At 40.6% G+C, this 59,308-nt stretch overlaps 2 protein-coding genes across 7 annotated transcripts; one reads left to right on the forward strand and one right to left on the reverse strand.

The window, feature by feature from the left end:
• Positions 1–1,024: 1,024 nt before the first annotated feature.
• Positions 1,025–8,038, reverse strand: LOC113028615 (serine protease inhibitor Kazal-type 1-like). Its single transcript, XM_026179058.1, has 4 exons — positions 7,895–8,038; positions 7,136–7,236; positions 1,322–1,431; positions 1,025–1,162 (listed from the first exon to the last, which is right to left on the reverse strand). The coding sequence occupies exons 1-4, from the start codon at positions 7,941–7,943 to the stop codon at positions 1,111–1,113; spliced, it is 312 nt and encodes a 103-aa protein (XP_026034843.1). The 5' UTR covers positions 7,944–8,038; the 3' UTR covers positions 1,025–1,110.
• A 17,127-nt stretch (positions 8,039–25,165) lies between these two features.
• On the forward strand, positions 25,166–53,754 carry csnk1a1 (casein kinase 1, alpha 1). 6 transcript variants are annotated; one of them, XM_026181536.1, is made up of 11 exons: positions 25,166–25,913; positions 26,170–26,276; positions 35,277–35,403; positions 35,557–35,655; positions 42,991–43,074; positions 47,753–47,892; positions 48,134–48,212; positions 48,457–48,531; positions 48,809–48,915; positions 49,191–49,303; positions 53,411–53,754. In XM_026181536.1, the coding sequence occupies exons 1-11, from the start codon at positions 25,791–25,793 to the stop codon at positions 53,719–53,721; spliced, it is 1,365 nt and encodes a 454-aa protein (XP_026037321.1). In that variant the 5' UTR covers positions 25,166–25,790; the 3' UTR covers positions 53,722–53,754. The 6 variants fall into 6 exon arrangements, with proteins under 6 accessions (XP_026037321.1, XP_026037330.1, XP_026037340.1 ...); XM_026181555.1 differs by lacking the exon at positions 53,411–53,754 and adding an exon at positions 52,424–53,160 and having other exon boundaries at positions 25,169–25,913; positions 49,191–49,339; XM_026181574.1 differs by lacking the exon at positions 53,411–53,754 and adding an exon at positions 52,424–53,160 and having other exon boundaries at positions 25,169–25,913.
• The last annotated feature ends 5,554 nt before the right edge of the window (positions 53,755–59,308 follow it).

Raw genomic sequence — 59,308 nt, forward strand, 5'->3', positions numbered from 1 at the left:
CACCACTGGGTCAAGAGGGCGTCCCACAACAGGCCTTCAGCTTGTTCCCAGTATGCTGCTGCCCCAGCAGACCACACCATGAAACACGAGTTATGATGCACTTCTTTCTGTGTGCTGTGGTGAGTGGACATCCAAGCCTTCTTGATTCCATAATCTAACACGGCAAAAATGATCAGAATAAAAGGCAGAACATACAAAACCAATCTGCAGGTTTGCAGTCCGGGCAGCGGTCCCCTGGTGTCTCTGCTGGGAATTTCCACTGTGGACATCTCATCTCACAGAAGGAAAAGGGAAGAACCCTATATAGAAAATAGTACATTTAGTGAGTTTTTAAAACTTTTTTTCTTTAAATTAAAACCTCTTGAGACCCAAAGCTGCCAGTAGCGGGGGCAGAGGGGGTGAACTGTAGCTGAACACTATTGGCATGTGTGGTGTCCACAACAACCTCAGGATCGCCACTAAATGCTCATAGAAACCATTTCATCCAAACTCAGCAAAAACAAGTGAGCTAAACTTACAGCCCAGATTCTATTCAGCTGCAAGACTTCAGACTGCAGTTCAGTTTTTTTACACGGCGCCAAATCACAACAGCAGTCGCCTCAGGGTGCTTTATATTGTAAGGTAGACCTGCAATAATACATGCATTATCTTCTGGCATGCTATAGGAGTGTTTGATATTTGGTATGTCAGAAACACTCGTGTAAAATATTGCTTAGCTGTGACTAAAGAAGAGACCTTGCTCATTTGGCAGGACATACACTTTTCCACCGTTTGTTGTATTGTCTACACATAAGTTGTGATTATATCACAGAAATGTGTGATGATGAAATTACTGTTTCTCATGAACAAATCATTGACTACACCACATTTTGCGTACCTATAATAAATAGTATTATGAGAAAAGTCCAAGTACAGCTTTGTGGGACAGGTTTGAGCCACTTACTGTTATTACTGTTTAAATTAAACCTGTTTGTGATCAGTGCTGTTGTCAGGGTGTTTTTGTGTTAAAGGATTAGACCAGAGACATGCTGCAGAAGGTAACTTTATTGAGAACACAAACACAGGAAATCAATAGGCCCTATCTAACACCCATGAGTGCAACATAGCCATCTAGGAAGCGCATGGCCCCTTTTTCGCCACCTTCACAGTATTCTTCTCTTCTCTGTAGGAGAGAAAAACAAACATAGATTCAGTGTGCGTGTGTGTGTGTGTGTGTGTGTGTGTGTGTGTGTGTGTGTGTGTGTGTGTGTGTGTGTGTGTGTGTGTGTGTGTGTGTGTGCGTGCGTGTGCGCGTGCGCGTGCGTGTGTGTGTGTTACATGCCTGTTCTTCTTGCAGAGAAGACACTCGGTGTCATAGGTTTTTCCATCGCTCCCACATACTGGAGCATACTCCTTGGTGCAGATTCCTCCTTCGTACTTCCCACAGTTGGGCTGGATACAAAAGCAGGCAGTGACAGGATTACTGATTCTTAATTTAATCCCTTCAGCAAGTCTTGGGTTTAACCTCCAGTGCCTGGTAGACCTCTGAACAGACCCACACGGGGGTCACCATTAACAGGTGCTCATTTCTTAACTTCTTAACTGAATCAGGAAAATCTGAATCATCTTTATTTGTTTGTGTACACAAACAAGGAATTGCTCTCTGCATGCAAAGAACAAATGTTTTCAAGTAGCAGTATCTATAGTACACACACACAAACACAGGTGTGTGTGTGTATATATATATTTCAATGCGTTAGTATGGTCAGCTCGTTAACGCGTTAGTTAGCGCAGTGCAGCCCCACGCACGGGGCTCGCTAACGAAGAATTGCCGTGTTAATTCAGTTATGGCGTTGATGTTATTTTAACGCTGACAGCACTAATATATATATATATATATATGTATATATATATATATATATATATATATACATATATATATATGTATATATTCACACACACATATATTGGCAAGAATACCAGAGGCACAAAACACCAGCTACTGGCAGAGCGAGCAGTCAGCTGAGACTGCAACACTAGGCTGACCAACCTGTGCAAGAAGGCCTATGACTCAGTGCCCCACAGCTGGATCCTGGAACGCCGAGAACTGTACAAGATCAACAGGACCCTGAGAGCCTTCATCAGGTGCTCAATGGGGATGTGGCGTACAACACTCGCCCATAGCACAAGTCACCATCAAGTACCTCCTGCACAATCCAGTTTCTCTGTCCTGTCTTTGTTTATCGTACAGTTAGTATTGTATAGTATTGTATAGTTAGTAAATAGTACCTTTTAATCCCTTAATTTTACCGAATTTACCAATTTAGCATGTTATTTATTTGTAATTCCTAGTTTTATATCTCTTGGAGATCATTAACAAGACTGGCTACGCAGTTGTCAGCAGCCACCTCCTGTTCATGGATGACATCAAGCTGTATGCTAAGAGTGAGAGGGAAGGTAGTCAGAACTGAGGGGATCGAACTACCAGAAGGCAACATTGCAGACATAGAGGACAGCTACAGGTACCTGGGGATAGGGATGGGTATCGAAACACGGTTCTTGTTGAGAACCTGTTCCCACTGTTTCCATTCCTTGGAATTGTTTGCCATTTTTGCAAACGATTCCCTTATCGATTCCAGTCGCCCCGAATGACGTCACCATGTTGCGGAGCGTCATTTACCTGACAGGAAACACGGCGCCTAAGCTCAACGCTCAAAAGTTTGGTTAGACTTTACGAGAACAGATGACATCAGGGCAACTTGCAATACTTGCAAAGTAGATGTTTCATTTAAGGGAGGAAACACTACGAATATGCAAAAGCATTTGCTCACAAAACACGCGATGACCTTAAAGGAATGTCGTGTTTTTAATTCACTCCGGACTCGTGAATCTCAACCCAGCAGCAGCGGTAACGTTTGCACGTCCTCTCCCGTTAATGCAGCAGGTAAATAATCAACTAACAGTGCATATTATGTTAGCGCGATCTGCCTTATTACAAACCTGCCATGACTGTGCATTTAGTGACCATGATGAGAGACAGAGTCTGGCTCAGATGCTGGCAGCTCTCGCTGCAGTCTACCGGTAGCGTCTCCTTTCAGGCCAGGACAGACGAATGTCACCAGCCTAGAGGGAAGCGAGCCGGCATCAGGAACAGGCTGAGAGCTCGTGCACACCGCACACCTCTGCCTAGCATCCTGCTCGCCAACGTCCAGTCACTGGAGAACAAGCTTGACGACCTCAGGGCCAGGATAAAGTTCCAGAGAGACATTCGGGACTGCAATCTCCTCTGCTTCACCGAGACATGGCTGAACCCAGCGGTGCCGGACCACGCCATCCAGCCGGCCGAGTTCTTCTCGGTTCACCGCATGGACAGGACACGGGACTCGGGGAAGTCAAGGGGAGGCGGCGTGTGTTTAATGGTGAACAACAACTGGTGCAACAGTGCGAACGTTGTTCCTCTCACACGCTCCTGCACACCAAATCTGGAACTACTGTCCATCATGTGTCGTCCTTTTTATCTACCTCGGGAATTTACATCGGTCATTGTAAGTGCCGTTTATATTCCACCACAAGCGGACACGGTCACCGCCTTATGCGAGCTGCATGAGGCACTCACACAGCACCAGACACAACACCGGGACGCTGCGCTTATTGTGACGGGGGACTTTAATAGCGCCAACCTCAAACGCGCAGCGCCGAACTTTTATCAACACATCACCTGCCCCACCAGGGGTGAAAGGACACTGGACCACTGCTACACTACGGTCAAGGATGGCTACAAGGCACAATCCCGCCCCCCGTTTGGCAAATCTGATCACGCCGCCATCTTCCTCATGCCAAAATACAAACAAAGGCTAAAACAGGAGGTTCCGGTTCAGAGGAAGGTCGCGCGCTGGACGGATCAATCGGTGGCCGCGTTACAGGACGCACTCGATGACGCAGACTGGGGCGTGTTCAGAAACAGCTCCGACGATGACGTCAACGTGTTTACGGAAGCGGTTGTGGGATTCATCGGGAAACTAGCGGATGATACCGTGGAGACAAAGGCTATCACAACGTTTCCCAACCAGAAGCCGTGGGTGGATAAAACCATCCGCAACGCTCTGAGATCCCGCACCGCTGCCTACAACACGGGACTCATGACGGGGGACATGGACCCGTACAAAGCCGCGTCATATAACGTGCGGAGGGCGGTGAAAGAGGCGAAGCAGCGCTACGGGAGGAAACTAGAGTCACAACTCCAACAGAGTGACTCTAGGAGCCTGTGGCGGGGACTAAGGACAATAACGGACTATAAAGCACCAACAACCGGTATGACGAACGCGGCCGTGACTCTGGCAGACGAGCTGAACACTTTCTATGCTCGCTTCGAGGCTGCAGCTAAGGTCTCCAACAATGCTAGTGTTAGCGGTGCTAACGGCTGCAGACAGGAAGATACTGCCAGCACCGTCATCTCCGAGCATGAAGTAAGGAGAGCCTTCAAGAGAGTGAACACCAGGAAAGCAGCAGGACCAGACGGCATCCCAGGTCGTATCCTCAGAGACTGCGCATACCAGCTAGCTCCTGTGTTCACTGAGATATTCAACATCTCTTTATCTCAGTCGGTGATCCCCACATGCTTCAAAGAGTCCATCATTGTTCCTGTCCCGAAGAAACCCCACCCTGCTTCTCTCAATGACTATCGCCCTGTAGCCCTCACCTCAGTAGTGATGAAGTGCTTTGAACGCCTGGTCAGAGACTTCATCATTTCTTCACTACCAGACACACTGGACCCACTACAGTTCGCTTACCGTCCAAATCGTTCCACAGACGATGCCATCTCTCATCTCCTCCACACATCACTCACTCACTTGGACACTAGAAGGGGGAATTATGTTAAAATGCTCTTCATAGACTACAGCTCTGCATTTAACACCATAATTCCCTCCACACTCACCACCAAGCTGGAGCATCTGGGACTCAGCTCATCTATGTGTCAGTGGATCTCCAACTTCCTAACTGGCAGACCACAGGCAGTAAGGATGGGCGGACATGTCTCAGCCTCCACCACTCTCAGCACTGGAGCCCCCCAGGGGTGTGTTCTGAGCCCCCTGCTGTACTCTTTGTACACATATGACTGTGTGGCCACTACCAGCTCCACCACCATCATCAAGTTTGCTGACGACACCGTCGTGGTGGGCCTGATCTCTGATAACAACGAGACGGCCTACCTGAAGGAGATTAGGAATCTGGAGAACTGGTGCCAGAGGAACAACCTCCTTCTAAACGTCAGTAAGACAAAGGAGCTGATAGTGGACTTCAGCACTAAGCAGGAGAGGAACTACCAGACCCCCGTCATCAACGAGTGCCCAGTGGAGAGAGTGGACAGCTTCAAATACCTCGGAGTTCACATCACGCAGGACCTGTCATGGTCCTGTCACATCAACACCGTGGTGAAAAAGGCCCGACAGCGTCTCTACCACCTCAGACGCTTGAGAGACTTCCAACTGCCCTCCAAGGTGCTCAGGAACTTTTACTCCTGCACCATAGAGAGCATCCTGACGGGAAACATCTTAACCTGGTTCGGGAACAGCACCATGCAGGACAGACGAGCTCTACAGAGGGTTGTGCGGTCAGCTGAGCGCACCATCCGCTCCGAGCTCCCTGACCTGCACTCAATCTACAGCAGGCGGTGCTGGACCAAGGCCAGGAAGATGGTGAAGGACCTCAGCCATCCCAACAACAGACTGTTCTCTCTGTTGAGGTCAGGAAAGCGATTCCGCTCCCTGAAGACCAACACAGAGAGACTGAGGAGGAGCTTCTTCCCGCAGGCGATACGGTCTCTCAATCACACCACCACACAGTACTGACCCACACATATGGTTCTTACACACACACTGGACTTTCTGGACATTGTTTCACTTCATCACTTAAATCACTTTAAGCATATTTGCACTGCACAAGACATAATGTGGATCGCACAACACTGGTCACTATATTCTTCATTTCCGGTTAATACTTGTACAGCTGCTGTTATTGTGTATATATATATTTATATTTATATTTCTTCATACATTCTTATATAGTTCTATATTGTGTATTTTGTTGTACAGTTATTTTATTTTCAACTTTAATTTATATATTTTATCTTATTCTTTCCCAGTTAAATTTACCCTTCATTCTAATTTGTGTTGTACAGTTATTTCATTTTTAACCTTAATTTATATTTTATTCCTTCCTAGTTAAATTTACCCTTTTTAATTTTTCATATTTATTTCCTATCTTATTCATAGCCTTTTCCTTTTTTTTCTTTAGGTCACGAGCAGTTGTCCAAGCATTTCACTGCATATCGTACTGTGTATGACTGTGTACGTGACAAATAAAATTTGAATTTGAATTTGGATTTGAAGGACATGTCCTGGTCAAAAATGACTCCAAGGTTCCTCACAGTGTTACTGGAGGCCAAGGTAATGCCATCCAGAGGAAGAATCTGGTTAGATACCATATTTCTAAGCTTTTCAGGGCCGAGTACAATAACCTCAGTACAGTTTGTGCTGACCTTTTTGGGTGGTAATATCAGCATGAAGTTCAAAACACAGTTTATGACCAAAAAGAACACCTAAATACTTGCAAATCTCCACAATAACCTCATTCTTTCCTAAATTTCAAAACAGAAAATTAGAGGTCACCTAGAAAGTACAGATATTTGTGTAAAAATAAGAAAAATAAATATTGCCTGTGTCCAGCTCCCAGCAGCGACACTGACCACAGCCAAATGCAACACGCTGAAGAAAAAGTGTTTCTTACAAAACAAAACTAATAAAGGGGTGAATAAAAACCTTGAACTTTGACAAGGATGATCTCAACACTTTTAATAATAATACTGAACCATAACTTTCCCCAATACTGTTTTTCCTTTAAGCTGTTAAAGGTTTCTCAAGAAGAACAGTTCCATGAGGCTCTGAGAAACCAAATACATGTTTAAACTTGATGGTTTGATCTCTGTTAACGGGAAGATCTTGAAAGGGGCGACTCCCGTAAGTAGAAAGGCATCGTAAATAAAGGTAATTAGTTAAAAGAACGTCGTATTCATTTGAAGTGACCATGCCCACTAAGAAGATCCTGGAAAACATTTAAGACGGGAGAAATAAAAATACTGAATAAGACCAACTCGTACCTCTGTGAGATCAACAAGAGCTTCTGATCTTGGTCCTCCAGATGTCCTCAACTTGTGGTTGTTTGGAAACACAGATGCTGTCTCATCCTGGTGGGAAAGGACTGCACAAACATACACACATGTATTATTTGTGTATTTGTATATGCTTGTGATCGACCCTGTTTTAACCATCACAATTTCATATCCAGTAAGTATGAGGGTAACCAGCAGTTTGTCCATCAGATTATAATCCCGGTAAGCATAATAAGAGGATGTCATCTGAACGTCCTGTTACGTTGCTCCACTCCAGGTCTTTGATGTGTGAATATGAAAAACATGTTTTGGTCTCTGACAACATCAAAGAAACTCTTCCAGTTTAAATATATTCCTGATCATAAAGGACATCAGGTCTTATCTTGTAAACTAAGGTTTGATAATAATCTGCAGTTCACTTGTTAATGTCGTTTCAAGAGAGAAAACTGGAACTAAAAAAATAATCTGTTTATTTCTTCTGACTATCCTTGAATCCTAAAAGCACACAGTGAATGATAATTTAGGCATTTTTGTATTGTTTAATTAATTAATGTACTGAAATGGACTGAATGTCTTTGTTATAATTATTTGTTTTTACAAATTGTAAACATTCTTTTAAATTAGTCTTGCTAACATATTTTACATGCACCTAAAACCTCAGTTAAAAGGAGGAAAAAGTTATTTAAAGAAGAGCCTGAGACAGAAAATGTTCTGAAGATCATCAGTTTGTGCTGTGAATGAACTCACCACAGACAGAAAACAGCAGAACAGCCCAGAACAGCACGGTCAGCTTCATAGCTTCCAGTTTGTAGACGTGTTTCTCTGGCAGCAGGTGTGTGTTTCACATGTTATCCTTATACACACACACTGTGGTCCTGACTGAAGCCGTCCTTTGATTGGCTTCGTTGTAAAGGAAAGGAGACACTCCCACAAGAATACGTCACTGGATAGAAAGAAAACAGCATCCAAAAACTAATATCCAGTTGAAAATGAAGAAGTACAGGGATGTCCACGCCAACAGTTACCCTGTGTTTGGCTTCCTGGAAGGAGGTATTCTTCCAGGTTGGGAAACTTTCAGATTTTGTGGTTTTGCATTTGTGCAAAATAACCCCAACATTTCAGAAAAACAGAATAAAGCTGCTAAAATGGCCCAAACACCTGAACACACACACACACACAGACACACACACACACACACACAGGGACATGAATAACGTTACGTCGAAACCAAGCACACCATTATTTTTCTTGTGGCGTTACCAATAAGTGTGATGTGTCACATGGCCCTCTTCCTATTGAAGAAACAAAAGTTGTATCCAAGATGGCCGACTTCTAAATGGCCACCATGGTCACCGCCCATCTTGAGGAGTTTGCCCCTCACATATACTAATGTGCCACAAACAGGACTTTAATATCACCAACCATTCCCATGTTGTTACGCTGTATCCATGGCCCACCCTGTTGTACTACTTTTTACTTGCTCCCTACATGTTTACAGTTTGAGCCTAAACAGCAGCACATGGCCTGCAGTCCTTTTCTTTTATTAATCACCAGAGGATGTTGCATAAAAGAGGCGACCTGTGCCAAAGTCAGGGGTTAAAGGGGACGGTGGTAAATGGACTGATTCTTAAACAGCACTTTTCTACTCTTCCAGAATACTCGCTGTATACAACATGCCTCATTCACACAAGTGCAAACTAATCTACATTCACACACTGATAAACACATCGGAGGGCAACTTGGGGTTGGTATCGTGCCCAAGGATAGGGCTTTGGAGTTGACGTCACGCCGCAATGCATTATGGGAGCGCAGCGCCATTTTCGGGGTCTACGAATCAAACCAAACACACTGTGTTGGAACGACGACTACAAGAAAGATGCTTAAAAGCAGCTCAAAAGAGAATGAACTGTATAGAGACCGATTTCATTCAGAGGTGAAGCAGCGGTACTTGCAGAAAATAGCGTGCATTGGAAATGTGGACCTGTATGAAATACGGCCGTGGAGTAGAAACCCTGAAGACCAACCGCTACTGACGTAGCCTGACATATTTCATACCTTATCTGTGGAATCAGCGCGTACAAGTCGTCATTCAAACAAAGGTAAGTCAGCTCGAGTACTGTGAGTGAAATGTGTTTGATTTCCCTGCAAACATTCAGATTAGTGCAGCATAAATTCATTCATGAGGGGAAATTACAGTGAGAACATGTGGAGGCTGTTAGAGGGATAACAGTGAGTTCAGTGCATTGATGAGACACTGTCCTGAAGGATTTAGTTATTCTTTATGGTTAAAGAAATTGCACTAATTTATTCATATTTATTATAAATAATCCTAATTAAACATCTTGCTTCCATGTTTGTATCTTGTGTCACTAAAAATACAATTTATTTTAATTTTATATATTGATTAATGACCTGCAGAATCTCCTTATCATATTAAGGGATTCATAATTGTCACTTTATGCTTTCTCCATCTCTAAAGTGATGGCATCCTTGCATTACATACTTTAGGTTCATTTTCTGCAGGCAGATTTACACTATAACATGCAGCGTTCTATAGATGGACACATAAAGAAATGAAAAATGACATGTATGTGCTAACTTTCTAAACACTTTGTTATATTTATGATAAAGTAGATTAAACACATTTACGTCGGCCTTGGCTCATAGTTCTTGTCTTTAAATGAACTTTGTCTGTGTGTGTTACTGCACTCTCAAAGACTGAATGAACCAGCATTGCAGCCATGGGTCACTGTGAGCATCACAGGGAAGGTTGAAGCCGCCCACTGCACCTGTAAGGCCGGAGTCGCAGAGACCTGCAGCCATGTCCCTGCTCTTCTGTTTAATGTAGAAGCAACAGTGTTGATCTGTGGCACAAGGACTGTTACAGATGAACCTGCATACTGGGTTTTGCTGGGTAATGTGACCAAGATACAGCCAGAGGTTGGCCATAAGATAGACGACTTCTCTTCAGCTGCCCAAAAAAAGGCTCTTGATCAAAACATAAACAGACCATCTGTAGTGACGGGGAAAAGGAGCCGTCCTCAAAACAGAAAAATCCCACCTGCTACTGTGGAGGAGTTGTCACTGCTATTGGATACTTTGCTGGAACACAGTGAAGCTGTGGGTTGTGGGAATGACCCATAATGTTTTATCTAGGGGTCTAGATTTATGCCTGTAGTGCACTGCCGTGTAAATAATTTGCATTTACTGAATATATACTGACTGAGTCCCACTGTTCAAAAGTTGAATAAAGAAACAAACTAATTTTTGCTCTTTTTTTTTTTTATTGAAACCACTTCATAGAACATCACATCAGTTACAATGATGATGTCATTTACAGTTTACAAATGACAAAATGTTTACACAAAATCATGAGTGTTTACATGATGTTAAGGTTCAAAATATTGGGGATGGAGACAAGAGAAAAACCACAATAACAACACTGGTCCGGTCGGGTTGAGTCAAACGATGATTTTAATGAACACACGCGTGGGAGATGGACACTGATGCAGACAGCCTCAAAATCTCAAAATGGTGGAGCATTGCTCAAACTTTTATAGCCTCTGGTGCCCCCACCTTATCATACAAAGCCTAAACATTCACATGCTTTCTCTCACACAGCGCCTGAGCTACGACCTTGGCTCCCTGTTTATCTGCTCCTGCTGAAATGGGGCAGAAAACTCCAGCACACTCTGTTCTCTTCTACTCAGACAAATTAGATTTCTTATAACTCAGCAGTATAATGCATCATAAAACAATATCATTCATTCACAACAAGTCAGCAGTTTAATGTAATGCAAATCAGTTTAACTAATGCAATAGTTATCAGCTTCTTCTAATTCAGGAGAATAATGCAAACTAAAACTACATAATAATTCACAATCTTTAATTAGGGGTATAACATGGCATAAAATAATATTATAATCTAACAATGACATCACCCACTACTAACATTATTTACTGTATCTTTTGAAAAAAATACAGCAATTTTAACAGCACAAGACTTAAGAACATTTAACAGGAGCAGGTTTCATTTTCCCTGGTTTTATTATCACACTGTTCACCAAACGCAGCAAACCTTCACCATCTTATCCAGGAGGGTCACCTCTTCACCCTCACATGGAAGAAGTAATCTGATTGGCATGGTGGTTTGTTTGCAGCAGGTCCCTTGTGTAGCGCTGGAAACCAGTCACGATGTTTCATCCATTTCATGGGCTGGTTTGCTGCAATAATGCCAAATAATTAGCAACTCTATAAATAGAAGGTAGTTCTGCAAAATCACTCAGTAGGATGTTTGTTCTAATTTGCTATGAGCTCAGAGCGCATCGAAAATAAAACTAATAGGCTATAAAGATATGAACATATTTAGAACTTACCGGAATGAAAATGTCTGGAGCACCAACAGATATTTGGAGATGGAAGAGAACTGGAGCTCGCCTCACAGCTGCTCTCCAGGCTGGACGCCTTCCTTTGGTAACATCGATACACGAGCTGCCTCATGTCGCTTCCAGGTTGGGAAAGAATGAAAAGATAAACCATTTTCAAGCTTATTCTCTTGCCGGTCGTGTGATCGAACATTGCAGCCGACCACACAGCAAATACGAACCGTGGCTGTTGTGTGTGACTTCGCTCCCTTTTCACTTGCGCTAGACCCCCAAAATGGCGGATCGGGCCAAAATCCTTTCCACGCCCACCCCCCGTGACATCACGCTCCAAAGCCCTATATCCGGTTGTTCAGTCTGACGTCACTAGCCGTGTCTGGGCCTAAACTCTGCTGCAGGTCCATATATCAAACATCACTGTGGCATTACTGAGAGTTGAAAAACTGTCTAAAGTCTTTCATCTTTAATAAAATGATCAGCGTTCTGCTCTACCAGGTGTAACAACTGAGTTTAACATCCAGGCATCCATGAAAACGGAATTTATGACATTTAACGGAGTTAGAAGTTAGCAGGAAGTTAGCTCGCTAGCTTCTATCTAAATACAATATAGCATGTCCTGACTGCGGGGTTTTGGAAACAAATTCAAACGTACAGCTCTGCTATCACTTCCAACATAAATGAAGACAGAAAACTAAACAGCAGTGACGTTTGTAGGGTTACTGAAGTTGGGCTACCAGCTGGCGGGAGCCTGGGATTGTTTAGCTAAACGGCCCTGAACTGTTTCCCATTCATTCTCTATGGTAGCGCTAAAGCACTACGGGTGTGATGATTTCTGTTTGAGTGGAGGCACCAAGATGGCGGCTTGAACAGTCGTGTTTTTTCAGGAGCTCCGAAAGACCGCAAAATTTACTAAGTAACTTTATTCTCTTTCCACTCGAACTATAACTATGGATTCCCAAAAGGTTGTTAAGAATGCAAAGCTGCAATTTGTGCCGTCAAACCCCATTGTTAAGACGTCGTCGCATGCTAAAGTCAGTGACCATGGCTATGCTAGCACTGAAGCTGCCAACGTGGGCTTAAACAAGCGAGAACGGGGAACAGACTCGGCGCCGCCAACTCCTTCAAAACAACCGCCAGAGGAGAAAAGAACAAAATCTTCAGAGAAGGAAGATGATATCTCCAATAAAACTATTTTTGAAGCCATTATGGGACTTGACAAAAAATTTGAAGCACAACTGGAGGATATCAAGGAACAAAACAAACAAAGTGCAGCTATGGTTGCCAGCTTGGCTAAGGCTGTAGAGTTTAATGCTGCAGAGATAGTTGATTGCAAACTGAAAGTTGTTAAACTGGCAAATGCGAATGAACAGCTGCTTAAAGAAAATGAAGACTTGAAAAGAAGAGTGAGAGAACAAGAGCGCTACCGAATGAGGTGGTGCCTAAAACTGAAAGGGGTGAAGGAAGACAAAGATGAAAACATTAGAGTGAAGGTTTTGCAAACGCTTCAGAAGATTGCCCCTGACTTGAACTTAGAAGAGGCCGTTGATATTGTCCACCGCTTAGGGAAACGAGTTGATGGCAGAAACAGAAACATCATTATTCTATTTACACAGAGGCGAATTAAAGAAGAATTGTGGAGGCGCACCAAAGACTCTTCAACCTGCAAGCAAGAAGGCATCAGCTTCGCGGAGATGTTGCCGCAGGAGGACATACAAGATCGACAGCGCCTATGGCCTCTGGTGGAGGAAGCAAGACGTGCGGGTAAACGGGCCTACTTTCGTGGTCCACATGCCTTCATTGATGGACGCAAAGTTGAGGAAAGACAGGAGAACTAAAAATGACAAAAACTGAAATAGTGGAAACTTGTTCGCGGTCTGAGGAGCTCAGCGTTTAGTACTTTTTTTTCTTCTTTTTCTCACGTGGTGAGTGATATTCTGTCTATAGTTCATGTTGAATGTTAACATTTGTTTTGGTTCTTTAAATGTTAGGGGTTTAAGAGAATCTGTTAAAAGAAAAGCCTTATTTTTGTACTGCAAAGGTAAAAAATCAAACTGTATTTTTCTACAAGAGACTCATTCATCTGATAGTGATGTATCTTTTTGGTCAAACCAATGGGGTAGCAAAATCCTGTTTAGCCATGGCTCAATGAGGTCGGGGGGTGTAGCAATTTTATTCAATAACTTTCCCGGGGATCTTGTAATACAACGAACTGACTTGAATGGTCATTGGTTGATTGCTGTAATGAGAGTTGAAAGTTTGTTTTTCATTTTAGTCAACGTTTATGGATATAACAATGAAAGTCAGAATAAAATTATGTTAGAAGATATAACTTCAAATATTTTTGAACTTAAAGGTCGATACCCTACAGAATACATTTTAATGGGTGGTGATTGGAATATGACTCCTGATGAATGGACTGATAGATGGCCCTCAAGGACAGGTAGACCACAAAAAAATAACCTAATTATAGAATTTTTGATTAATAACAACTTGACAGATATTTGGAGAGTAAGAAATCCAGAAATTAAGAGCTTTTCCTGGTTTAAACCAAATGGAGCTTGTAAATCTAGAATAGACTATTGGCTAGGAAGTGACATCATTCTTAGCCACACTGTAAAAGTTGCAATGTCAAATGCACCTCTATCTGATCATTGCTTTATTGAACTGTGCTTAGAATCGGAAATTAGACAATCAAATAAAAGAACTTATTGGAAGTTCAATGCCAAACTTTTACAAAATGAAGACTACTGCAACATAGTCAAAAAAATTATAAAAGATATTATGGCTGATCATCTAATTGTAGGATATATCAGTAAATGGGAATTCATTAAATTCAAAATTAGAGAATTTAGTATTCAATTCAGTAAAAACATAAGTCAAAAGCAAAGAGAATATGAATGTAAATTATTCCAAGAAATTACTTATTGCTGTAGTAAAGATGATCTAAATACCCAAGAAAGGAGTAAACTTATGGAGTTGCAAACTAAATTAGATCAGCTCTACCTAAATAAAGCAGAAGGAGCTTTTGTGCGTTCACAGGCCAAGTGGATTGAGGAGGGGGAAAGAAATTCTTCATATTTTTTTAATTTAGAAAAGAGCAGACAGAAAAGAAATTTTATATCTTCTCTGTTAATTGATGGCATTGAATGTGACGACCCTAAAATTTTGGAGAATGAAACTTATACATTCTATTCCAATTTATACTCCTCACAGTTCTCCCAAGCAGATTGTGATGTCTTTTTTGATCAAATAGATAATCTGATCCCTAAAATTGATGAATCATTTAAGGAATTATGTGAATCTGACTTCAGAATTGAAGAGTTAGATGCATCTGTTAAGAAAATGGCACTTAATAAATCCCCTGGTCCAGATGGGCTTACAGTTAATTTCTTCCAATTTTTTTGGGAAGACTTACGGAAAATTTTATTCAAAGCTATACTGGCCAGTATTGAAAAGGGAGAATTGATGTCTAGCATGAAACAAGGATTAATTACATTAATTCCTAAACCAAACAAAGATAAACGACAATTGGATAACTTAAGGCCCATAACTTTATTAAATACAGATTATAAAATTTTCTCTAGCTCAGTTGCAACAAGGCTCAAACAAGGGGTTTCAAGTATAATTAGTGAGACACAATCAGGGTTTTTGAAAGACAGGAACATTCATAATAATATCAGATTGGTTTTAGACTTACTGGACTACAATGATCTGATTAGTGATGACAGTTTTATTCTTTTCTTAGACTTTTATAAAGCTTTCGATTCAGTAGAACATCCTTTTATTTTAGAAACACTAACTCGATTTGGATTTGGGGATAAATTTAGGAAGATAATAGATATACTGTATAATGATATAAATAGCTCTGTGTCATTAGGCTATGGCACTGGTAAAAGATTTGGCGTCAAAAGAGGAATTAGGCAAGGGTGTGGAAGCTCTCCGTTGTTGTTCATAATGGTTGTGGAGATGCTCGCAATTCTAATTAAAAACAGCAGCGTTGCCGGAATTGAGATTATGGACAATTCTTTAATAATTAGTCAACTTGCGGATGACACTACTCTTTTCTTAAAAAATGAACATCAGATTCCCCTGGTAAAACAAATAATCACTACATTCTCAAAAGCTTCAGGCTTAAAGTTACATTTAAATAAATGTGAATTATTGGCATTAAAGGAGTGTAATTCACAATTACTGTACGATATAAAGGTGAAGAAGGAGGTAAAATATTTGGGCATCACAATTTCAAAAGATCACAAAGTCTTAGAAAAAGTAAATATTTTAGATAATGTTGACAAATGTAAGACAATCCTAAATAAGTGGTTACAAAGAGACATCACAATTTTTGGAAGAATATTATTAACCAAAATGGATAGTTTATCTAGATTTATATATCCAGCTTACTCTCTATCAATATCGAATAAAGTTATTAAAACAATTAATAGCTTGAATTTAAATTTTATTTGGAGGAATAAGTGCCATTATATATCTAAAGATGATTTGGTTAAACCATACATTGAAGGCGGTGGAAACGCAATTGATTTTGATATAATGAATGGTGTTTTGAAACTTAAATGGTTAAAATCCTTCCTAAATAATCCACACTCCATTTGGTTTTTTATACCAAGTAAGGTCTTTAACACACTGGGGGGTATCGACTTTCTCCTAAAGTGTGACTTTGAAATTACTAAGCTACCTGCTAAACTCTCTGAATTCCATAAACAGGTCCTTCTTTATTGGAAAATGTTATTTAAACATAATTTCACTCCACATAATAGCCCAATTTGGAACAATAGATATATACTGATGAACAGAAAATCTATTTTTATTCAAGATTGGTTATCAAAAGGTGTTTGGGCAATTGCCCATTTTGTAGATGAAGAAGGACATGTTCTAGGACATCAAGATTTTTGCCAAAAGTTTAATATCCAATGTTCTAAAAGTAAATTTAATCGGGTTATAAAATCCATTCCATTGTCACTTAAAAACATAGTTGTAAATGATATAATATATTCTGACATCTCCCCCAAGTTAAGGCAATTATATATAGATGGTATTCGATTTTGTGATGTTAAATGCAATAATAAGTTTCTTAGATCTTTATTAAGGAGTCTTTATTCTCCAAATTTACTTAGACGTAATTACATATTAAAAGATTTCCAAAGGGAAGAAATTGAAAAAATAAGAACTGATTATATCACCTTCCCTATCCCTCCTAAAGGGAAAGAAGTCCAATTTAAAATCTTGAATAAAATTTATCCGACAAATAGACTCCTTAGTGATAGATTCAAAATAGAAACGGGTAATTGTGTATTTTGTGAAACAGAAGAGGAGGATTTGGACCATCTATTCTTTTTGTGCAATTTTATACAAATATTTTGGTTGGATTTTCATACCTGGCTTTATTCCAGTGGGATTCAAATTACCCCATTTACCTTAAATATGATAATGTTTGGAGTGTTTTTGAAAGAAAAGAAAGCTAATTATGGTGTTAATGTGTTATTAATCTTGTGTAAGTATTTTATACATAAATGTCGCTTTTGTAAGACTAAACCAACACTAGCTTAAACGACTTAAACCTGTTGGTTAAATCTTTGACCTTAGTTAAAAAGAAAAAGGCTGCTTTTTTTGTTTCCTTTGTAGAAGATTTTGATTTAGTGAGTTAATAATCTGTTAATTTATGTGACCCCATCTTTATATTTTATTTTCACTATATTTGAAAGTTGCTAATATGTAAGAAATGTTTATTCTCTGAATCTGTAATATATGGTGCATTTTGTTTGTATGTTTATATTACTAATAAAAAAAAAAAAAAAAAAAAAAAAAAACTACGGGTGTGATATATTTTTGGCCACTACGGTCTTCCGGCGCTGTTGCGAGTTTGAGATGCGGCGGCACTTTGAAAAAATCTCCTCTTTTACGTTTCGGGAGAGAAAACAAGTAACTCAACTCTCGCAACACATCCCAACGCTCCTCATTCATTGATCAAAGGTAAGAAACGTCGTTTGAAATAAGAATAAACAAACAGAATACATTTACAGCTGTATATTACAGGTAATAGGCGTGTTGCGATTGCATTTACGAAGCATCCATGGCTTAGTTAAATAAATTGCGTGTTTCATTGACGTGTTTTACTGTTAAATAAACTTTGTAGGTTTCTGACTGCTGTGACACTGACATTACTATAATGTGGTACAATTAAATAACCGATAAGTGGCTTGTTATGAGATGACATGCTAAATGACTGAACCTGCTTAAAAAATGTATTGCTTTCATCTTGTAATGGGCAGTAATCTTATCAATGCGGAAGTCTGTCTTGATATCTCTCTAACATGAGCAATGCCCACTCGTGTATGAATAAACACGATAGCTTAAATAGATATGTTGATAATCTACCAGGAATTCTTATGTGCCATGACTGCTAAGCAGTTACCACAAATTTTGCAGATAATCATTCAACCATGAAAGGTTTTTATTTACAGACAGAACAGTTTGTTATACCTGGAGGAAAAAACAATTTTATCGCAAATGTTGTCAATGTTCTTTCAAATTGTGTCTCTTTATTGTTCTCCTGCATCCTGCTGTCTAAACCAAGCAGCAAGATTATAACCTGGAATGTCTTTGTTTCTGTTTGGAATCAATTTTGTTTAATATAATTGTTTATTTTTTCACTGCATGTCAAGATGCACAAAGGTTTGTTGCGCCATATCCAGGGAAAATCTCTGTGGCGTTCCGCAAGAGGCCACTTGGATACCTCGTCAAAAGAAGCTCGACGGATTAAAAATGACCCCAAGCTTCAGGACAAGTCTGCACCTGTGAGGGAAGACGATGCTCTGACTGTCATCTATCAGAGAGGAGGCGATGCCTCCAACATGAAGGAAGTGCAGGGAGAGTACATCCTGCAGTTTGGAAAATATAAAGGGAAATCTTTCCGGTGGCTTCTGGAGAATGATGTCGGGTACACCATGTACCTGATCAAAGATCTCAGGAAAGAAGTGGATGCAGGGACCTCTTTGGAAGAAGGGCATGGCAAGGAGAGCTTGCATTCATTTGTACAGTATACCCTCAGCTTTGCAGAGATAAAAGCTCTTCTGGACTATGAGGCCAGCAGAGTGAGTGTTGCTGCAGAAGCCTCTGAGGATGATCAGCTGGTTGGCTTTGGCTCATGAGCCAAGAGCACCTGGAAGGAGTTTCAGGAGTCTCCTTTCTATGAGGCAGAGAGACAAAGATGGGTGGAAGAAAAGAGGAAATAGGGGAGAAACTGTTGATATTGTACATAATATAGTTTTGTTCTAGTTTTGTAATGTTTATTTTGTTTATATAAATAAAAACTGATTGTAAATATAAAAATGTGAATAAATTGTGTTCTTTAAAAATAGCAGCACAGCTCTCTTCTTTATAACCTCTTAGAGTTCACCTGTATGTTTATATACCTGTGTGTGCTCACCATCAGGTAATCAGTTTTAAGAAGCTGTGAGTGCTGCCCTGAAAGCTTACATATTATTTCTAAATCACTTCATGTAATGATAACAAGCCATCCTTTCTCTAGTGGGGTCTCACAGCTTTTATCTTTATAATCTTTCTGGTTGATTTATATCATTAGAAACATGACTGCTGTCTTGTATCTGTGTGACTGTACAGCCTATTTCAGACATGACAACCAGACAGTGTCTGAAGTTATCTTTAATGCATGAAACACAGCTGGAGATAGTCCAGACACTTTCTCACTGATATTTTTGGTTTAGGTATTGTTGCTTTCTGGCTTGAAGCTTATCTACAAAAGCAGTTCAATAAGGAGAGATCATGTGGAAAAACCGAACATGATTTATTGAGATACAGAAATCAATGTAACTGTTAGGAAGTTAGACTCCAATGACCCATCATAGCAGAAGAAATCTCAGCAGTGACAGGATTTTGCACAAGCCACACCCCAGAGTCAAAATGCTGGTAGTGATGAAGATGGAGGCTGGGACAGGGTTCTGAGTGACCACGGTGAGGAGGAGAAAGGAGAGAGGGCGGGCTGCATGGCTGTGGATCTGAAACGCAGAATGGTAGAAGCAGAAGAGCAACAGATTTAAAGCATGCAGTGGAGGCTGGCAAGAGCATGACTGGAATAAAGTAATGATGTCAGTACTGAGTTTGTGCTGGAAAATGAATAGATATAAACTAACAGCCACCAGGAAGCAGACAGATGACTTATTACAGACATGCCTTGTTTAAATTATGTATAAGCATCATTTTCTATGTCATCAGAATGTATCTGTATTATAGTTTTAGCTTTAGTCTTTTTATTAAAAGTTGGATGTCTGCATAATTGTAGACTATATGTCTGGTATGTATCATCTCAAGACTGTCATGATACAGTCTGAGTTATGACAGTATAGGTACGTAATGCAGAAAAATTGCTCCACAGGCCATAACACTATATAATATAAATAAAATGATAATGAAATAAAAATTAAAAGCAAAGTGAAAAATAAATGTTATCCACAATAAGTAGATTGAAAATGGTGTTTAACTTTTGATAATGTAACACAACCTTTGTCCCAACCAGGACTCGAACCCGCGCTCAGACAGTTCAGTGTAAAAAAAACCCTTTTTTCCCAATGTCCGAAAAGCTGCGATTTGATTGGCTGTTTCTCCGTTACACCTATACGTTAGGAGAACAACTGAGATAATCCATCCAAAATACGAGGTTAGTCATTCATATACTGCTGCATGGGCTGGGCTGTAGTTACATCCTAAGGTTTTAAAAACTGAGCTTAAATAAATGATTAGTGGTAATAAAAGCCGAGGGAGGTCAACAGTGATCACTGACTGTTTTAGGAGCTTTTTGAGATTAAATAGAAGAAAATACAAAACATTAAACATGTTAACAACACAAAAGCCATATTAAACGCAGACTACTTTAGACCCGGAAGTAGGATTCGTGGCGTCATCGCTGAACAACCGGATTTGACATGCAGACTGGGGAAGCTAAGGCTCGAACCACCAATCAGTAGCTGATCTGCTCCACCACCTGAGCCACAGCCACCCAGATGGTGGAGTTGTTGTTTGTTATTTGTTTTGTTTTTGCCACAACACCAGAACAACTGCAGGTGTCCTTAATAAGTTACAGTTGCAGTACTTCTAACTAGCTCAACAAACATCAGCACGCACACACTGTTTGTGTGCAGTGTGTTGCACAGTGTACCTGCTGGCTAAAGGTCCAGCTGCTGCATTTCACAGGGAGAAACAAGAAAGAGCTAGCTTCACTCAGAGTTGGAGAAAGATAAGAAAGACTGGAGAGGAAGAGGAGAGGTTAGATTTAAAGTGTGGTCTGCTCAGTGGGATTTTATAAACTGGAAATTTCAAGCTTACATGTAAATCCTCGTGTTTTTAAATCAGGGTTTGTGCACAAGACATTGTTTTTTTAATATCGTGGAATGTGCTACAAATCAAACTGAGGTAGACTAGCTGCTATTCAGAGGCTCCATTACAACCATGCTTAGGATCCCCCCCCTGCTGGATCCACTTTGACCCCTGACTCTGCACATTTTACTGTTAAGAGGCAAAGTCACCCTCTACAATGTAGGCAGCAGTGTGTGTACATATCTCCCTTCTGTTTCTTCAGATTCAGGCTGAGTGTAGTTATAACTACATATAATATAAAAGTATTTTACTGTGTATTTTACAGTTTTGTGCTGCTCTTCTAGAATATCATTAAATTCACATAAATAGACTGATTTCACATTTCAAACGTAAATTAACGTAAAATCACTGTAAATGTAATAAAACATAATTTACTTGTTTTTTAAATGTATCTGTCTGTACATATGCATATTTAGATTGAAATACATTCACAAATGTATCATGATCTCACAAATATCTGTCCGTTATTTGAAAGATTGAACTGTTAAATTCAAATGTAATGTTATGGAAAAGTATATAACATGATTCTTATAAACTTTCTTTTACATCAAATAATAATTATTATTATTGTTACTTTGGGCGATCGTGGCTCAAGAGTTGGCAGTTTGCCTTGTAATCAGAAGGTTGCCGGTTCGAGCCCCGGCTCGGACACTCTCGGTCGTTGTGTCCTTGGGCGAGACACTTCACCTGCCACCTACTGGTGATGGTCAGAGGGGAATTATAAAGTGGAATTGAGGGTCTCAAAGAGCGCTATATGATTGCAGTCCATTGTTATTTAAACCAACTGTTAACTGTATATTTCTGTACATTTAAGTATTATGATTCATATTGCTGCATTCACTGACCTTGTTTATAGGTAATTTCATTGTTTAATCACATTAAATTGTTCCTAATTTAATGTTTAAAAGCACTTGAAAAAGGCAAAATCCCATGTAAAATTAGGGCAACAAACCGTATTTTCATTACTGGAAATAACCGTATTTTTATGAGTAAGTTATTTTCTGTTATTTTACGGTATTGTTTTGGCGCCCCAGCTGCCGGATTAGTACTGTTTTTTTAAGATGTTTTTTCTAACAGTGTACCATATCTACTGATATTATTTGTATGATAGCACAAGGTTCACAAACCTCATATAGAAACCTCCTTTTTACTGGTTTCAGAGCCTGTACTTTTTACTTTTACTTGAGTAAAGAAGTTGAATCAGTGAGTAGTTTTTAACAGTAGTATTTATACTAACACGTAAGTACAGAACGCCTGTGCTTTTGCCATCTCGTTGGTCTCTGGATTTCAGCTGGATTGGGCTGAAAGGCCGTTAAACCTGCCAGCTTTATTCCCCATTTCATAATATGTTTTATTCATATATCTGACATGTCCTTGTGCCTTATAAGTTAGTAACCCATGTAACTGTCGTTAGTTTTTCAATTGTAACATTTTCTCTATTGTATAATTCCTTCATCTTAATGCATGATCCCACACAGAAGTCTAGCCAGTCTTCATTTGGGCACATTTCAAATTGTTATTTTCATGACTCCTATTGTTTCAGTGAAGATGACAAAATGTGTTTCATCATCGTGAAAAAACGTCCTCATGATTGGTACACATGCTAAACAGGACAGCAACTCCCTACATGATGCACTGCGTACTCAAACCCTTTCTCTGACTCAAGAAACCCTAAATCATTTCTCTTGATTGGGTTATTGATTGTGCTACATTATAACTATGATGTTATGATATGTTCCCCTTTTTGTTTAAACAAGTGTTTCCCATAAATGTGCTTCACTTGTAGATGGGTGTGAGATATGTCCACGACATATGTCAGGAAAAACAAAGAAATGGCATTAATAACACAGAGCAGGACCTCCAGTCAACCACGGTCGTTTAACTGTGTTTACCTCTGTGCTGGTCAGAGGGGTGAGACCTTCCCCCTCTGTGGGAAAAAAGGCTCAGTACGATGTCAAAGAGGCCCAGATGAGTGTAATCTTCTCATATCGAACCACCAGGACATTAAGAAATATCTCTTCTATTACTGTGACATGTAACTGTCCACATCGTCTTCATGTTTATGGATTTATGGCATTCATTGTTCCTCGTGTAGGTTCAACTCCCCTCCTCTTGTTTTCTTTCTTACAGTTGAGTCAACAGACCTCTGCCCTTTACCCTTAACGTCCAGCCTTCCTTCAGCTGTCCTTAACATGCTCCGTTTCTCCACAGCATATCTCGACTCTCCAGCAGCAGCGTGGCCTCCGTTAGTGCAGCGAAAGTCTCCTCTCAGGTGTGCAGATATATTTTCACTTTTGCTGGATGCAGACATTTGGCCTGGACATCCTTTCTTTTGATTTCGTGAACATTTGCTGTCTTCATTCGTGGATCGGGACAGTTGTCTTTTTTAAAGAATGTCCATTTATGTAAAAAAAGACTTTTTGGCTCCATGCTTGTTATTTTTTGCTGTGCTGAGGAATCTCACTATTATCGACCTGGGAGGTGCTGGTGAATCTCGAGGACTAGTTTGGATGTCTGGATGTCCATTTGGGAGGTAGTTTCAGTGTCTGCTGAGCAGCTCTTTCACAACTCTGACTGTATCCTTCCTTTCACTTGCCTCTGGGACCTGGAAGATTGGAATGTTATTGGCCTGTTTTGGAGATCTTTGCGGAGAGGATCCATACCCGGTGAATTCTGTACCGCAGCACCCAGCGCTGCAACATGACTGTGTCTTGGACCATTCTAGCTCTTTCATGTCCTGGGGGGCAGGCCTGTGGCTCCCCCCACACACTATTAGATACTTAAACACAGAAACCTTATGAGCACAGCACGCTCACACACACAGGTGCCCACACACCATCTTGGTCGGCTGCTGCCTCTAAACATGTCATGTAATATTAATACTGTGTGCTGCTCAGTAACACTTATCATATGTATGTTACTCTTAGTTATACATATGCTGGTTGTTGCTATGGTTTCCCTGCTGTGTGGTTTTTTCCAGCAGGTATTCAAGCAGATTGTCTTGTTTTTTCTCTCCCTGCCAAACTTGTCTTACTTTCTTCTTTTGCTTTTCTGTCCCCCAGTTTTGTCTGTTGTGATTTTAATATCTCAAAATAAAAAAATCCTAATAAAATATGACATTATAGCAAAAGGCGTAATGGTCTACTTGAGGAACAAAGATCTGTTTTTTGGTCTTCTGACTGCCCACTAAAAAAATCTACCCTTGTCATATTCGTTCTCTGAATGACCATGTAGAATTTCTGGCAAATATTTGTAACATATTTTGGAATAATATTTCATGTTTTCCAGTCACATGACGTAGTCTGTTCGAAAACATCACCTGCTGGTGCATTCAAGTGCTCTGTGGTGGAACCTGACCAAATTATCAACCAAACAAAAGTTAACCCCCCAAAAAGAACTTTTCACGGTTAATTAATTGGCCTTTTGTGCTTTACGTTTTATTACTGGCTATGGAAGTCGTGTACATCATTGTTCTTTGTATGCTGCTGCTAAATGTCCATCTTTGCATATTCACAGACTCTCCCATTGGTTGATTTTTATCTATAAATCTCTCCTTGGGCTGGTTCCATCTTATTTATGTGTTTATATGTGTAAAAACCACAACCAATACAACCTTCGTTCGAACAAAATCATACAATTGATTGTCCCAAAAATCAGAACAGAATTGGGGAAAAAGGCCTTTAAATACGCTGCCCCTGCTTCCTGGAATAATCTGCAGAAGGAACTGAAATGATCAGAATTGGTTACCTTGGGAGAGTTTAAGTCTGTCTTAAAGGAACGAGAGAACAGCTCTTTTACTCAGTGTGATTGTTTTTAATGTACTCTTAATTTGATCTGTTATTGTATATTTTACACATGTTTGTATGGGATATTGTATTTGTTTTAAATGTTATATACCTATGTGGTATGTGACTTGTGTTGCTATGATGCCAGGTCTCCCTTGTAAATGAGATTTTTAATCTCAATGAGATTTTTACCTGGATAAATAAAGGATTAATAAAAATTAATTGGCCTTTAACATACGTCGACACGCGATAGGACAAAAAAACAAATTAAAAAAGAAACAAAATATACAAAATTTTAAGGCCATTCAAACTAGGAATGTTGCGTTATAAAGCATTTATACTGCGGGCATACATAAAGCATATTTCCTTTCTTAGCACTAAGTTTTGTGGCATATTTTTTATATTTACTTTTATTTCCGATAGCAACTGAAGGGGCCATGAGGTACCTTAGCTAATCGCCTCCAACGGCAACCAGCTGAGAGAAAGGGTAGAGAAGACAAGATGGCGGAGTGAGTGGGTTGTACTTTGTACAGACGGTTTCGACCCTTAAAGTTTGCTGAAAACGTCTTTAAAAGATCGAAGAAGCAACGGCACCCGCGAGAGTATAAAGATTTACTTTCGCTCTTCACTGCAGAGGAAACCTGGACAGTTTCTCCGTTGCGTTCGTTACGACGACGTTAGCTTGATGCTAACGTTAGCTAACGTTAGATTTGACGGACATTAGTTGCTACTTCGAGGTAGCTGGTTGGGTGTTAAAGGCCTTAGGCTTGTTCTAATTTAGTTCTGGATGTTTGTACGTCGATACTAACACGCCATTGAGCGTTTACCTGACCAGTTTGTGTTTTAACTAAGATTATTGTAGCCAGACGAAAGCCAGAAAACTATATATGAGATCTATCGAAGCCTGGTTCATTGGTTTTCGAAAATATTTTGTAGTAACAGCTAGCCCACATTGCCCCCTGTAACACCAAGTGGATATACGGGACGCCGTATGTTCTGCTGACAATCGGGCTAAATTGCCACAGAATTTCCTAAAGCAAATCAGGTGGAATTTGATATCTGGTGGATATGGCGAGCAGCAGTGGCTCTAAAGCAGAGTTCATAGTCGGTGGAAAATACAAACTCGTCAGAAAAATCGGATCAGGATCTTTCGGCGACATATATCTGGCCATCAACATCACAAATGGAGAGGTAATATGGTGCATCTTTCTACATCTTGGATTGTTTAGCTGTCTTCTGGAAGTTGCTAAATAATTTTACCGAATATGACGGTAGCTTTGTCCTATGTGTGCGATAACTTTATAGGTTGGAAAGTGCACAGCTTCTATTTATCTGCTAGGGTTACACAATACTTTTAGCTGCATTCAGTTTATGAATCCCTGGATGTTAGTAGTAAAAAGAATGGTAAATATTGAAGTGTATTTGTTGTCGTGTTTCTATTTTTCAGGAAGTAGCTGTTAAATTGGAATCACAAAAGGCCAGACATCCGCAGTTGTTATACGAAAGCAAACTATACAAAATCCTACAAGGCGGTGTCGGGATTCCACACATCAGGTAAGGAGACATGGTTGGGCGGCACGGCGTCTGTGTCGATACTAACATGGAAACATTTATTTCGGTCAATAAATGTCGTCCCGTCTGCTCTGGGAAAAAGACGGCTAACAGTGATTGTGAACCCTGCTGGCATTAGGCCTGCTAATCAGCCCAACAGCTACGAGGACACACTGTGTATTATGTATTTCCAGCCACCGCTTTCAAACGCTTCCCTCTCGGTTCCGTTTGACACTTTTGGCTGCGTGGTGACAGCCGTGTACAGACCCTAGGTGCGTACTTGTATCCTGAATTACAGCTGTTACGGAGCGGAAAGGGGACTGTGTGATTGGAAATGGCCGCTCTTTTGTTGTGCTAGCTTCCAACATGTCCTCCGTTCCCTTGTCAGAAAATGGCGGCGGCGAACAGAAGCGAAAACAGCAGACCATGCCCAGCAGTGTGTGTTTGCAGCGCGTAAACGAAGCCTCTACAGGGCCCGTCAGCGGGGACACGTAATATTAGTTGCTGTAACTGCTAATAATAACCATTTAGGGTGAGCGGTAATCTTAAGTACACTAGCTGCGTCCCACTTCCACACTGTATATTTGAACTATGCAGTGTGTACACTTCAGTCCGAGCACCAGGGTCGCGGTATTTCACCTCTTTGTTCACATCGTCTGTGCCAGAAAGACTGCTTATGATGACGTTTTTGTTTCATTAGTCGTGAGTTGGACCGGTTGTTTTGATGAAAGCATTACATTTTCTTTAGTGTATGTTTATTTAGAACAGATGTGACACCACAATAATTTAGATTCCTGACAGGTCTTACATGCCTTGATTACCAGCATTAGTAAGGAATTGGGTAGCTGCTGTTAATGATGTGACCCGTGTTAAATGTAGGGCAGGCTGCAGCTGTCAAAGGTCAACTGGATTTTTCTTTAGCGTGCTGGAAGGCAGAAACTGGAGGCGGATTTCCTCATTTCTGGTTCATTTTTTGGTTTCTGGTGTAACACCCGTCCACTCATGTCCACAGACGAACATATTTGAAGGACCATTTTTAGCCATTGGTAACTACAGAGCAAACAAACTTTAATGCAGTGTGAACACGCGTCACTACTGACCATGATAGAGGAGGGACAAGCCATTTAATTAGCTTGGCTCACTTTGTCATCGTGGCACGCAGTGTGAAAGTTGGATAACGTGTGTTTTTTGTTTGTGGTAGTCATTGAACTAGAGTTTTAATTAAAAGCTGGAATCCTAATTTTATTTGTATTTTTTTTAATATTCATGTGTAATTGGTCAGGGCAAAATGTAGGTGACAGAAATAAACAAGACTTCTATTAGAAGATCCAAAAGGCATCAAGACAGGATGAGCTGGGAAATGAGCAGCGCTGACCTGGACCTGCCCCTCATCCTTATTGCTTTTGAGTCCACCCTGCCGTGCAGATCTAGTTCAGTCACTACTCTCTGGGTAAACCCACAGAGACCGGTTGAGCTGAGCTTCAGACTCTAACTGTACCTTTGAATGTTGTTTGATATAATTGATCACTGAATACACAGGAACACATTTCAATAAGAAGTATTCCAAAAACAGACTGCATTTTAAAATGCCTGCACACAGTCTGCATCATCACTCCTGCTGAAGAACAGATTATTGGTGTTCCTCAGCTGGACAGTCGCTCCCTGAAGATGAGTGCTGATCACCTGCTTTGTTCAGCTGCTCTTGATACTGTTGCTCCTTTTAAAACAGAGTGTGTTAAACCTAAAAAAGGTGCCTGGCTAAACAACGTGACTCAACGTGCTGTTAGAAACGAAGAAGAGAAAACCTTCAGCTCTCCTTTGATATGTTAAGCCCTGTTTGGTTAGCAGGATGGTGTTAGAGGAAGGATTTTAGGACAGAAGTATTTATCAGACATCATCTGTAATTCCTGTCACAGACCTCGTGTCTTATTAACACCATTAGTTCTGCTATCAACCACCAAACACTTTCCAGGGTCTCCAGCCACCTGTGAAAACTCTTGTTTTTTGTCAATAAGGTTGCTGCTATCAGGTCTCATATCACTCCTCCAGCTTCTGTTCCCCCAAATTTATCAGCTGTTGGATGCCTTTGAGCCTGTTTCTGTGTCGCCTCGACATTATCCCCACTCGTTATTTTAAAGACGTCTTTGAAACTATTGGACCTAGTGTGTTGTCCATTATTAACACCTGTCTTCTAATGGGAACTGTACCAACTGATTTCAAGCACGCCATGGTGCAGCAGCCATTTCTCAAAGAAATATATTTAGGTAACGTTTAGACATTGTGTCTTCACTCAGATATTCATTGTGACAAAGCGTGATAGTCAATAGTTTAATTAAAAAAAGAAAGAAAGATTAACCTGTCTTTGGCATTTCGACTTCATGCATCAAACTATCCAAAGCAGCCACGTGATAATGTTCATATTTGACCTTCAGAACAAGCTGCTGATCATGTACCATTTGTTAATGCTCCTGGCACTTGTTTTAGCATTTAAGTGTTCTATTAAAAAAATAAAAGAATTCATTTTTCTTTTTGTATCTTAGACTTGTAGCTGGATTTTCTAAGGTCAGCGCTCGCAAGCAGGTTTCATACCCGAGGGGAAAATCCCTCCAAACTAAAACAGACACTTTTCTTTCATTGGTTACAAAATGTACCACATGAGCCAATCAAAAATGATGTGGCAGCACGTGGCATATGGTTGCTTAGAAAGAGAGGAAAGTTTTGGGAGTGATGGCGAGTTTGAAATGTGAGAGATTTGACATTGAATGTGTTTGGAGTGTGTAGCTGGTGTGTAGCGTAGCCATTTGTTTTGTGTGTTAAAACAATGAGATGACTAAAAAGCCACCAAAGCCTTCTGTCACTGTACATGTAGAACACAGTTGTGGGTGCTCTGCACCAACTGTGTATGGAATAAAAACATAAATGTTAGGGCAGCAACAATACACCCGTCTGTCTTGTGGTGGACAAGAACTATCAGGAATAATTAGTGGCGTCTTGTCTCCCCGATTGTTCTGTAGTAGAACAAAAAAGGAATTTGCTGCAGTTTTATATGAATGGTTGGACAGAACTTTGTTGCCCACCTTATATTTGTATTTCAAATAATGAAAAGCTTTCTTTCAACATGTTGGTGGTTTTCACATTAAATTGAGCTGTTTTGGGGGTTTTCTTTCAACTTTTCCCTACTTGGACTAGATTGTCAAACGTAGAATCCAAGTATGCTCGCCCCCGACCGGTTGCAGCAGATGGCCCCGCCCCTCCCTGAGGCTGGTTCTGCTGGAGGTTTCTTCCTGTTAAAAGGGAGTTGTTCCTTCCCGCTGTCACCAAAGGGCTTGCTCATAGGTGTGATATTTACCTGTTTTCTTTGTGTCATTGTAGGGTCTGTAAAGCGCCTTGAGACAACTGTTGTGATTTAGGGCTAAATAAATGAGATTAACTTTTATGATCCTTCACAACAATTAAAATTTGTATCTATAGCACTCTCCTCAGCCTTTGGCAGTACTACGTAGATGAATGGTCTCTAGCAACATACATGAACTGTGATTAGGCTGAACGGCCATGTCCATCTCAGTAATGTATGTGTTCATTTAATAAACTACATCTAAATTGAGCCTGCATCTGTTTGTTGAAAGACATAATTACACACTAATCAGTGGATATTTAGGAGTACTGCATTTGTTTTTTCCCAGTTAAACTGGACTTTCAGTGAAACGACTGACTTTGGTGTTTAACAGTGTGCTAAACGGCAGCTTTTCTGACGTGTTTACATTCTGGTAGTCATCTATTCATGTCATATACCGTGTCGTCGGGGTCTAAGGAGAACATAGTCTGGTCAGATGAGACTGAAATTAAACTCTTTGGATGCCTCAGTACACACAGTGTTTAGAGGCCAAAGACACTGCATATTAGCCCAAAAAGAGGGAAGTCTGCAGCTGGGAACATAATAGCGTGGGGCTATTTTTCATACGGCACTGTCATGCTTCATTGATGGAAGGATTAATGTACTGAGACGTTCTTGATAAAAATCTGCTGCCACCTACTGAGGATTGCCAGTAGCTGTGTCCAACTCTGTGATCCCACATAGTTCCTCATTATTACACATCATTTATGGACATCTATGGTTTGAATTTGCATATGTGGATTAGAGGGGTTGTTACCAACATCTGGTGAGAATTTCCTGTCAACAGTTGCTTTGTAATGCTGTGGAATGTTTTCTAGGGTGATGTAGCCTGAAAATCCTATAAAAGCCTTAATAGCCACTAGTATGGGTTATAAAATGGTTGTAAACCATAAATCCCAGTTTAGGCTTGTTTCAATTTGGCTTTTTTGTAGTTTAAGTCTAAAGTAAGTTTCCACTTTAACTGTATTGCAAACAAGCTGTGTTCAGTGAGTCTTGGTGCTCATAGTTCTGGTTTCATGTTGAAACACTCTTGCCTACAGCCTGCGCAACCTGCTGATCTTGCTGCCTCTCCTACATTCCTGCTACGGTCTGACTTGACTTTTATTCAGGCCCCACCTATACCAGTTTGTGCAACTTCCTCACTGTGGCTCGGGCTTTTTTTGTGTGTAAAGAAGTGACTCAAGCCTTGTGTTGGGGTCATGATTATGGCCTGTGAATGTTACAGACTTCAAAATCATGGTAAAGCTGTCAGTTGTGTGCATATTGTGACTATAGTTGATTCCCACCAGGCTTATGGATTGAAAATATATCGTGCCATAAGATAATTATGGCAGTTACAGGTAGGGTTGTTCCTGGGAATTCATTTCTTAGTCTCTTTTTTTTCTTTTGGTCTCGTTTAGTTGACTCATCAGCTCGTCTAAAACTAAGAGACTGATATTCATTGAATTAAGTCCCTGTTTAATGGGCAGTGTCAAAAAGGCATTTGTAACCGTTAATTACATTCCTTAACAAGGAATCATGACGCTTGACCCTCATTGCCATACACCTTTCATCCCCACCCAGTTTATTTAAAGTATCGTCATCATCGTTTATTTATATAGCACTTTATAAACACACCTGGTAGACCAAAGTGCTGATCGATACAAATATAAAATAATACAAAAGCAAAAACCAAACATAGCAATAAAATTGTCAGTTACCCACAGAGTGGTAACTGTAGTATAAATTGTCAGTCGACCCTGTTACACCTTCAGTATTACTTCAGTCAAATGCAGTGCCACAAACTGTTCTCTTCATTTTGAAATGTTGCCTCTAGACCTTGTTGACATAAGAGTATAGCCTGTTCTGAGTGAAAACAAAATGAAACTATGAAGTTAACGTTAGTGAGACTGCAGTTTTGTTTTAAATCATTTGAGTTTTTTCAGTGGCAGCACACAATCACACCCGTTTCCCTCTGGGCTCAAAATTTCCCCCAAATCTTTGATAGTTTAAAAAATATAAAGTGGATTAATCACTCAGTTATGTTACTTTTAATTAAAAGTTTATTCAAACACAAAGATTTCATTATTCCATTTCAAATCGAAGGTCAATAAACACCCTACTTCCATTAGCACCTATTTGGATTCGCCAAGTCATGGGACATCATAGCACGGGCCTCAGTGAAGGCAGACTTTAATGACAACTGAGCCCTTCCTCAGTTTCCACCATTTACAGGCCACGGCATACAAAGTAAAATGTCACAGGTATCATTTTTCGCCCTCAGAGACCTTCTGTAATGTTATGGACAACTCAACAAGTTTTTTTTTGTTTTTTTTTAATGTGCACCAGCATGGTTGCCACTAGGGCTGCACGATTTTGCATAAAATGAGAATCACGATTTTTTTTGCTTAGAATTGAGATCACGATTCTCTCACAATTTTCTTTTCCAGTATAAATATTTATTGCGCTTATTAACTGCACATCAACTTCGCAACAGTTGAGACATAAAAACAACAAATGTCTCATTTTGTCGTTGCCTGCTTGAGATTCCGTCTCCACCGTTGCTCGACGCTGCGTGTACAGAGCAGGTAGTGCAACAATAGAAAAATAGTTGCGGGACGGCACTGTGTAGCGTTTGTCGAGGGTGTTGATCATTTTCCTAAATCCCTTGTTTTGCACAGTGTTGATGGGAGCCATATCTTTGGTCAGGTGATAAGTGATAGCCTCCGTGATTTCTTTGTGCCTGCGGGAGTTCGACGTGTATAGGGAAGCGCTGTATAAGGTTCCCGTTATTGATGTTTGGGTGGTTGACCGGGACGGATTTTCTCCTGTCACTTTCTTGTCATCCCTGACGTGCTCTCCGTTGTTTTTCCCTGCTAATTTTAGCAGCCAGCTTCTGTATCACGTGGTAGGAAGAGTGAGCGCTTGTTTTCATGCAGATTACGTCCCGGATCAAAATGCGGTACAATCGTCTTTTTTTTTTTTTTCTTTTTTTTTTTTTTTTTTAAATCGTTGTCATTTGGAAATGAGATCGCACATAAGTATGAATTGAGATTAGGGCTGCCACAAACGATTATTTTGATAGTTGACTAGTCACCGATTATTTTTGCGATTAGTCGACTAATCAGATCATCATCCATTGGACGTAAAACTACAGCTTATTGCACCAGCAGCATCCGGTCTTATATAACTATCATTAGCTTACAGCTTGAAGTGTTTGTGCTAACTAAAAATAAAGACAAGATGGTAGTTTATTAATTTTTAATGAAATTTGCAGATTGTTTCGGTGAAGTTTAATAAACTCCTTGCTATCTAAAATATAACAGGACACCGGAGTAAATTCTCCAGCGTCTCACACTTCTGATAATCAGCTGTCTGCTTGACAGTTTTAGCTGTGCAAAAAACTATAACTTTAATCTCAGCCAAACCGATTTACTCAGGAACAAATAAAATACTAAAAAAAGACAAACAATAACATTTTGAAGTTATCTAAGTGACTTATATATATATATTTAACCTGAGTAGCGAAAGACGGCGGTGGGTTTGAAAACGATTTGCCGGGAGTCCGGTGTTCTCACGGCTCTAGTTAGCCTAGCCCCCGGCTAGCTATCGAGCTAGTGGGTAACAGACGTCTCCGAAAACGTCGGAGCGCTTTTGAAAATATGCGGTGTCCTGATAAACTGAGCAGATATTTGAGGTTTACACAGCTACATTCTCGCCTGAAAATATGTTAAACGTTTATTTTGTGACCCAGAAAGAATAATAAGAGTAATATTAAAACTAACTAGCTGCCGCCATTGTTGACAACTGCGCTGGGCTGCGCTATGAATTCTGGGACACAGCTGCTTCTTCTTCTTCGGGGTTTAACGGCAGCTGGCATCCTTGTACATGCAGTGCTGCCATCTTCTGTTTCAGTCCGTTATTACACTCTTAAATCCTGCTATTATTCCTGCGTCTTTTGGGATCTTACAAAGCTTCAAACGACGCGTCGACTATTAAATTAGTCGTCGACGATTTTAATAGTCGACATAATCGTGACTAGTCGACTAATCGTGGCAGCCCTAATTGAGATCGTGATTTTCTAACGATTAATCGTGCAGCTCTAGTTGCCACCATGTGTAGCTGGACCTGGTGTTACATACTGCCCATATTTTTGTGAATGTGTGTGTCTGTGATGAACAAGATCTTGAAATTGATACTTAGGTGAACTGGAAGTCATGGGAGCTGTTTAAGAACAGGTGTTATGTTTCAGCAATTCTAGCTGCGATTTCATTCTTTTGCCTTTTAATAAAATTAACAGTTACAGTGTTAACTAAACGATGAGGCGACTTGTCACTGGGACCTGAGCACCTGTGGACGTGGGAAGTATAATCCCTGTATAAGTAATCTCGGTTCAAGCTGTAATCAGTAAAATTGAGCTTTTAGAGAGGTATGAAAGCACATCAATGCAAAGCAAAGGGGTGTTTGTTACAGATATTTATTTACTAACAAAATATTCTATGAAAAAACAAAATCAAAAGACTGACTTTCAGTGATTAGTTTTGAAAATATAAATATACAAAGAACCGTGGTTGGTTTGTTCTTTTCCATGTTTCTAGACACATAGCTGGCTTTAGTGAACAGATTGTGTTCAATGTTTTTTCCAGAGTCACATGCCTCCACATCACAGTAGTGTTTTAGAGTAGGGAGGAAAAAATGACTGTCTTAAAACAATTTTAAAAGGTAAAAAGTTCAACCTCTGCTGCGTCACAGTAACTTGTGTTTTCTTGTTTCCTTGTTGACACATCAGGATGTCAGTCGGAACAACTAAATTAAACCAGAATCCCACTAAGCAATGATGTCATTGGTGGAGAGAATTCATGTGATGGGCTTCCATGGAACAGCGTGACATTTTAATGTCTCATGTTTGTACCTCAGAAACACATTAGAATTGTTTCAAAGTGACGTGTAACCTTTTGTTCTTATATATACACGACTCATTTATTATGCACAAGGGACACGTAAAACGAGCCTTTTTATAAGAGGCCAACCTGCTTTGGGTCTACAGTGGTCCCTCGCTACAACGCGGTTCACCTTTCACTGGATTTTATTTTTGTGCACTTTTGCATGTTTTCTTGTTTGTTTGTTTGTTTGTTTGTTTGTTTGTTTTAAACGGCATATTGTGTCCTGCGTCCTGATTGGCTACGTTCAGCTTGTCACATTTACATAAATCTTCGATCACTAGCAGTGTGACTCTGAAGTGCTGGACTGTATGTTTGTACGTTTTCTCCCCAACAAACAACAATGTCGACAAAACGTCGCCACCTGCGGGTTCCTTTGGACTTGTTTTCTATGAAGGTTTGAACTTGAGAGTTTAAACGAGAGAAAAGTGTGAAAATGTTCCTGCCTGTCTGAGAAACGAGTATAAAGTGTGTAGTGAGGGCTTTACAGCCTTAAAACATCTATAGTAATTGTAAAAAATAAAGTTGGCTACTTTGCGGATTTCACTTATCGCAGGTTATTTTTGGAACGTAACTCCCAGGATAAACAAGGGAGCGCTGTATATTCAGCCTGTGAAGTTGGTTTAGAGAATGCATTGTGACTGAGATCAACCGTGAAAACCTACTTTTCTATGTTACTGTTGTCATCAGGTGGTATGGCCAAGAGAAGGACTACAACGTCCTAGTTATGGACCTGCTTGGACCCAGTCTGGAGGACCTGTTTAACTTCTGTTCTCGCCGCTTCACCATGAAAACTGTCCTTATGCTGGCAGACCAGGTATCCAGCTCATACACACCCACTTCTCTGCAGGCTTTTAAAAAAAGGGAACTAAGCAAAGGTTTATCTGTATCCTGCCTTCATATATAACCTGGAAACTTTTGTCCATTGTAGTAATTTGGTCACATTTAAAACACATTTTTATATCTTCAGATGATCAGCAGAATCGAGTATGTACACACAAAGAACTTCATCCACAGAGACATCAAACCAGATAACTTTCTCATGGGCATCGGCCGTCACTGTAACAAGGTAAGATATGCAGGACCAGTACATAAGTATGTCATATTCAAGGACTGTATAGACCTGTTGGAGGATAGTGATATGACAGGGGCCAGATATTATGAAGCAGTTTCAACATACGTCTTTCAGTTATATGGAATCACTGACGACTAGACTATACGGTCACATGAAGTTGGTTAATCAACTTGCTGAGTTAATCCAGGGTTTCACCTGCAGTTCACATGAAAGGGGTGTTGGCAGCATCCAGTTCATCTAAAAGGGGCTTTTTCATGGGTTACATGACTTTTCTTCCACATAAAGTGGAAGAAGGGGAAATGACTCTAATTTGTCGGCAGATCAAAGTTAAATGAATTTGAACAGGTGTTCTACTAGCTGCAGTTACAGCAGTGTAAAAGAGAAATATAGGAACATTTTATGCCTTTTCGAAATCAACAAATTAATACATGCACATTTCTGTGACAATGCAACACAGTGTGTGCTTCACTCAGTGGGTTTAGGTACAGTTCAATAAGTAGCATATGTATGCCCCCAGCATAGAATCCACATTGCTCTTAAAACATGCTGTGAATAAAAGAAACAGTGAAAACGGTGATTTTAAAATGAAACCCCCAACATAACCTGCTTTGGACACTTGTAGTTTTTATTCTGTCCCCGTTGTCTTTAAAGGGTTTGAGAGTAAAGTTTAAGAACAGAATTCAAACAGGAAGTGTCCTGTTTTAGGATCATGAATTAAAGGTAAATGAACAACCAAAGTGTTAGTGTTTGCTGCCAACGGGGGAAAAACACAGGATTAAAGTTGCATCTAAGAATTAGATCTATTACTGATACTCATCAGGGAAGCACCCTCCAACTCTCCATGCAGAGGTTACAGGAGTGGTGATGCTGTATTCTGCAGAATCAGTCAGTGGGCAGTGATTTCATACCTGTCGATGTCTGGAACATCTATAGCATGAGGCTATAGCAAGTTACACCTCTGTAAGTCAATCACCTTTTGTACTACAGAAAACCAGGACTAACCCTGAAGTCATCTGGATAAGCTGAAGTCCTGCTTCCTAATAGACACCTCTGGTAGTAAATGTATAGCTTTAGTAATCTCCTGATGGTGACGTCATCAACACAAACGTTTTGGTTTTCTGCTTTGATCCTTTGTGTAATGACTCCAGTCGGCACCATGGAAACATGAACCTCTCACTAAAACAGATCTGTAATAGAACTGTGGTGTGTCTAGGAGTGTGCTTGTGAATGTAAAAAACATAATGATGTTAAAACAATGCAGCCCCAAGTTTTTAAAGAACAGACTTCTGATACCAGCAGCAGTGAAGATGATGGTTTCATATTTTAACGTGGAGCCGCAGTCTGTCTACTTACAGTGTAGAGTAATAGATTTCACAGGGAAGTCAAAATTAATAAATGATTACATTATATGCACAAGACGGTGAGCGTAGGTGAAGGAAAGCATCCAAAACAGCAGCACTTGTTCCTGTAATCACAGTAAATCCCACACAGGGAAAAAGCTCAAAGTCACTCATTAAGCCACCTGCTCAATAAGCTGGGAGACAAAAACAAAACTGAACTTTGTAGCTGCTCACATCCGCAGCCAAAAGCCACAGACGCTACATTAAAATGTGCATATCGGTCAGATACGGAGTTTAAGCTGAAGAGAGCCGACCCACTTTCTGTTGCAGTGACACCTGCACCAAGCAGGGGGCAGTTTAAACGGTGAGGATTTTCACAAGACCATATTGATTTCAAGCCCTTCATAAAAATGTTTTAATTAAATGTAAAATAATATAAAATATTAATTTGTAATAATATATAAAAATGTTTTTTTTGCAGGCCAGTTATAAATGTACATGAGTCTGAACCAGTCACCTGCAGCTGTTTGGTAACTGAATTATTACCATCTACACCGGCAGAGAGGCTGTTTTCAGCAGCACACAGTGTTGCAGCAAAGCTCAGGGACAACTTCAGAATATGCTCACTTTTCTTCATTGCAGCCATCACATGTTCTTTTTCATTGTAGTTTTATTTATAGAGCACAAAATCTTTAAGGGCTTATCCTGCACACACAACCACATATACCTGAACACACAGTCTGTCATCCAGCAGATACAACACTGTTCCAACAGTGTTGTATCTGCATTTTTGCCTGAATGCAGTTAAACTTTGAGTTTCTAAAATGGAGAAACCTTCGTCATTTTCTGTTTTGGTTTTGGAAGACTGCAGATCAGGTGTGACTATTACTATAAATATTAGCAACTTTTCTTTTTGGTCTACTAGAAATGGAAAGGGACATGGTAATCTGTGTTATTGAACGGCAGGGTTTGGTGCCTTGGGCACAAGTATGAATTGTATTTTACAAGAGGGAACAAAGCCTTATTTCCCATTTCCAGCTTGAAGAAGTTCTCATTTAAACATCAGTCCTCCTGTTTTCTCTTATTAGGATTAAGAGGATTATGGATTAGGATTATGAGGGCTGAAAAATTCTCCCAACACACGCAAATTAGACTTGGCATGTGCAAGTCTAATTTGTGAACATGTTCATGAGTCCCCGTCCCCATGTTGGGAATATTGGTTGAAGGTAGATTTAAATGGGCTTGAATCTCTAAATGCATCTGTGGGAAAAATTGGATACAAATTTGACACCTCTTTATAAAAGCTATTGCCATTAACCTTGAACCATCGTTGATCCCCAACATTATCATCCATGAACATAAGTAAATAAAGCTCTTATTTTGAAAATCGCTACTAACCAGCCAGCCCTGCTCGCATCCGTTTTGTTTCTTTGTAGTAATTGTTGTTTTGCTCTGGATCTGCTGTCAGCGGGAGGACTCATATTAACATTAACGTACAGTTGGTGGACATCTGGTTAATCTTGTGACCACACTCACCAAAACTGCAGTGCAGAACCAGGGTTACTGTTGCCAACTGTAGGTCCAGATAGGGACCTAACACCGTTTAGTGGTGTCAACATGAGCTTATCGCAACTGCAAGATGCAGTCGCAAAATGTTGAACACCTGTAAAGTCCAACATGAACGTGGACTGAATGTCAGCATGCTGAAGGAGCTTTGTGACTGGTGGGAATCAATTCTGAGTCTACTTCCTGAAGTTATTGTGTTTACTGGACATACCGGTTTGTTTTCCCAGATGTCCTTATCTACCAGTTAATGATGCTTCACTGTGGTAGTGTTGCTTAAATGCTTTCCTATTAAACCCCAGTTTCTCACAGAAATCCCTTAAAAATAACAGGCCTTGGAAGTATAGTTGTAAGTTTCATTTACTTGGTCGAATTTGTGACCTTGTTTTGTGGTAGTGTTAGTATCTAATGCGTTTTGGGCCACTTAATAGTGTTAGTTTCTTTCATAATCTCTCTCTGTTACCAAATTCAAGTCTGCATGTCACCATGCCTGAGTGAGGTGATGAGTGGTGTAGAGCCGGGGACTCATTTCCATCAGCATTGTGGTTTCCCTCAAAGGACCATTTGTAACTGGATAAATGTAATTGAACTTTGCCATACTGTTAAACTGTCTCTGTATCTGATTTTTGATATTGGGTTACAAATACTCCAAACATTTGCATAAATGCAACAACATAGGTTGACACGTTGCTTTAATTAACAACTTTTAAAGTTATAAGTTTAATAAAGTCACACTACAGCAGCAAAAATAACCTCGTCATAACTTAGCATGTGAACTTTGTCCAGGACGAGCTTTGTCACAGTGGGTGATGAGCAGCTGCTGAGAATGTGGGACAGATTTGTATTTTAGAGAAACAAATGGCTCAACAGTCTTCACATTGTCAGCATAAGCTACCCCCAGCTAATGATGTAGTTAAACAAAAGAAGAGGGGGGCTCTGCAAGCACACTGAATACATAACTGCACATACAGAAACGTGTAGAATTTATTCAAAAGAACAAATTTGTTTCAGTTCACAACTAGATTGGTGAAGTTGGATCGATGGTGTGACCTATGGTCGTGTTCTAAAAAGAACACAAGATGCAAACACCGCCATTAAATTTCAGTTAAATAAAACTATTAGAAGATTTGAGTTAAAAGGGGATAATAATTCCATCCAGATGAGATGCTGACCACAGGCAAACACAAATTCTGTTTGTTTTTTTTGTTTTTTTGTTTTTCTTCTCATGAAAAAAATCTCTCCTGAGCTTAAATAGTTTGAGAACTACGTTCCTGCTCAGCTTCTGTGGATGGTATGGCATGTCTCCATACACACAATCCACACAAAGCTTCTTGATGGATGATGAAGTAATGTTATCAGAGGTTTGTGGCACCCCCCCCATTTTTGTCCTATGTTAATCCTACCAAGCAGCCTTTTCCACCACACCGGTCCCTCCCTGTCTTCGTCCCATGCATTGAAGCTACATGAAAGAGCTCCTCGGGACAGACAGACGTCAGCCTTCACGCCCCATATAAAAATTGCTAACTGCACTGTGTCAGTGTTGTCTGTGCTTTTATCAACAGCTAATGAAAAAGCCAGATACCTCCCTCTGTGACGGATGTAAGATTGCCTGTAAATTCCCTCACTCACTCTGCTACTGTGTTTTGTTTTTTGACAAATTGATTTTTCATTATTTTTTTTTAAGAAGTCTTATCTGGTTGGTGGATCCCTGGTCACAAAGCCTTGGCATGCACCGCTTCAAAAACACTGAGAAACTCTTTGAAGCACGGGCAGTGGCCACAGTAAAGCTGTTGGTGCTGTGTCCCTCTGGGCTGTAGCTTTGATGAACACATTCTGCTGAGGTTGCAGTCTGCCTTTAATTCTTGAACCACGTTGTGTTTTTGATGGAGACTAAAATGACTGATGTTTTTTCTTTTTTAAATACATGTGAAGGAATACAACGTATATCGACCTCCCTCACCACCGACACGCTCACAGCACAAGCTGTTTTGGTTTTTCTTCTTAAATAACAAATATTCATTTTCCTATTTCTCATTAAACAGCCTTCCTTCTGCATCGATTCTCCTTTTTCTGGAAATTCTGAGATGGTCACTAAACCCAGTGGTGTTGTAGAAACACTTTAATCTAGTGGCAGTTTGCTGTCTCTTCATGGGACGGCTTGCGTTTTGGGATATGTAGTTTATTGTCACTTTATGTATATTTGTATTGAATCTCTCGTGGCAGATTAGGCCCGCAGCCTGGTGTGTGACACAAGTGGTGTAGAGCACATAACACAGATCACAGGGAGGTGGTGCTAAAGCTGTGTCCACACTGGAAACAATTTGCTGTGCTTTGAATCGACAGCTGTTCAGTTGTGGACATTACAGGCCTCTGATACATTTAGTACCAGATCGGATGTTTTTCATAATCATTGATAGTCACTTGAGTGACTCATCTGGAAGTTGAGAAACGTGTATCTTGGGTCCCACGCTCGTGTATACTTATTAATATGATCAGTATTACCAACATTTAACTGTTAAGAGTTTGAGTTACCGTCACTTTGTCCCTGTCTTGCTCATTTTTTCTGCACTGCCTGCATGCAAGAAGTTAAAAGCTGCCGTAAATCAAAATTCTGAGTATTATGTTTGCTTTGCAGTTTTAGTCAAATTAAGGTGAAACTGAGCACTTGATGGGTTTTAATAGTGATAAAAGTAAAGCTTTTCATTAAGTTCAGGCGTTGTATTTATAAAGGTTTCCAGTGGAAATCCTAACATCTTTCCTTTTTAAGAACCTTGTTCAATTACTTGGAGGCTTTTAACCTAAAAATTACAACTTTGTGTGTAGTTTGCTTTTGAATATTTTGTTTTCTTGTCATGCAGAAAGTTCTTCCTAATATTGAAATATGCTGATTAGTTATAACTGCTAAAGAAATGAGAGTAAGAAGCTGGCCTGACAATTTTAAGGAAAGTAAGGCTTTGGGCCACTCCTTAATATGCAGCCACCCCACAGGCCCTGTGAATAAGAGTGCTGTCATTATGGAAACAACAAGTCCCAACAGGACAAAACATTTTCATCAAAAGAAAAAGGTTATTATTCAGGACAGTTTGGTATTCATTTAGGCACAGATTCTACTCAATGTGCAAACTATAGTCATGGATTTGTTTAATGCTTCTTTGCAGTCTAATCTGTGTCCACTTCACAAAGCAGAGCTGTGCTGAATTAGTATAGTGTTGTGCATGCGTGTACAGACCTTGCCATGTGAAGTATAATACTGATGAGGCACATCTAATGTTAGACCGAGGCTTCCTTTGCTTGGTCATGGCCCCAAAAATCCCAACATGAGTCATTTATGCCTGCGTTACTGGTGCGTACTGGTTTGTGGCAAGGAAAGTGTCCAGTAAAAACACAAGTTACCTGTGTGGTGGGTATATTTTGTCAAAGATTGATTTTTAGCTTTGCTCTGTGTTTGCTGTGCTATGTGAATGCCCTGGGTAAATATTGCACCTCTATTGCTCTTCACTAATGCAAGTAAGCTTGAGTAGGCCAGTAACAGAACACTGGACGTCCTCATTCGCTGGCTTCTACCTCCCCTATTAAAGAGCTAAAATGACGCCGCATGCCCGTTATAAGAGCTGTCATATTTCATAGCAGATTTATGCAGTGTTGACCATTTAAAAAAAAAAAAAAAAAATACATTTTTAAAAAATTAGTATTTATGTGCTAGGAATGTCCAACTTGAATAGAACCAGATTTGGGGTTTGTTGTTGTTTTTAGATCACCAAATCACAAACCACACATTAGCTTAGTCCCTCTGCTAGAGCCTTAAATCTTTGGTAAGGTTGCACTGTATCAGAGGAAATCTTGGGTGTTGGTTTCAGACTTTACAGGTGACTTATTAACCACTTTTGGTTTTGGTTTTTTGGCAATACTAACCTAACTGTAGAAAAGACATTAACCCATGAATTTGCTTTTTGTTTTTTACATGCTTTATGTTAATATCAAATACTCTTCACCACTCGTCACTACCAGTTTACCAAAACCCCACTTGTGCCCAGGTCTTTAGTGAGATATGGCACTTGCTATTTCCCCCAAGTGTTTGTCAGACATCATACTGAAGCATCCATGTGTCCCATACTACACACACTTTTGATCTGATCTTTCCATGGTTGTCCTGACAGAAGAAAACCATAATATGATTTCTTCTAGACAGGTGGCCAGAATGATCAAATCTGTAGCACGGTTATTTAAACTGTATTTCTTATTTAGATCCAGCATCGCATGTACAAAAGCCAGTGCATATCCTAGCTCTACAGGACAGTGTTAGTTGTTAAAAGGAGAAAACAATGTGGGTACAAACAGAACTGCCTGTTGTACTCATGTTAACTGTAACTGAAGGTGGATGGAGGCTGTGTAATTTTGACCCCTGCCCCTCTACTGTCTGCCCTAGTGTTTAGACTCGTCAGTGGGGAAGAGGAAAAGAAGCTTGGCTGTTAGCTCTTCTCAGGATCCATCTTTCTCAGGATTAAACCAGGTGTGACCTTTACCACAACACCAGCTGCCTCACAACTGCAGTTGTCGCTTTGCAATCATATTTTACTACACTGGTTTAAAATGAATTAGCCCACCAGCACCCATCTTGCAGTTGCATAATGCCCAGCGTATGTACTCCATCTAACAGTGTGAATCTTGTTAGCATTGGCTAAGAAGTAGTTGTCATTGCCATGTAACAAAGACGCTGCATTCATCTAAATTATACACGAGTGCCTGATTGTCCTCATTGGCCTAAGAGGAAGTGAAATGACTTTATTTTTATTTTGTTTTAGCGATGAATCAAACCTAACTTTAATAACAAGAAGTCAGTGAGCTAATAGGAACAAACACTGGAGAAACTGCAGAATCGTAGAATCTAATGTTCTGGTTGATTCTTGTTAAGTGTTTAATACTTTACCAGTACTGGTGGGTGGTGGGACTGACAGACCAGTGTGCACTGTGTAAGTCTATTTCACACAGAAAAGGAAAAATGGAAGTTTATTTCTTTCTCACCAATAAGACTGGTGTCTTAATGTGCCAGCAGGACAGCAGCAAATCGCATTTAACGTGATTGACATACAGTGATAAACTGTTTGACCTGCTTTAGTGCCTCAATGTTGAGGCATTAAAGTTGCCTGGTTCTTATCCCCCTTTTTAAAGGTCGCTTATAGTTGCTGTGTTTGGTTTTCTAAGCCTAAAATGAAATCTTTCAATAAGAGACATTCAAAGTCTTACAGCTAAGCTGAGGCTGTGCGGGGGACATTATTGATATGTCATCCCAGTGAAGGTGAACTGCACGTGCGACCTCTGTAGAGTCCAGTTATCATGTCATGCTACCTGTAGTGACACTGACCATAGCCAAATATAAAAACTACTTTAAAAAAAGAAGCCCTATTGTTGTCCGTCTAGTGCATCGGTTAATTTCATTACCACCAACACAACCAATGTCAGAGGTCAGGGTTTTTCTGAAAATCCTGTCAATGCAATCAAGAAAGTTGCCTTTGATTTTCAAATTGATGCAATAAGTGTCTACTTAGGTCTGAGGGGTCGTCACCGGCAGTCACCAGTACTTTGTTTTTTGAGCAGTGTATCTGGTGCTTAAAACTCATATCAAATAATGACTATTTGTCAGTTGTGGAAAATAAAATGGGCCAGTATAGTGAACTGTAGGTGTGCTCACTCCAGTCTTGGAGTGAGTAGGATTTCTGTCTTGATAGGATTGCAGGTTTGGTCATGTTGTAACAGGGTGTTTGTGTGTGAACACTGTAGAATTATGGCTGCAAGCCTAAATTACAGAGATGAGACACCTTAATTTGATTTCTTTTTTCCCCCCCAACCCCTTGACCATCTCACATTTGGGAGGGAGCTATTCATTTATTTATTTATCCCCCCCCCCCCCCCCCCCCCCCCGGTCATAAATGGCAGTATTATATTGGCTGTGAGTGTGCATCCAGTTGTAACTCCTGTTGTTGGAAATGTGTCTTCTCTGGACCCCTCAGCCGTAAAAGGTCAACGGGGGTGTTGGCGTCATGATGCTGGTTGTGCGGGCAGTTTGGATGCCTATGTTTGTGAATGTGACAGCTTGAGAGCGAGGTGACATAGGTACATAGATACCACAGGTGTATCGACTTAAAATCCCCCTACCAGTGACTTTGACCTCAAGGCCAAGGACGGAGGTCAAGTTTTCTGAACATTTTGTGAATGCCATAACTAGAGGAAGCCGCCTGGGATTTTCAAATTGATATCATTGGTGCCTCTGCTAAAACTCTTGGGCGAGTTTGAATCTCACCGACCTTGACTTGAAGATCAGAGGTCAAGTTTTCTGATTAAGTCGAGAGCCAGGCGACGTAACATTTTGACATTGCTAGCATAGATGTAACCTAATGAAGGTACTGATATTTTAAAGTGTTGTGATCAAGCCTTTATTTGACTTTGGGGGTTTTGTTTTTGATTTTTTTTTTGTATTTAGCATTTAAGGGTGGGGTTGTTTTTTTGGTTTGGTGTTTTTGTTTTTTAAAAGAAATTCTAATAAAGCAAAAATACATCGGAAAGTTTTTGGGTTTTTTTGACAAATGTTATGCAGTTAAACGATTACATATTGCAGTTTCTAAAATGGAGAATGGGCAGAAGTGTCCGATTACTTTTAAGTAACAAGTAAGATTACTCTTCCAAAAAAGTAATTAGATTACTGTTACTTTCCCGTAAGCACACCGCATTACTAAACCGTCGTGATTTTATTTGTGAGAGTGTCTCATGACGATGGCGTAAGCGCGTGTGATGTGTGCAAGAGAGTACGACCATGCAGCGTTTAAAGCGTGGACGCACTGACAGTACTTTGAGTTTGATTCTGTAAAAACTGACAAACATCTGCATGGTAGAGGTGGGAATCACCATATATCCCACGATGCGATATTATCACGATATTTAACTCACGATACGATATTATTGCGAAATTTAAAAATATTTTGCGATATTTAAATTCTGTACATAAAGGTAAACTTGATCAATATTCATTTTATCTAATAACAAAGTCTCGCACTCAGTCTTTCTCTCATCTCAGTCAGTTTTATTGTTGACAAACTGAACGGTTTGTATTACAGTCTAGTCCAACTGAACTGAATGCATCTGGTACAATTACAGCTATTCTGAACTATGCAATATGAAAACTATGCAGCCCCTTCAGCAACTGAAGAATTTGAAAGTAAATTAAAACAAAATATAATTTTACATTAAATAAAAAAGTTTTAAACTTAATTAAAATAAAACATGTCTTAAATTAAAATAAGTAAACTGTCGTGTTTATTGCTGCCATAAAACAAGTTAAAAACATTTGGACAGTGAAGGAATGTCAGGATTGTTGCTCAGAAAAAGGGTCAACATGCTCTGAAGTCAGAGCACAAAAACTTTTTTTGTAACAAAATATCGATTTCTGCTGTCCCTGTATCGATACATTATTAGCAAACAAAATATCACGACACTACACAGTATCGATTTTTCCCCCACCCCTACTGCATGGGAAGAAATGAAACTTCAAATCTGAGCGAGCACCGAGCACGCCGGTTGTCAAAAACTGATTTCCGGTATTTCCGTGTGTTTACTTATATTGGTAAATAGACTTTACTGAACAGGATTTACAAAGACGTTACATATAAAATTGCCTGTTTTTCAAGTATCTTTACAAATCTTGTGTTATTGTACCGACATTATAATCGATCCGGTCCTTTTTGGCCACTTAAAATATGTTTACAACATAACTGTTGTATTGGTTGCGGGTTTTTTTCTGCTGCCCTCTTGGCCAGATTACTCTTAAAGAAGACAGTTTTATTGTCAACTGGATTTTTTTTTATGTATAAAGGAAATATAAAAGTCACTGCTAAAAACTGATTGTAGTTTCTACCTTTGCAGCTCAGTATGACTTGATATCTGCGTAAAGTTATAAGATTAAAACAAGTTTAACTAAATGTTATGTGATTATGCAGAAAAAAACTGGGCTCAAAGGTCTGTTGCTTTATTACGTATTCAGGTTGTGTATCATGTTTTTAAAAAGTAATAAAGTAACTAATTTTGAAAAATAATCAGTGAAGTAATGGATTACTGATTACATCTTCAAGAAAGTAATCAGTATCTAATTACTTCTGTTAAGTAACATGACCAACACTAATGGAGGTTAATGAGCAGTTTGTTCGGTTTTTCATATTTATTATTGCTCATTTAATAAGACTGGATACTCTTTATCCAGTTACTTACCTGGTTACTTAATCAATGGAATACCAGATTATTACAGTAATCAGTGGCAGCTGTAATTCAGTGTGTGCCGTCATCTGTACAGCACAGTGGACATACTGCCATGGTTTGTGTTTCAGCCAGTAACGTTGGTAAAATTTGGTAATAGTGTGAATGCAGAGGACTGCGTGAGATTTTGGACCAATGCCATGTGGAAAGTTTCTAGCTTTAGTTTTAAACATGACAGTGATTGCAAAGACACTTTGAGGTAAAGGCATATCTGATAGGGGGGTACCCCCAAAATAAAACAGTGGAACTGTGAACCCAGGCTGCATTATTATTGAAGCCAGGTGGTGTCATATTGAGAGAGTGGAACAAAAGACGGCTCGCCTCCAAATGAAGCTCGGCCAGTCGTCCCAGAAGGCAACTTTAAATATTACCAAAAGCTTTAGGCTGTGTTGAAGATTAAGGGTGCTCACTACCAAATACACTCTGAAGCTTGTTAACTTGTTTTGTTGTTTTGTTTGTCCATGTATTAGTTGCATGTGTCAATAAATCACTGCACCCATTTACGCAACAAAGAATAAATGACAGCTTTTTCCAGACTTTTGCACAGTGCTGTAAACGCAAACTAGAGAATCAGTAGTCGAGTAATAGATCGATTATCAAAATGGCTTTTTACAGTCATTTAAGACATTTCACCTGAGACTAGTGTCAGTTCATATAAATGAATCGTAATGTTCCAGAATAAGAGTGCAGTGCCCCCACCCTCCAAGCACACTCCGCTCAGCAGACACCCGTACGCTTCTGCATATCGACACCATCACAGGGTTACGTTCATCGTTGAGTAATGTTAGCATTTGTTTTACAGAAGGACAAAAAGGATGATTTTAATGAAAGAACTCTTTGTTCGTCGGTAACCGACAACTAACTAGTCTTCTGTCCCTCTCCATCAGTTGTTCCTTATTGACTTTGGTTTGGCAAAGAAGTACAGAGACAACCGAACACGACAACACATCCCATACAGAGAAGACAAGAACCTGACTGGCACGGCACGCTATGCTTCCATCAACGCGCACCTGGGCATCGAGCAGAGGTCTGTGCAAACATCTGATAGACAAAGGACATTATAGGTTACTTTTTTTCCAACAGTGTTAAAAATCAAGCCAATTTTTTTTTTAAATGGGCTTTTTTCTGGTTTACATTGTATCTTTCTCTTCGTAATACTGCCACAGCAACCATTTCTAAGAGAACGAAAAATAATGAATATTTTGACGGTGTCAGGGAAACGCTAATGCACTCGTTGTGTACTCAATGAACACTTTTGTTGTCTTCAGTCGCCGTGATGATATGGAGTCACTAGGCTACGTGCTGATGTACTTCAACAGAACCAGTCTGCCATGGCAGGGATTAAAGGTATGTCGCTGCCTTTGACACACTGCAGGCAAAGACGGTAGTTTTGTTTGTGCTGGACGTGTGGTAGACAAACTACAGACGCAGCACACCATGATGTTTTGTGGTATCGCTCACTAGCATGAGTTAGAGATGCACTGATTGTAACTTCTCTCTGGCTCAGACGCAGTGCACCTGTAGCCTGAGTGCATTTAGTGTAACAGTGGGTTGTGGCGTAAACATGCTGTTTGTATTTTGTGTTGTCCAGGCTGCCACAAAGAAGCAGAAGTATGAAAAGATTTCAGAAAAGAAGATGTCCACCCCAGTTGAGGTCCTCTGTAAGGTAAAAACACTTTAACCGCACAACACCAAGAGTTTGAGACCTACATGTTCAGTGTGCCCACACAGAGAGAAACCTAAATAGACTGTACAAGGATGCCAGAGCTAGCAAAAAGAACACTTTGAATTTTACATGTAACATTAGTCAGGCCAATAAACCCTTCAGTTTAAAAAGTCTAATGAAAATGGCCTTTTCTTGCAGTTATGTCACATCTTACAGGGTTAAACAGGCACCATGATCAAAGCAGTGCACACTCAGTTGTATGAATGCATATTTCCAGGGTTTCCCAGCAGAATTTGCCATGTATCTAAACTACTGCCGTGGCTTGCGCTTTGAGGAGGCTCCAGACTACATGTATCTGCGCCAGCTGTTTCGCATCCTCTTCAGGTGAACACACGTGTCCAACTTTCTGTACATGGCTGTCAGTTTTGGGGTCGTCAGCTTTGAGAGCTAAATGCAGTTTCCAGTAGTTAACCCCAACACGTGCTTTTACTACATTGCCATTGCTGATCCATTAGCTAATCTTTTGTATGCAATTGCAAACTTTTAGTACAGACGGATTAGTATGCGTTTGAATAAACTAAACTGTTTCTTTCCTACAAAATTATTTTAAACTGTTCAATGTTAACGTTGGTATATTATTTCTGTGTGTGTGTTTTAAGGACTCTGAACCACCAGTATGACTACACATTTGACTGGACCATGCTGAAACAGAAAGCCGCTCAGCAGGGGGCCTCCTCCGGGGGCCAGGGCCAGCAGGCACAAACCCCCACAGGCAAGCAAACTGACAAACCCAAGCCTAACATGAAAGGTTAGTAGCAAACAGCCAAGTGACGTTTTTTACAGGCGCCAATAGCTCAGCATTATATTCAGGACTTTTAGATACTGGGTTTATTTTGTTTGTTTGTTTTATTGTTTTGTTTTATTATTAGAATTCCCTATTCCATGCCCCAGTGCCCCTGGAGAACAAACAAGCACCAAATTGGAAATGTACAGCAAAAAGGATATTGTTGCTGAAATAAAGTCAAGCCACATTATAAGCCTGAGGCACAATAATATTAATGATAATAATAATAATAATATTGGAAAAGAGAAAGATTTAATTGGAAGCAAAGACGTCCTTGGGGAATTTGACTACTAACTTTGCTGTCATGCTATTCTGTCCTTTTTGGGGGTTGGACTACAGGCTTTCTCTGCTGTCGCAATGTTTTAATACTGACCAACTATCATTCTTGATTCTTCTGCAGTCGCTAACATTTCCTATCCAAATGAAAATGCTGAACATGTTGTGTCTCTTGCTGCTCCATGTTACATGATTGAGATGGTTACACTGTATGGCAATGGCAGCTGTAGGCTGCTGCTGCGTTTGTGTGTAAAAACATTTTTGTACACATTTGACAAATTGAATAACATCAACAAATAGCAACATATCAGGAATTTCAAAAGTGGCTGCATCAGATGTTTTTGCTGCAGCGCCCTGTTTAACAGGGATTTCTCTGCCTCTATCTACATAAAGATGCAAAGGGAACACACGTGCACATATGTACACACAGAGACGTGTGTGCACATGTGTGTACTGTTTGAATGTCAGAGCTTGACATCATTCAAAGTTGTATGTATTTATTTACTGATTATAAGGCTGTAAATTCTGCCCAATACTGACTGTAAATTATGTGCCTTTAACTTCTTCTAAACCCAGATCACTCAAATGCATCATTGTGACAGCAGCATCACGTGGCCCAGTTTGCATTAGAACCCATTTTGGCCCCACCAGACTTGAGGCTGTGACAGTCTTGCTGTAGCAGGACCTCGTGGCAGCACACATATGACCACGAGCATGTTCTTTTGTTGCTCTGTAGTGAAAAATGGCTTTGAGAATAAGACCAGTCTAGAAGGCGCGCAGCATTTAATATCTATCAAGTGATCAGCGTGTTCGTCTGTTGATCTTGTGCTCAACGTTTTGCACACCATAATCTACATGTCATAGTTGGTTGCAGTCACCAGAGGGCAGCTGCTCTCATGCAGTGCTGTTTGTGATGCTACTTTAGTTTAGCTTGTGCTACAGAGAAGACCTGGACAGAGTCATCAGGCTATTGCACAGCCATGTGCCATGTTCCTGCAGGCACAGGAAGAACATGCAAACTCCACACAGAGCTGAACAGCCACATGCAGTTTGTTGCAACAAAGTGGTCCATGTACGCCAGCATATAGAGTACTGACATACCTGTCTGTGGGTGACATGTTGTGGTTCAGGTGAGATGCAATATGTCACCATTTAAAGTAGTTTAGTTTACAGCATGGTTCGATGTAACATTGGCACGCACATGTTGTGCATGTGCACTACCGTCAAGTTTTAGAGCACCCCAGTTTTAGGACGCTGGTTTAGCTCAGCGGGCGACCACGTGCCATACGGCTGAGAGCGGCCGGCCCGGGTTTGAGTCCGACCCACAGCCCTTTCTGCCCCCGCTTTCCTGTCCTTTCTTCACTAAATAAAATATATATGTTGTTTTTTAAAGAGCAACCCCAAATTTTCCAGTTATTTATTGCAATTCAAGTCGTTCAAGTCCAGTGAAGAACTTGAAATGGTGCAAAGGACAGTGGTGAACTGCCAGAGGTTTAAAAGAAGGTAAGGTTGCCTAAGACTAGAAACTGCATTTCAGAATTATTCAAAAAGGCCTTTTTCAGGGAGCACAAAATGTGTTAACAATTTAAAGCTTCTCTGCATCAATGGAGGTTCAAGCCTTGAGAGCTGGTGCTACTAATGCCTACATGAACCTAGTTAGTCAGAACCATGGTGAGCTTGGAAACACGGAGCGTCCAGCACAGTCTCCAGACTTGAACCCCGTCCATTTACAAACTCATGACAGAAAGAAAAATGTTCAGAAAAACATTTAAATAAAAAAGCACAATGCTGCTTCTCTTTTCCACTCTGTTTACAGTGTCTCTGACACTCGACCAAACAACAAATACAAAGATTAAATAAAAAGTCTGTTAAAATTCAAAATGTCTCTTCCAGCCATCATTAAAGGAAACAAACTCAGATGTTAAGTCTTTTGTGTGATTTGGTGCATCTCAAATAAACAAGTATCTGTGTTAATACTGAAACAGGAAGGTGAAATATTCCCTCCAAACAAAACGTCTAAATTCTAAATGCACAAGTCAGTCCGTGCGTGATTACATCGCTCCGCCCATCAGAAAGTCTGTGCCTGCGTCCGTATCGCCTGTCGTCTTTTATTGGACTGACAATTGTCGGTTGGAATATTTTTACACATCGCCCAACTTTAGTCTATAAATTGATTCCATGATTTCTTTTTTAACTCCAGTTTCTTTCATACAGTGAGACATTAAACTGCGTCATTTTCAATAAAAACTGCAAACACTGGGGTGTTCTAAAACTTTGGTAGTGAGCTCACCAAGTGCTGCTAAATATCCTACATTAAATGTATGATGGGAATGCTACATGTAGTTAGAATTTCTGGGTTTTGTAGTTATGTTGGTATAGTGCGGGCTGTATGGTTAAACATGCTCGTGTTACCTGTGTAGTCTCACACTAGTTGAGAGTATTGATGTTGTTTCAGTAACTCTAGTTTGAAATGAAACCGCAGGTAGCTTGATGGACTTTCCTGGGGAATCCCAAAAGGTCGATGCTGTTCGTCTGGGCCTTTTCAGAGTTGCTCACCTGGATGGCTGAGCATGCAACAAGACGTTTGTAGGGAACTAGCGCTGTAGGACACTGATACACCTGTGTTCTACACCTGTGTGCTGGTTGTAGTTCTTTGCTGCTGGCCTTTTGCTTTCACTGCGCTACATGCTTCCCTCGCTGGTGTGGGTGTTCAGTTTGTCCATCTCTGTGCTCCTGAACAACTGTGGTAATGATGCTTCTGTCTGTCTCCAGGTTTTTGAGGGGTCTGCTCTGAGCAGAGCTCCTGAAGTGTTGGTGACCAGGACTAATAAGTCTCCCTTCCTGGATAAGCGACAAACAAGAAAGTCTTTCCTTCCATCATAACTGTCTATGTAATGGAAATATATAGATTTACACACACCTTTGTCAGCTGTGTTATCTATATATTCATATATGTGTATATATAATAAACCCTCCACTCTGGAAGATTTTTTTTTTTTTTTTTTGGGCTTTTGGTTTTTTTAGGATGTGGAGGCTGTAGCCCCCCCTCCCCAACACACATGCCCTCCCCCATCCATCCTTCTGTCTCTGTTCTCCTCAGTGTTGACTTTGTTTCTTTGGAAACTGAAGTTGAGATCAACTGACCATTCTTCTGTTTTTCCTCTCCCAGTAGAAACATCTCAAAGCATCTCTTCTCTTCCCATTCAGTTATTTCACTCCCTCCTTTTACCAAATGTTAAACATGTAAGCCTACAACCTGTTCTCCCTTTTGTTTCTTATATAATTGAATGACACACCCCTGGATGTTATTTACTAAAAAAAAATCAAATGTTGATTTTTTTCTTCTGGTTTTGTTTTCCTATGGTGATTAGGAGTTTGCCTGTTAATAAGCAGTGGATGGCAGTCAATGGTAGAATGATACTCCGGCTCTCTCCCTCTCTAGAGCTCTGAATGATAAATCTGTTGTTAAATCTTCTCCATAAATGCCAATAAAAATATTACATAACTCAGAGCAGCACAAGTTCTTATCAGCCACCTTCACATGAAAACTGTAGAAAGCACCAGCCAGGCATGAATGTGAGCGTCTGTTGCTTGGTGTTTGTTTTCCCCAGCAGGCAGCACCGTAAAGAAATCATGTTCACCTGAATATTCGGGATATTCACATGGTATTAAAATCCCTTCTGCTGTTCTTTAGTATACCAACGTGAATTTTTAACTTACTGTTTTGTTTTTTCCCTTGTCCCTTTTTTCGGGCTTTAGGTTCAGTGTGCTGCATCATGAGACCAAACTGTTTAAAGCACCGTCTCAAGATTGAGTCCAAGTTATCACACGTATACCAGTCGCTTGTTAGGTGTATAAAGAACACTGGGAAACAGTTTTTCTTGCTCAGAGATGTCCTTTATTATAAAGATTCAGTGATTATAAAATATATGGTTGTCTTTGATTATTTTTTCTTCTTTTTTGTTTCCAACGGTGGAAAAAGCTTCTCGTCATCATTGAGTCTTATACACTGTACACCGATTAGCACTGTAGCCTCGTACCCAACATTCGACCAAACCACTTATTTCTGAATAAATGTTGAGACGCTTTTGGGTTTTGTTTTTGATTTTGATTTTTTGTTCTTAAGAATGATTTAGATCAGAAAGACTGGATGACCTGCAAAGGTTGGAACTGGGTGTATTTAAAGGCATGTTTCCTGTCGTGCTGTTAATGTAGAAACTATTCATTTATTAACAGTAATATTTAAGTCCAACCTGACTGCATCAAACTAAATCGATCATCTGTGCCTCACCTTGCTACTGTTAGCATGTGACTCTGGAACAACCAGCCTTGTTGTTGGGGATTGGGATGTGACCTGTACAGAAACACAGTGACCTAAACTGCAACTTGTGACACAGAGCACGAATTATAGTTCAAGTTAAGGACGGAAACACTCGCACCGAGATGGACCCTGAATACAGATCAAACTAATGTGAATGTTGGACACGAACCTGACGGCAAAGCAACAGTGTGCACAACACACGGTGCTCTGTAGTTTGTGTTATTTGAATGTGAGCTGTTGCACACTGTTCAAAACCTGCAGGAAAACCAGCACAAATGATGTGCAAGTTTGCACATTTGTATCATTTAGTGTAAGCAGTTTCCACCGAAATGTTTCGATGTGTGTGCGATCCTACTGCAGCTGTTGGGTCGACTTGATGTCTCTGTTTGGGGTCCAGCTGAAACAAAACATAACAACACAACTTTTCCGTTTGCATAACACGGCAGTACAAACCATGAACGTCTGCACAATCGCCACCAAATATGTGGAATCCTGGTGACAGGAGACCAGATCCATAAATACCGACGTGTCTCCATCCTTTGCATGCTCCATACGTTATACAGAGGTTGTGTTTTTTACAGGCGACCTCCATCAGCCCCCAACAGTCAAACAAGCTTAGTTTCCAATGAGCCGTTATTCCTGGAGAGCAGAGCAGGTAACTCAGTACGATGGGCAAAGTATAAACACACGAGTGGACGTCCCAGCAGCAGTCTGATGTGCCTGTTGGTGTTTGTGGTTCCTCGGCTGTTTTTGTTTTTCCAAGTTTCCTGTATGTTCATCGTGTGTGCACGAGCAGAGGAAGAGAGATCATCGATATGCTTCGTGATGGCAACAGGTAAGGAACAGCCTCCATCGCACTCCTGTGGACCGAGGAGTAAGAACAAGTGTCAGGAGGAAAGAAGAGTTATTCGTGATGATCGGATGAAGCTAAATTCTACTTTTACATTTGATTTTAAATCAAATTATTCATCTGTAACCCAACAGGACAAAATATAAAAGGCATGAAGTGAAGATCCAATGTGGAGAAACACGTCAGACACATTATTGTGTAAAATGCTTAAAGACAGGACTTTGAGTGTTTCTATTGTAAGCTAATATCAGCCATCGCTGATCGATGGCAGCCACTGTTTCACCTCTAACGCTCCTGTAATCCTCGGGTCACGTTCACCCCGTTCAATTTTTAGCATCCGAAAAATTTATTAGAAATTTTAAAAAAAGTTAAACTTTTTTCGGCTTCATATTTCATGAGCATAAACTTTTTATACGTTTCCAATGAGCTGAACACATTTTGCATACATCGGTGCTCCTCTGGGGTTGTTTTAGCTGTGGAAAGCATGTCTGTGACCGTGAATCTTTACACCTGCATGTGCGATGTTGGTCCTTTCAGGGGAAACGTTCCCAGGAGAACTTTGATACTTCTGCCGTGTGGCTTGCGAGTCGTTCACATCCAAGTATTGAAGTGTGCGACCTATACTCTCACCTGCTCAGTCAGACCTGATATTTCTCATGCGGCGGTGGGCGGCCATCGTGTGGGACAGACGAAGACGAACAGCCCTGCCACCTCTCCTGCCTGTGGATTGTAACACTGGAGAATCAGTGGTACAATCCACAGGCAGGAAACGTGGCAGGAGCCAAGTTTGTCCCACCAGAAATTATTCTAAGACTAGCATGACCCCTGCACACTGCAAGCATGCACACTGCACATCCTGTGTGCTGCAGTGCAGACAAACATGACTGCTGGACAAGAACTTCATGTCCTGACTACTTAACTGATGCCCCCCCCCCCCCCCCCCCCACACACACACACACACACAAAAGCAAACCAACAATAAAAGCACTGTTCAACTCTGCCGTTGCCCATATTTTTTTAAAGAGGAGAGGTGAGTGAAAGCGATGCTGCGGCGCTGCAGCAGAGGGTCTAGGACATAGGTGTCAAACTCTGGCCCGCGGGCCAAATTTGGCCCGCAGACTAATTACATTTGGCCCGCGAAGCCATACCAAATTACTATCAGAGCTGGCCTACTGGTATTATACAGCTAATGTATATATTGTCTAGTATTAAGCTTTGCTTGTTCCATATTCAGTTTTTCAGCAAAACGTTTTTGAGTCCATAAGAAAAGATTCATTCTTATATCTGGAGGAATAAATATATTTCAATAAATATTACTGTTAGCCCGCGACTTTGTTCCAGTTTTGAATTTTGGCCCACTGTGTGTTTGAGTTTGACACCCCTGGTCTAGGATCAGGAAATTCAGCAGGATTCCTTCTGAAGGGTGGATGTGGTGGATGTGCACCCCGAATTAGAAAAATATGGAGGAAGGATTTTGAAGATGCACTGAACCTAAAATTGAAACTTTGACCTGATGGTGGTGCTAGAGAAAAGGTTATGTCATCACCAAAAACCAGTAGGGTTCATCTACTTGTGGTCATTAATGTTGTCCATTGTCATTTGTGTATTCAGTGCACCTATACATGCATCCAACAGACCACTTTTCACACAGACAAGTAGGGCAGGGGAGCAGGCAGATCTTCCACCCTGTCTGAGGCTGGGTTTGGGATGCACCAATCCATCCACACTTCAGGGGGTGGACATGTGTCTTTGTGCAGGTTCTGTGTCTGTGGGTGAGCCTGGATCTGGGGCTCATTGAGCTTTGGTTACTCTGGGACATTGTTATAAAGAGCGGAGAGGATCTCCTTCCCTGCCACTCCCCACTGGTCGTTGCTTCTGGAACTTATGTGGCTTCAGGGTACCTGACTAGGCCCACGTGGGCACGTGTGATTCATGGACACACGTTTAAGGCTTTGCAAGAGAGCAAGAGGGATGTCACATCTGTGCACACTCACACACATATTTATAAAAGAGAAAAGCAGCCGAGTCGTGAAGCTGAACTTAATCAATTGTGTGTAAATAATCACCATTTATTCAGGTTTGAATGTAGAGGTTTGTCAAAAACTGTCTGCTCAAAGTTCGTGTGCGTGCGGATGTAATTCCTTAAAAGCCAAATCACTGTAGAAACTTGTGGATCGTATCGTACGCACTCGAATCACTTTTGAGGCAAATTTCTCAGCTTAGTTTCTGAATGATCTTGTTAATAATTTCACATCCTCGTTAGGTTGGACTGTGGATCCTGCAGCTCCTGCAGCTCCTGTGACAATCAGAACAACCCCAGGTTTCTCTTCAGCTCTGTAGCCAGGCTGACAGTCAGAGCTCTGTCGGGCCAACCATCCCTCTAACCTTAACTAGTAACGACTTCATGAATAACATTTGAACCATTAGAGAAAAATGGCCAGTAATCATCCCACAGATGTAATATTATTCAATTCAATTCAATTTTATTTCTATAGCGCCAAATCACAACATAAGTCGCCTCAAGGCGCTTCATAGATACAGAGAAAAACCCAACAATCATATGACCCTATGAGCAGCACTTTGGCGACAGTGGGAAGGAAAAACTCCCTTTTAACAGGAAGAAACCTCCAGCAGAACCAGGCTCAGGGAGGGGCGGGGCCATCTGCTGTGATTGGTTGGGGTGAGAAAAGGAAGACAGGATACAGAGAGACAGAGGTTAATAACAGATATGATTCAATGCAGAGAGGTCTGTTAACACATAGTGAGTGAAGAAGAAACACCCAGTGCATCATGGGAGTCCCACTGAAACTGTCGTGTGCTGCATAAGCGGCAATGATGGTGAGGTCCCACTCCCCGACCTGAAGGTGCAGGGAACAAACCAGCGAGTCTTCTTCTGGCCTCTGACAGTGGACTCATCTCTGTGCTTGTCCTGCTAGACCTCAGTGCAGCGTTCGATACTGTCGACCATAATATCCTATTAGAGCGATTAGAACATGCTGCAGGTATTACAGGTACTGCACTGCAGTGGTTTGTATCATATCTATCTAATAGACTCCAGTTTGTGCATGTAAATGGAGAGTCCTCTTCACACACTGAGGTTAATTATGGCTTGAAGGAAAAATTCCCTTTTAACAGGAAGAAGCGTCTGACAGAAGCAGGCTTTGGGAGAAGCAGCCATCTGCACCTCCTCCACCTCCTCCCTGCTCTCGTTGCTGTCCCAGGTGAGATCTGCGCTGTTGTCTGTGAACTTCATGATGTGATTTGTACTAAACTTTGCATCAGCACCCCTGAGGAGAACCAGTGCTTGGTAGAGATGTGGTAGGTGTGTTTTTAACCACGTGTTGCCCGTGAATCAAAACCAGTACAGGAGAAGTCTGCTCTCTCTTTCTAGTCCCTGTCAGGACTCTTGCTGCAGCATTTTGGATCAGCTGAAGGCTTTTCAGGGAGTTTTTAGGACTTCCTGATAATAATGAATTACAGTCGTCCAGCCTGGAAGTAATAAATGCATGAACTCGTTTTTCAGCGTCACTCTGAGACAGGATATTTCTAACTTTAGAGATGTTGTGCAAAAAGAAATCAGTCCTACATATGATGATGGATGTCCAGGTGTGTGTATGACAGCGGTGTGCTAAGACTGTGACACACCAGCACTAACAGAACAACCTTTGATGTTCTGGGCCGTGGCGGTCACGTAGATGAAAGTGCATTTAGTGGATTCTTCGTGTTTGCTTTGCAAAGACAACGAGGAGCAAAAAACTGTGCAAAGCACAATTAAAAATACATTTTCTGAAAACAAAATGTAAACAGGAGCCAGGACCTGTGCACACACTTGGGAACCTCAGCGATAACTATGACCGTTCAGCCTCCACGTTCAGTGCATTACAGTGAGAGGTGCTGTAATCCATGGAACCATGAAGCCTGCTGTGCCAGGAAATCCTGAAGGATTATATTCAGTCATCGGTTTCAAACGTGTCAGCGAGCGTCCTGGTGATTGAGGTCCTTTGACATAACTCAGTGAACACGAGTACCTCACGACTCCTCCACAGAGACGTGAAACACTTAATGCCTGATTTATATTCTTGCTGCTGAGATATCAGGTTTAGGAGGCGATGACTTTTTCACAAGCAGCTTTGTCTAGTGTTGTTTTAATAAATAAAAAGGAGAGAAGACAAAGAGACGAGGCCAGTGTCAACATCACAGATGCAGCTATAAGAAATAATAATATGATAATTCTATAATAATTCTTAGACCTGCCCAGTGAAGTCATTGTACCGCCTCAGCTGACTTCTTTTGCTCATTTTGAAAGTTCAAGCTTCATTACTCGGTGCTTCTGCAGACGTCGGGGTAACCAGCGTGGCTGAGAAGGCCGCTGAGCAGATGCACGTGTGCAGACTGTGTGCAGCACATTTTTATGGAGAGAAATATGTGTCAGGATTGCAGCTGTGTATAATCCACAGGAGTAAACCCACATGGCAAAGGGCTGGGA

This window comes from Astatotilapia calliptera, chromosome 2 (assembly GCF_900246225.1).
Source record: "Astatotilapia calliptera chromosome 2, fAstCal1.2, whole genome shotgun sequence".
Taxonomy (NCBI): Eukaryota; Metazoa; Chordata; class Actinopteri; order Cichliformes; family Cichlidae; genus Astatotilapia; species Astatotilapia calliptera.

Bases quoted from the DNA above. Each gene is read 5' to 3' on its own strand.
- LOC113028615 (XM_026179058.1), bottom strand. From the start codon at position 7,943: ATGAAGCTGACCGTGCTGTTCTGGGCTGTTCTGCTGTTTTCTGTCTGT. The intron at 1,432-7,135 runs GTACGAGTTGGT...TTTTGTATCCAG, and splicing joins CTCTTGTTGATCTCACAGAG to CCCAACTGTGGGAAGTACGA. The intron at 1,163-1,321 runs GCATGTAACACA...TCTCTCCTACAG, and splicing joins CTTCTCTGCAAGAAGAACAG to AGAAGAGAAGAATACTGTGA.
- csnk1a1 (XM_026181536.1), top strand. From the start codon at position 25,791: ATGGCGAGCAGCAGTGGCTCTAAAGCAGAGTTCATAGTCGGTGGAAAA. The intron at 25,914-26,169 runs GTAATATGGTGC...TCTATTTTTCAG, and splicing joins TCAACATCACAAATGGAGAG to GAAGTAGCTGTTAAATTGGA. The intron at 35,656-42,990 runs GTAAGATATGCA...TGTCTGCCCTAG, and splicing joins TCGGCCGTCACTGTAACAAG to TGTTTAGACTCGTCAGTGGG.